This window comes from Trifolium pratense, linkage group LG2, assembly GCF_020283565.1.
Source record: "Trifolium pratense cultivar HEN17-A07 linkage group LG2, ARS_RC_1.1, whole genome shotgun sequence".
Classification (NCBI taxonomy): Eukaryota; Viridiplantae; Streptophyta; class Magnoliopsida; order Fabales; family Fabaceae; genus Trifolium; species Trifolium pratense.
Genome location: NC_060060.1, coordinates 43767432 through 43839520, shown reverse-complemented (window position 1 = coordinate 43839520; position 72089 = coordinate 43767432). Strand labels below are relative to the sequence as shown.

The 72089-nt window shown below is 35.9% G+C and overlaps 4 protein-coding genes, 2 long non-coding RNA genes and 1 pseudogene across 6 annotated transcripts in view; 4 read left to right on the top strand and 3 right to left on the bottom strand.

Annotated features, from left to right (window-relative positions):
• Positions 1-1617: 1617 nt before the first annotated feature.
• Positions 1618-3595, top strand: LOC123906119 (short-chain dehydrogenase TIC 32, chloroplastic-like). Its single transcript, XM_045955977.1, has 3 exons — positions 1618-1734; positions 3098-3329; positions 3470-3595. The coding sequence occupies exons 1-3, from the start codon at positions 1623-1625 to the stop codon at positions 3540-3542; spliced, it is 417 nt and encodes a 138-aa protein (XP_045811933.1). The 5' UTR covers positions 1618-1622; the 3' UTR covers positions 3543-3595.
• A 644-nt stretch (positions 3596-4239) lies between these two features.
• Positions 4240-10210, bottom strand: LOC123906117 (putative disease resistance protein RGA1). The gene is made up of 2 exons (XM_045955975.1): positions 6673-10210; positions 4240-4440 (listed from the first exon to the last, which is right to left on the bottom strand). The coding sequence occupies exons 1-2, from the start codon at positions 9947-9949 to the stop codon at positions 4352-4354; spliced, it is 3366 nt and encodes a 1121-aa protein (XP_045811931.1). The 5' UTR covers positions 9950-10210; the 3' UTR covers positions 4240-4351.
• A 6728-nt stretch (positions 10211-16938) lies between these two features.
• Positions 16939-17238, top strand: LOC123906122. The gene is made up of 2 exons (XR_006808766.1): positions 16939-16972; positions 17102-17238. It is a non-coding gene; the product is annotated as an uncharacterized LOC123906122 (long non-coding RNA).
• Positions 17239-35856: 18618 nt separating this feature from the next.
• Positions 35857-42880, top strand: LOC123904758 (short-chain dehydrogenase TIC 32, chloroplastic-like). Its single transcript, XM_045954383.1, has 5 exons — positions 35857-36002; positions 42114-42192; positions 42317-42401; positions 42543-42589; positions 42704-42880. Exons 1-5 carry the CDS (start codon positions 35857-35859, stop codon positions 42878-42880), a joined length of 534 nt encoding a protein of 177 aa, XP_045810339.1.
• Positions 42881-43849: 969 nt separating this feature from the next.
• On the bottom strand, positions 43850-52530 carry LOC123906120 (annotated as a pseudogene).
• LOC123906121 lies at positions 44519-49065 on the top strand. The gene is made up of 3 exons (XR_006808765.1): positions 44519-44629; positions 45817-45818; positions 48932-49065. It is a non-coding gene; the product is annotated as an uncharacterized LOC123906121 (long non-coding RNA).
• Positions 52531-71188: 18658 nt separating the features above from the next.
• Positions 71189-72089, bottom strand: part of LOC123910998 (aspartic proteinase CDR1-like) — a 9326-nt gene continuing 8425 nt past the window's right edge. The window contains exon 3 of the mRNA XM_045962311.1: positions 71189-71898. Coding sequence (XP_045818267.1) covers positions 71189-71898 — 710 coding nt within the window. The remainder of the gene's footprint in view (positions 71899-72089) is intronic.

Sequence of the window (72089 nt, the reverse complement as noted above, 5' to 3'; positions counted from 1 at the left end):
TGTTCTGGCTTCTTCAGGACTTCTAGAGGTTTTCAGCTTCTGAGACTTTAAGAGATTCTGACTGTCTTCAGAACTTGATAATTTTTAGTACTTGAAATCTCTTCAGAACTTCACGATGCTTCAGAACCTGTGAAATTTCCCTGTTTAATATCGTTTAATCGATTGAACCAGAACCCTTACTGTCTCAATTGATTGAGCCAACCTAAAATGGTCTATTTCACACTTTTTCAAGCACTAATCTATTGGAAAAAACTTGTAGGATGAACCGATCAATTGGTACTTCATGAAAATGAGATTTTATCAAGTATAAACCATTTTATACAAAAAAAACTTTATGTGGATGGTTTGCTTGTAGCTTATAAGTTTTGGAAACATTTCTCTAAACAATTATGACAACTAAGATTTCAAGCTAATGATGACTATTCAATGTATGGGAAAATAGAAACACAAAAACGAAAGGAATACGACAACATTAAAACACAACACGGTAAAGTATGAGCTACACATAGACGTCGAGCTCCGCCCAAAAGCACACTGGCCCAAAGCCACACGTCTTTGCCCACGACCCCATAAGCTAACTCTTATGTAACGGCCGACATCAGAATAATTGACATTTACTGCCTTTCATGCCTTTCCCGCTATTATTCTCACATAAGCTAACTCTTATGTGAGAAACGAGAACTATTAATAGTAACCATGAGATTCAATTGACGTATCAGATTAAAATCTTCCACTCACTTAAAATTCCATGTGATTCTATTTTGTGTATATTGAAATATCTTCCTATATATAATCTTTCCTAATTTATTCCTATAATATTTCCTAATTTATTAATACAGCTCCCTCCAAAACTTATCACTCTTTTGGCCACTCCGTCCAAAACCTACCCCAACGGGTACTACCCCCCTTCTTTCTTTTTCTTTGCTGCATGCCGCCATCTATTATCAATGCAGGTAATGCATATCATGCCAAACACAAATAGCTTGTTAGGAACATGATTGTTTTATGGACCAAGTATAGTTACATTTCAGGAATAAAAATATTAGAAATAATAACTAAAAACTAAAAAACTAAAACAAAGGTCTATGTTGACTCTGTTTTGAAAGAAGTGAAATATTTGATTAAAGAAACAAAGAGGTGAATGTATTATCATTTTCTTACTCTAAAATCTCATGAGATTCAATTGACGCATCAGTACTCCGTCCCAAAATATAAGATCATGTTTGACCACTGTACGTACGCCAATGTACAATTTTGATCACTAATATCTTTAATTGTATATTAGTAAAAATTATAAAAACTTGATATTTTGAAAATACTCATCAAAACAAATCAAACAAGATTTTATATGCTAATATTTATATCTATATATTATTAAAATATATGGTCAAAGCAAGATAAGTGAATAGTGTCATTTAGTCAAAATAGCTCTTATATTTTTGGGATGGAGTAATATTTTTTTCAAAAGTTTAAAATGTAAATCACATACTTGGATTTCATTTAAATTCTTAACATGTAAATAATAGTATTAGTTTTTTCCTTAAAAAAAACGTAAAAAATAAAATAGAAAAGAAAGATATAAAAATGAAGTATTATTGGCAGATAAAGCGAGGAAAGAGAAAATGTGGCTGTTTGGCAGAAAGGGACCTTCTGGTTCTGGGTTCTCAGCTTCTTCTACAGCTGAGGATGTTACTCAAGAAATTGATGCCACTGGTCTCACTGCCATTGTTACAGGTTAGTAATTGGTCTCAATCAAAATCAAAATGGGTTCCTGTTTTCCTATTTTTTGTCCATTTTTATTTTATTTTTCATCATTGGTTTGTTGTTCTTGTAATGACTAATGAGAAATTGCTTTTAATGTTAAAAATGTCAAATTTATATATATGGGAATATTTATTTCAAAACAAAATAGGGAGAAGAAAAAAATTCAACATTAGTCCTTCATTTTTCCAATTCTAGATAGGCAAACAGTTTAAAAATAATTGGATATTTTCCTCCTTTTATTGGATACTATAATTTTATGTGATAATTCAAAATTAGAGCATCTCTAGAGGTGTTTTTAAGCAAATTCATAGAGATAAGAACTATGCATCTCCAACATATTAAATTCATAGAGATAAGAACTATGCATCTCCAACATATTCTAGATAGCAAATTCCTAGAGATAAGAACTATAGCACATTCAATTATATCAAACTCTCAAATTATTATCGGTGTCAGTGTCTTGTCCGCAAGTGCTTGTGCTTAATAGGATAAAAATGAGTTCTTTCTTAGTTTCTCAAATTATTATCAGTGTTGATGTGTCACTATCGTGTCTACTGTCTAGTGTCCATGTCTTTGTTAGTGCTTCATAGGATAAGAATGTTTTCTTCCATAGCTCCACTGTTGGAGCAAAGTCGATTTGGGTACTACCAAATCTAAGAAATGTTCTTCTATAGGAACTAGATTCTTATCATAAAATAATTATATTAACGCAGAACCAACTACCGGCAGCAAATAATTATTGTAAAATATTCAAAACTCTATGCATCTAAAAGAAGAACACACAACGTCTATTTATAATGAAGTTGCAATAATTACGTTAAATGTCTAGGATGTTGTAATAACTAGGAATACTAACTAATAGCCTAGGATGCTGTAAAGTTAAGGAATAGTAAAAACACACGGACTTTTAACAATTATATTGCACCAACCGAGAGTTCTTTAATTTGATGAAGCATAGTTGAGTCCATAAAAGAATAGTTAAGAACCTCAATTATGAGTTGTTTACTATTGGTGATGCTCTTAGAATCACTGCAAGAAGGCGAGTAACTTGCGTGACTACTCAAAAGCTTGAATTTGAAGCTTTACAAAATTCATGGCGACATCACATTGGTATATGAGAAACCTAGAGGGAACACATATCCAAACCGGCACTCTTTCCTTCTACATGCCAAACAATTGCTGAAATTTATGACTTCTGATTACAATTTTTCTTATGCTTCATACATGATTGATTTGTTTTGAATGATCTTAATAGTGGCTATGTTCTGTGTAGATTACATTGGTGCTCGTTTTGATTCCTGTTATTTTAATTATGTGGTCCATGTTACTGTAGGGGCTACTAGTGGTATTGGTATTGAGACTGCCCGTGTACTTGCATTACGCGGTGTCCATGTAGTTATGGGGGTCAGGAATATGGAAGCTGGTAAGGAGATCAAGGAAACCATATTAAGAAATAATTCAACTGCAAAAATCGTCATGATGGAGCTGGACCTAAGCTCAATGGAATCTGTGAGAAAATTCACGTCACAGTTTAACTCTCGTAGTCTTCCTTTGAATATACTTATGTAAGTTACCATGGATACTTTACTTATGAATTTTATTTATGAATGTGTTACACCAGAAGAATGTTAGATATTAAAATTTCAACATATGATGTTGTATGTACTGAAAAGATCATCTTTCACTGTTCTTAGAAATAATGCAGGAATCATGGCAACACCATTCAAGCTTTCCAAAGACAATATAGAATTACAATTTGCGACAAACCATATAGGTAAAATTTGCATCTTAAATATTTGTCAATGCATACTCATGCACAAATAATATTTGATAAATCTTATACTACTTCAACTGCAATTTACTTGTTATTATTTTTGTCATTTTTCAGTATTTTCAAAATAATTTAGGAGGTTGTACCAAGAAATTAAAAAATAATATAGTTCTACTCTAACACACTCCCATTTTCCATTTTGCTCTGTTTTTTTCTTAACGCCCTCGCCAATTTTTTGTGCTTTAAATAGTTTCTATCCAAAGTATATATATCTACAATTATTTTGTGAATGAATCACAATTTTTTATCAGTAAAAAAATGCATAATTTATATTTTTTTCTAATTAAATGCATAATTATTTTCAAATAAACACAATAATTCTTTTTTTGAGTATAAATGCAATATAGGTATTAGGGTACGTTTAGTGTAGTTTTTTTTAGAGCTTATGCAATATAAATTATATTTTATTCTATTTTATAAGTTCACACTAGTGAAAATTGTAATTTTATAAGCTATTTTATCATAAACTACCTTGACAAACTTATCATAATATATAAAAATTACATAAGTTGTTAGCAAGCTCTAAAAAAAACTGAGTCAAACGAGTCTTTACTTCAAAATCAACTATACGTGAAACAAACCAAATATTAAAAAAAAAAAATGAACCAAACAAAAAAAAAAAAGCACAAAATACAGGTGCCAAATAACCAAAACGAAACAAATGACAATAATAATTAAATAAATCGAATTTGTACACCAAAAAAAAAAAAAAAATCGAATTTAATAAATTCCCCTACATCCTAAATTCAGCAATCGTCAGTTCGTCACGTCATCAACCAACTTGTCAAAATGAGCATAATCAGAATACCAACTCGTGATCAACAAACTCGTGAAATCCCCCTTATCTGCATCCACATTTCAATGTGTTAAAAACAGAGTATACTTCTCCTACCTTTGATGATAAAACTAGATACAGTAAGAAATGAAAACTATTCATTAAATTACTGTAAATTTTTTGGTTTTTTCTAATTAACCCTCACATAAATTGAGGGTATATGTCATATGCTGATGTGGCATGATGTGGTACCAATGAAATTCATTCACATGTATTTAAGTCAAACATAATTAATTTTTTACCACAAAGTAATTTTGATACTTTTATTTTTAAATTAATTATATTTTAGGTGTTTTATTCTATGAATTTACATTTTGGTCTTAATTACTTCTAATATGGTTGCTTCTTCTTCAAATTGTTTTACGGTTTCAAACAACTTTCTTGTTTGCATAAAAAAGAATTTCTTCTTATCGTCAAAAAACTATCAATTCATCTTCCTTATGATTTCACCTTCAGATTCACTCTCTGATTTCACCTTCAAGCTTCAGATTCGTTCTTTGTATGGAACCTTCAAGCTTTAGATTAACACAACTTTAACAATTCAAATAACAATTACAAATCTGCCAATTGAATTAATTCAATCGACAAAGACTGATTAAAGAGAATAAAAAATAAAATCAATGTTACCTAGACGAACTTGATTCTGGAACAAACGCAGCTGATGATGGAGAAATGATTCCGGAGCCTAAGGAAGAGGTGAATCAGCGTTTTAAGGTTGAAAGAAGGGAAAGAAGAAGGGGCCAAGGTTGTCAGAACCGGACCAGTCATCGAACCGGCGAATTCACCGGTTCAAGGTTCAATTGGTCGGACCGGGGTTCAAACGGGTCGGACCGTTTTTAATTAAATAAGTATATTTAAATATTTTTAATAATATATAAAATAATATTAAAGCAAACATTACACTATATTCAAATGTGAAAGGAGTTAACTAGTAATTAAATATTATTTTTAATTATTATATTATAAGAGGTTTAATTCACTCATGTATATATAATATATATAAATTGTTTATTATATTATATCGGGTCGGACCATTTTTAATTAAATATATATTTTTAAATAATATATAAATTTTAAAATAATTCACTCATGCGTCAAAATAATATATAAATTTTTGTGACTAAAAATTAGACAATATAAATCTATAATAGTAATTTTTTATTTTTTTACTACAATATTTCAATTAAAAAGATACATATATTATAATATAATAAGTAATTAAAAAAAAGTTAAAAATAAAATGTTACTCCATTATCCATAAAAAAAGTAGTGATTAAAATTAAAAATAAATAACAAGAACATAACGAAAAAAACCAAAAACCAAAACATCATGAGCTTATTGTCAAAAAAAACATCATGGGCTTCTTATTAAGCCCAATCCATTATCTATAACCAAACCCTAAAAGTCTACTATATAACATACTAATCTTTTCATCTCCCAAATTGATACAAGCAGCAGCGGCTCAGCAGCTTCCTATTGTAACTCTTTTCATTTCATGGCTTCATCTATCACTCATTCACTTTTATGTGTTTCATGACTTTATTCTTTTTCTTCTTCTCCATCTGATTTCTTTTGCCCTTTCTTCTCTTACATCTATGAAAACAAACTAAATAAATTGCCCTCTGTTATTTATTTCAAGAATGAACAACCACACAACAATCTAATCTACTGTTTTTTTTTTCTTACTCCTAATCTAATTTCAGAAAACCTTTACAAGTTTCAGTATTTTTTTCTTTTCCAAACAAACCAAACACGTTTGGTGTTTTCAGATTTTAAAAAAATAAATTAATACGATGTTGTTTTGTCCTGATTTATAAAAAAAAAATAAATAAATCCAGAACCGCTAAACCGTCCCGGCCGGTTCACCGGTTCGACCCGGTTCCGAGTCGGTTCAAACGTTTTTTTACCGGTTCGTTTACTGTCCGTTTTTTAGACTTAACCGGACCGCTCCATCATCCGGTTCACGGTCCGACCGGTCCGACCGGCCGGTCCGGTCCGGTTCTGACAACCTTGGAAGGGGCAATTACAGAATAGGAGAAACGGAGACAGCCAGGACAATTAATTATGTTTGACTTAAATACATGTGGTTTTTTGTGATAATAAATTAATTATGTTTAACGTAAATACATGTGAATGAATCACATCAGGCCACATCAGCATAGGGCATATACCCTCAATTTATGTGAGGGTAGAGAAGTAGTTCATAAATACGTAATTCATAAATACATAATTCATAAATACCTTTGATGTTTTTTTGGTTCAATTCGAATTTCAATTTTGGTACATGAGCTATCTTATGCCAATCTTTCCCTGTTTCTTTCTTGCATCGCTTCACCAGCTTAGGACATCCAAAAATACGTAATTCATGCAAGTTTTTGAGTTCTTTAAAGCTAGCTGGTAATGAGATTAATTTCCGACACCAACTGATTTCTAATGTTTGAAGAGAAGTCATGGTCCCCAACCAGTCTGGCAAGGTTACAAGAGAAGGAAAAATTGACAAATACAAACTTTGCAGCGAGGGAATACCTTCTAAGCCATTTGGTAAAGTTCCATCTTTTCCGCCGAAGATTATCAACTGACGAAGGGAAGTTAGCTTGTTCATACCTTTCGGCAAGGATTTTAAGCTACTGCAAAATGCAAATTCTAGACTCTCAAGACAAGTCAGGTTTTTCATACCTTCCGACAAGGATTTTAAGCTACTGCAAGACAAAAATGTCAAACCTTGAAGAGAACTCAAACCTTGCAGTACACACTCGGGGACAGACTCAAGCTCATCACAATTGAAAATGCGTAGTTCTTGTAGGGAACTGAGACCGTTGAGTTCATTAGGTAGTACCTTGAGTTCATCAAAGTCGTCAATGACAAGTTTTTTGAGATTATGCATACTAGCTGCAATTCCCCTCAGGAAAGATGCACCACCATCAATGGAATCTCTATCAGTATTCCCATAAGCATTAAAAGTCTCAACAGATGGAAGGGATATTGGAAATGCAAGCTTTGGGGTCCCCTTTATGCTCAAGTTGGACAGTTGTGATAGCATCTCTACTCCTTCAGCTTTCAACACCCTCTCTAACTTTGGTAAATCATGTAACGTCAATTTTTTTAATGATGGAAAAGCCTTTTTGGTCGCACTTTCATACAAGTCATCATCAATGTACTTCAAGCCTCTCATTCCACACACATAAAGAGTTGTTAAACATGGTAATTTCCCAAGTGGAGGAAGTCGGTCACAGTTTCTGCAGTCGTAAAGTATAACCTCAACCAGACCTTCCAAAATAGAAGTATTTCTCATCCAATTTGGAATATTTATTCCATTATAACCCTCCATCCCAAAATATTTGAGACCTTTGTGAGGTTCAAGGGCTTCAAGGATTTGCTCAGCACCAGTACCACTACCTTTTGAATTAACATCACCACCCCATGACAAGTATAACTGACTTAATTCCTTCTTGCCAATTAAATTAGCTTCTCTAGCATCTGTTTCATTCGACACATTCTCAAGGCCTTTGATGTGTAGCTTGCCTCCTAGTTGTAAGTTATGTAGCTCTGCTAAACCGAACCTACCCTTCGAACCAACAATGAAAGTGCTTAATGTTCTCAAATGAGTTAACCCTCCAATATTAGTAGGCATTGATCTTAATGAGAAACACCGTGTAATCACAAGATGTCTGAGATCTTGTAGTTGTGTCAATTGCTTGGGAAGACTAATAAGGCGGTGACAACGTTCAAGTTTTAGTGTTTGTAATTTTCTTAGGCTACAAATAGACTCAGGCAGGGTTTCAATGGTGCTATCATAAAGTTCCAAGTACCTCAAATGGATAAAATTCTTCAAGGCTGAGAGTTGAATACAATCTGTACTTAATACTCGGAGAGGAGTGATTGATGGAAACACACTTAAACTTGATTCAGGCGGATTAAATTGAAGAGCAGTCCGCAAGGATTCCACAGTTTTAAACGGAATCAAGTTGTATTTGAATTTTTCATCAACATTGAAACAACTAATATGATGAACTCTTCTTGACAAAGTAGTCAAGCTAGCAGTTTCTAAAGCTAAGCATTTCTGTCCCATAATGGAGCTAGCAATATCATGGAATATATCATGCATTTTGAATGTAACTTTACCTTTTCCATCAGTTTCAACTTCTTGAAAAAATGATCTTTGGCATAGTTCATTCCACACATCATTGCCTACATGCTCCACCTCTAAATTTCCTCTGGATGAAATAAATCCATTGGCCATCCAAAGATGAATTAGATCTTCCTTCACCATTTTAAAATCTTTAGGAAATACAGCACAAAAAGTGAAACATGGCCTCAACGATAATTTTAGATTGTAGTAGCTCAGTGTTAAAGCAGACTTGGTAGCATCATCATATAACTTCCAAATCTCACTTTTCTCTATAGAATCCCATTGGTGTTCATCAGTTTTAAAGCGCAGAAGGCTTCCTAGTGCTTTGACGGCAAGAGGAGAACCATTACATTTCCTCACAATATTCTTTCCAATCTTTACAAGCTCTGCACACTCTTCCCCATTGGGTCCAAAAGCTTGTTGTCTAAACAATGACCAAAGGTCATCATCTGATAAACCTACCAAATTATGAGCATGATTTCCCACGATGTTTGCAACAGTCTCAAGTCGAGTAGTGACTAAAATTGATGCACCTTTTGTTCCATTTTGCAACGGATACTTGAACCTGCTCCAATTCTCTGGGTCTTCACTCCAAACATCATCAAGGACAAGCAAATACCTTTTGGTTTGCAAAATTTGTTGAACCTTTTTTTGCATTGATTCCAAGGAAATGAGATCAGGATTTTTTCCATCTACGATTTCTATGATGGACCGGAAAAGTTTCATGATATTGAAATCATCAGAAACACAAACCCATATTTTTAATGGAAAGTGAGCATTTACACTTTCATCATTGAAAACTAGTTGAGCGAGTGCTGTTTTTCCATATCCACCGTGGCCAACAATGGAATATACAGAGAGTTCTTCTCTTTCACAAGCATGATTGACAAGAAAATCAACAACCTTCTCTCTATCCTCATCTCTTCCATGAATTTGGGGTTCAGTGATGACAGAGGTAGTTTGGCGCCGTACATCATCTTCAAGACGATGCTCCATGGTTCCAGGATTTAATCCAAACTTGACCCTTTCTTCAGCAATAGCATCAATCCTTTCAGCAACATTTTTCATCTTCTTTCCAATGCTACGACGCGCATATAGCTTCTTAGGATGGATGATGGAGTGTTTGTCTTTGTAAGCTTCGGAAACTATTGAACATTCGTCCAATATATCTTCAAGAACATGTGCTGCATCAGTCAGGTTCTGCAGCCAATGTTTCACAGCATCACTTGTGATTTGCTTCTCATCAGCATCTTTTAGGACAGCACGAATGGCATCGAGATTACTTAATAGCTTTTCAGCATGTATGTTAACACCTTTAAATGTTGCATACTCCTCTTGGACATAAGGTGTCAGTTGTGAAATCAAAGTTCCTACTAAATTGAAAGCCATTTTCAGGTGTATGAGAATTGGAATGAATCAAAGTTTAGCTCTTGAAAGATGAATATGCTAAATTATTTGTTTTCAGATATTATCAATAAAATGAATGGTTATAGTTGTTGTGTAAGTTTTCAAAGTTGGCTCCTGTAATTAGTATCAAAGTTGACAAGTTGAGAAAAGAGTTAAAAAACAAGTTGTGACTTGTGAGGCATTATTTGAGATAACGTTGCTCTTGAAAGATGAATTTACTAAATTATTTGTTTTCAAAGATTATCTATAAAATGATTGGTTATAGTTGTCATATAACTTTTCAAAGTTGGCTCCTCTAGCTAAACAATACAAACAATTAGTATACATTATCAACCGCAAACACTAATACCCTCGAGGTAACTGAGATCCATTTAATGGGTTGACATCTCCCAACAAATGCTTCTCCATACGTACCGGTCGGAGATCGAACCCAGGACGAAATGGTTAAGGGACCCGAGTATCTACCACTTGTGCCACACTATGTTGGTATTAGTATACATTATTATTGTACCCGACAGTGAGGAAGAAAAACCACGTTGTGATTTGGGAAGGTGCATGACAGTGACAAAAAGAAACAAGTTGCGAAGGCACGTCAGTGAGGAAATATAAAAAATTGGGAATCTTTTCATATGAAACATCATGTCCATTCATTTGATTAATGAGTAAAAAACTTGTTCACTTTCAAAGGTATGGTTGCCAAGTTTGATTTATATGTGAACAATTTTGTAAGGTGGTTGATTAAATTGCATTTTTTTTTTCCTTTCCACCTAATTTCAAATCCCAAAAGTAATTGATTAAAATGATGAAATTGAATTAAGTGATATGCAATGAATATATTTAATATTGATTTCCTCAACTTAATTTCATAGTTCTAGACTAAGACTAAACTGAAATTATGATATTAATTTAAGTTGTGGAATTTTTTTTTTTTGTACATAAGTTGTGGAATATTAGTTTGTGTTATTAGTTGAGGAATTATGTTTGTTATAATGTCATGAGTTGAAGAAAAAAATGACAAATGATAATTTAAACATAGGAAAAAAATGTTGTTAGTTATTTGTTAAAAAAATGGATAGTTAGTTCGCTGATAGCTTCCCAAGTGCACAAGATTATTGTCGTAATAATAGAGTATCTTTTCAAAAGTATAATTTATTTAAATAACATGTTAGTAAATATTAGATATATTTTAGTGTTATCAACCTCCCACATGCTTGAACCACCGATTGTCCTCAAGAATGAAGATAATTATTTAAATAAATTATACTTTTGAAAAGATACTCTTATTATTACGACAATAATATTTTGTACACTTGCGAAGCCATCAATCAACCAACTACCGATTTTTTAACAAATAACTAACAACATTTTTTTTCTAAGTAACATTGTGGAGTCGATAGCTTATGCAATATAAATTAGGTTTTATTATGTTATTTTATAAGTTCACACTAGTGAAAATTGTATTTTTATAAGCTTTTATTTTTTGTTTACAATAAGCTGGAGATCGAATTTAGGACCTATAGCAACATACTATCCAAACCCCTTACCACTAGACCAAACCTAGTGGTTTATTTTTATAAACTATTTTATCATAAGCTTGAATTTGAAGCTTTACAAAATTCATGGCGACATCACATTGGTATATGAGAAACCTAGAGGGAACACATATCCAAACCGGCACTCTTTCCTTCTACATGCCAAACAATTGCTGAAATTTATGACTTCTGATTACAATTTTTCTTATGCTTCATACATGATTGCTTTGTTTTGAATTTTCTTATTGGTGTTGGCACTATGCTATTATAATATGTGTTATGTAGAGGAAAATTTAAACTATGGTGTTCTTATAATATGTTGCAAATGTGCTTTATATCACTATAATTTCTTTTGGTAATAGTGGCTATGTTCTGTGTTGATTACAGATACATGTTGGTGGAATTCACATTAGGGGCTACTAGTGGTATTGGTATTGAGACTGCCCGTGTACTTGCATTACGCGGTGTCCATGTAGTTATGGGGGTCAGGAATATGGAAGCTGGTAAGGAGATCAAGGAAGCCATATTAAGAAATAATTCAACTGCAAAAATCGACATGATGGAGCTGGACCTAACTCAATGGAATCTGTGAGAAAATTCACGTCACAGTTTAACTGTTAGAAATTGATGTTCTTCTTAAGCCCATATCCATTGTGATCCAAGCCCATCCATTGTAGGATCCCTCCATAACATTTTGTATGTGATACACTTGGCTTGTTGCAAGTATCACACTTGTATTATTGCATGTAGTTTCCTTACCACTTGTATAGATGCATGTATTTCCTTTACCACTTGTTATGTTGCATGTATTTCTCTTAACACTTGTCTTCATGCATGTAAGCTAAGTAGTTGCTCCTTCTACTATAAATAGGAGTTCACAATGTACCTTGTATTATCCAACAATTAGTAACATAACATCTTCCTCCAAAACTTTATTGTCTTTCTAGTTTTCTAGTTTCTCTAACCTTCTTCTCCACCACTTTACAATAGCCTTTGTTTTTTCTTACATGGTATCAAGAGCTTCATTGATCTTAACGGGTCTGTGAGGAAACAAAACCAGCAAGAAAACATTCATAAAAAAACCTTTATACACCATAAATGGCTTCCAACAATAGTTCTTTACCTCCACCTCCTATGTTTGTAGGAGATAACTATCATTTGTGGGCCGCAAAAATGAAAACTTATTTGAGAGCTCAAAGTTTATGGGATGTTGTGGAAAATGGAAGCACCCCACCGGCTCTTCCAAACAACCCAACAGTAGCTCAAATAAGAAATCACAATGAGGAAGTGGCAAAAGAAGGAAGAGCACTTGCCATAATACATGCAGCTCTACATGATGATATATTTATCAAGATCTTGAATCTTGAGACCGCAAAAGAAGCTTGGGACAAGCTGAAGGAAGAGTTCCAAGGGAGTGAAAGAACAAAGAAGATGCAAGTGTTGAACTTGAGAAGAGAGTTTGAAGCACTAAAAATGAAAGAAACCGAAACTGTTAGAGAATTTTCTGACAGAATTTCGAAGGTGGTTTCACAAATCAGATTGCTGGGAGAGGATCTCAGTGATCAAAGAGTTGTGGAAAAAATTTTAGTGTGTCTTCCCGAGAGGTTTGAAGCAAAAATATCTTCTCTCGAAGAAACTAAGGACTTTTCTCAAATCACACTTGCAGAGCTTGTTAATGCTTTGCAAGCTACTGAGCAGAGAAGATCTTTAAGGTTGGAAGAAAGTGTTGAAGGTGCTTTTGTGGCAAACACCAAAGGCAAAAACCAAAGCTACAATAGTTTTGGGAAAAAACCTTTTGGTGAGAAGAAAGGGAAAGGAAAAAAGGAGGATGTCAACAACAAAGGAGAGAGCTGGAAAAAGAAGTTTCCAACTTGTCAACATTGCAAAAAAGATACTCATTTAGAGAAGCATTGTTGGTATAGACCAGATGTTAAATGCAGAGCCTGCAATCAACTTGGTCATGTGGAGAAGGTTTGCAAAAACAAAGCAAACCAGCAGAGACAACAAGCCCAAGTTGTCGAACACCACCAACAAGAGGAGCAATTATTCATGGCTTCTTGCTATTCATCCGGAAGTAGCAAAGAAACATGGCTAATAGATAGCGGGTGCACCAATCACATGACTCATAATGTTGGCATTTTTAAGGAACTTGATAAGTCCTTCTTCTCTAAAGTTACTATTGGCAATGGAGAACATGTTGATGTCAAAGGAAAAGGTGTTGTAGCTGTTGAAACTCCCTCAGGTATCAAATATATCTCAGATGTTTTATTTGTACCTGAAATAAATCAAAGTCTTTTAAGTGTGGGGCAAATGATGGAGAAGAACTATTCATTGCATTTCAAAGACAAGAGATGCACTATTCTAGATCCTGCTGGATCTATGTTAATGACTGTTGAAATGAGGGGTAAAAGTTTTCCAATAGAGTGGAAGCAAACAACCATGCATGCTTTTCCAAGTAGTGTTAATGATTCCTCCTTGTGGCATAAAAGGTTGGGTCACTTTAGTTACTCAACCTTGAAACAAATGAGTTCTCATGATTTGGTTGAAAATTTACCAATCATCGAAGATGTTGTTGACATGTGTGATGTATGTCAATATGGAAAACAAAGTAGATTGTCATTTCCCGCTGTGTCAACCTGGAGAGCTTCTAAAAAGTTACAGCTGATACACACTGATGTGTGTGGTCCGATGCCAACGACATCTTTAAATGGCAGCAAGTATTTTTTGCTATTTATAGATGATTTTACAAGGATGAGCTGGGTATTTTTTCTTAAGCAGAAGTCAGATGTGTTTCCTGCATTTCAGAGTTTCAAACTTATGGTTGAAAAAGAGACTGATTGTCAGATTAAAAAGCTCAGATCTGATAATGGAACTGAGTATACAGCAGGGGAATTTAAAACCTTTTGTGAGCAAGCTGGAATTCACCATCAATATACTGTTCCATACACTCCTCAACAAAATGGAGTGAGCGAAAGGAAGAACAGGACAGTCATGGAGATGGCCCGGTGTTTGCTCTTTGAGAAAGGTATTCCTAAAACTTTTTGGGCTGAGGCTGTAAACACCTCAGTTTACTTGTTGAATTTGTTGCCTACCAAAGCCTTGAAGGGAAAAACACCGTTTGAAGCATGGTATGAAAGAAAGCCATCTGTTGAACATTTAAGAATATTTGGATGCGTGTGTTATGTTCACGTTCCAAGTGTGAAAAGAGATAAATTGGAAACCAAATCTGTGGTTGGTATCTTTTTGGGGTACAGCAGTAACTCCAAAGGGTATCGAATTTATAACTTGGAGACCAATAAAATTCTGGTTAGCAGAGATGTGAAGTTTGATGAGTACTCTAAATGGAATTGGGAGAAAAGTCAAGCAGAAGGATCAAGTAAGGTATTGCCTGCTGAAGATAGTTTGGAAGATGAAAATTCAAACTATGATAGTGATGATGATTTTCCAATCCGAGGTACTAGAACCTTGGATGATATTTATGCAAGGTGCAATATAGCTACATTAGAGCCTACACGGTATGCTGAAGCTGCTAATGTTGAAGGATGGAAAGTTGCCATGCAGGAGGAGATGAAGATGATAGAGAAAAATCAAACTTGGCAGCTTGTAGACAAACCAGAAAATCAAAAGATTATTGGTGTTAAGTGGGTTTATAGAACCAAACTCAATCCTGATGGTTCTATAAATAAACTTAAGGCCAGATTGGTGGTAAAAGGTTATTTTCAACAACATGGTGTTGATTTTTCAGACACTTTTGCACCTGTTGCAAGACATGATACAATTAGGCTGTTGGTTGCCTTAGCAGCAAAATTGGGCTGGAAAATTTATCATTTTGATGTTAAATCAGCTTTTTTAAATGGGTTGCTTGATGAAGACATTTATGTCGACCAACCTGAAGGTTTTAAGGTTGCAGGAAGTGAAAATAAAGTTTACAAGCTTCACAAAGCCCTCTATGGCTTAAAACAAGCACCAAGAGCATGGTATAGCAGAATTGATGGCTATCTTCTGCAAAGTGGTTTTAAAAGAAGTGAAAATGAAGCTACTTTGTATGTTAAGTGGTCGAAGAATGAAGTGAAGCTAATAGTGTCCCTGTATGTTGATGATTTGTTGGTTATAGGGAATGAATCAAATTCTCTAAGTCAATTCGAGCAAGCTATGGAGAATGAATTTGAGATGACGGATTTGGGTGAAATGAAATATTTTCTTGGAATGGAGATTTTTCAGTCAAGTGTTGGAATCTTCATTTCACAAAAGAAATATGCTTTGGAGGTATTAAAGAAGTTTCATATGGATAAGTGCAAGCCTGTTTCCACACCTCTGGTTGTGAATGAAAAATTATCAAAGGATGATGGTGATAATAGTGCAGATGCTTCTATTTATAGAAGTATAATTGGAAGTTTGTTGTATCTTTCAGCAACCAGACCTGATATTATGTTTGCTGCTAGCTTACTTTCCAGATTCATGCATTCTCCAAGTCAAGTTCATCTTGGTGCAGCTAAGAGAGTTTTGAGGTATATAAAAGGTACAACTGATTATGGTTTGCATTTCTTGAAAAATGAAAGTGGAGACCTCCAAGGATATACAGATAGTGACTGGGCTGGAAGTGTAGATGATGCAAAAAGTACCTCTGGTTATGTTTTCTCATTTGGCAGTGCTGTGTTCTCATGGAATTCAAAGAAGCAAGAAGTGGTCGCCCAATCATCAGCTGAAGCTGAGTATATTTCTGCTGCTGCAGCAACAAATCAAACTATTTGGCTAAGGAAGATTTTATCAGATGTGGGACAATTTCAAAGCAAAGCTACTGTCATATGGGTGGATAACAAATCTGCTATTGCCATAGCAAAGAATCCAGTCCAACATGGAAGAACCAAACACATCAAGGTTAAATATCATGCTATTAGAGAAGCTGAAAAGTCAAAGGAAATTAGTTTGGAGCATTGCAATTCAGAAAATCAAATTGCAGATATAATGACTAAAGCTCTTTCCAAGGGAAAGTTTGAAGAGTTGAGGTCAATGCTTGGAGTATTCAAGAAAAACATCAAGGAGGAGTGTTAGAAATTGATGTTCTTCTTAAGCCCATATCCATTGTGATCCAAGCCCATCCATTGTAGGATCCCTCCATAACATTTTGTATGTGATACACTTGGCTTGTTGCAAGTATCACACTTGTATTATTGCATGTAGTTTCCTTACCACTTGTATAGATGCATGTATTTCCTTTACCACTTGTTATGTTGCATGTATTTCTCTTAACACTTGTCTTCATGCATGTAAGCTAAGTAGTTGCTCCTTCTACTATAAATAGGAGTTCACAATGTACCTTGTATTATCCAACAATTAGTAACATAACATCTTCCTCCAAAACTTTATTGTCTTTCTAGTTTTCTAGTTTCTCTAACCTTCTTCTCCACCACTTTACAATAGCCTTTGTTTTTTCTTACATTAACTCTCGTAGTCTTCCTTTGAATATACTTATGTAAGTTACCATGGATACTTTACTTATGAATTTTATTTATGAATGTGTTACACCAGAAGAATGTTAGATATTAAAATTTCAACATATGATGTTGTATATACTGAAAAGATCATCTTTCACTGTTCTAAGAAATAATGCAGGAATCATGGCAACACCATTCAAGCTTTCCAAAGACAATATAGAATTACAATTTGCGACAAACCATATAGGTAAAATTTGCATCTTAAATATTTGTGAATGCATACTCATGCACAAATAATATTTGATAAATCTTATAGTCTTTAGTGTGCTAAAACAATCAATACATTAAATTGTTAATTGTAGCAGAGTAAAGATACTTATATTACTACATCAGATACTTTGAAATTTATAAATTTTTATATTGGAAAATAATAACTGGTATTGTTTATAATCATTGTACCTTATTGTTTTTTTAAGAAAGTATGATATATATAACAAGAAAGTAAACTGATACCAAAGTTGCAAGTGCAAACTCCATTGATGAAGCTTGAAGCACAAAAGAAAGAAACTGAACAATGAGGAAGAAGATTAAGTTTTTGTATTGAAAATTGAATTGAGTACAATTACAAGTATGTGTAGAGTTTATATAGTTGAGTCAGTTACAAACTAATAACCAACTTGGCTAACAAACTCTAACAACCTAACTAACTTGAATTGTAAGCTAACTAACTAACTAACTGTATTAAGCTAATTAGTTCATACTTAATCAGTCTTCATTTTGTCACACCCCCTCAAGCTGAGGCCTGAAGATGTTAATAAGGCCAAGCTTGGAAAACAATCTATGAAAATTAGCTGGATGCAAAGCTTTTGTCAGGATGTCTGCAAGTTGGTTGTAACCAGATATAGGCAAGAGCTTCATGAGACCCTCTTGAAGCCGTTCTCTGACTATGTGGCAGTCTATATCTAGATGCTTTGTTCTTTCATGGAAGACAGGGTTAGTGGCAATGTGCAAAGCACTTTGACTGTCACAATACAATGCTGGTAGCTTGTCTGTGTGAACTTGCAAATCTCTCAGGAGATAACTCAACCATTGCAATTCACATGTAGCTGAAGCTAAAGCACGGTACTCTGCCTCAGAGGAGGACTTAGATACAGTCAGCTGCTTTTTAGATTTCCAACAGATTAAGGATTGTCCAATAAAAAAACAGTAACCTGTGATGGATCTTCTACTATCTGGACAGCCTCCCCAATCAGCATCACTGAATCCCATTAACTGTAATGAAGAATTTCTGGGAAAGAAGAGACCTGTGCCAGGGTTGCCTTTGAGGTATCTCAATACCTTCTGAGCTGCTTTGAAATGTGCTGAAGTAGGTGCATCAAGAAATTGACTAAGTTGTTGCACAGGAAAAGCTATATCAGGCCTTGTGGAGGTTAGATACAGCAGTTTACCAACTAGAGCTCTATATTCAGTGATATTTGGGTGAGGTTCACTGTCATCATGATGAAGTCTATTGCTGGGATCCATGGGAACACTGGATGGCTTGCAGCCCAAGGTACCTGTCTCAGTGAGAAGGTAGAGGCAATACTTTCTCTGGCAAAGTGTAATGCCTTGTTGTGAATGGGCTACTTCCAAGCCAAGAAAGAATTTTAATGTGCCAATGTCCTTTATACCAAATGCTTTATGCAGGCAAGACTTAGTAGCTTCAATTTCTGCTAAGCTATTACCAGTCAGTACAATGTCATCTACATATACAAGGAGAGTAGTAAAACTGTCCTTAGTAGATTTAGTGAATAAGGTGGGGTCAGAAGGCATCTGTATATAACCAATGGTAGTGAGAAATTGTGACAATTTTTCGTACCACTTTCTGCTTGCTTGTTTCAAACCATACAAAGACTTAGTTAACTTGCAGACTTGATTGGTTGAAGTGCCCTGCAGACCCTGAGGAAGCTTCATATACACATCCTCATCTAAGTCTCCATGAAGAAAGGCGTTGTCCACATCAAGTTGATGTATGTGCCAATTTTGAATGGCTGCCACAGCCAATACAGTTCTTATAGTAGTCATCTTTGCAACTGGTGAAAAGGTTTGAAAGTAGTCAACACCTTCAATTTGATTATAACCTTTTGCAACCAGTCGTGCCTTATATCTATCTATAGAACCATCAGCCTTTCTTTTGATCTTATACACCCATTTATTTCCAATAGGCTTCACACCTGTTGGTAAATCAACTATAGTCCAAGTGTTATTGTTGGCTAGTGCAGTGAGCTCATGTTGCATAGCCTTGGTCCAACAATTATGCTTTGAAGCTTCTGCATAACTATCAGGTTCCTTATCAGTGAGGAGAGAGAGACAGTAAGTGGAGTATGAAGGAGATAGATTATCATGACTAATGAACTGAGAGATAGGATAGGGAGTTGTATGAGTGATAGAGTTGCAGTGATAATCTAGAAGATGTGAAGGTGGTTTTGAAGTTCTGGTTGACTTTCTAAGTGGAATGGTGGGTGGAGACTCTGGTGGAGGTATGGAAATGGGTGAAGTAGAGTCATTTTGCTGATCATTATCAATAGGAGAAGTGGGAGATGAAGTATGATCAACTGGTGAACTAGAATTTGGAGTGACAGGATAAGGAATAGGGTCAATATGTGGGATGTTTTGGTGCATTGAAGGGCTATTTGTGGTTTCATGGTCATTTGTAGTTATATTAGGTGCAATGTGTGATGAATGAAAGTTAGTAGGAGGCACCAAGTACTCCCAGGAAGGTTTGGATGGATTGACAGGATAAGGAAATATAGTTTCTTCAAAAACTACATTTCTGGACACTAAAATTTCATGATTATGTAGATCTAGAGCTACATATCCCTTCATACCAGGTTTAACACCAAGATAAACACATTTTCTAGCTCTATGATCAAGCTTTGATCTGTGATGGTCTTGATTGGACACGTAGCATAGAGAACCAAAGACTTTCAGCTGTGACAAGTCTGGTAACTTGTTATGCAAGGCAGTGAAAGGTATTTCACCTTGAATAGCATTAGAAGGAACTCTATTCATAATAAAAACTGAGTGAAGTACTGCATAACCCCAATATCTTGGTGGAAGATGAGATTGTATCATCAAGGCTCTGGCTATATTCAATATACATTGGTGTTTCCTCTCTACTCTCCCATTTTGTTGAGGTGTGTTGACACAACTTGTCTGATGAATTATACCCTTACTGACATAATATTTTGATAAGCATAAAAATTCAGGGCCATTGTCACTTCTCAAGTATTTCACTTTATGACCAAAATGTTCTTCAGAGAACTGAATAAATTCTTGAATTTTGGAAGCTGTTTCAAACTTGCCTTTTAACAATATAATCCATGTAAATCTGGTGTGATCATCAACAATGGTTAAGAAGTATCTATGTCCATGTGGTGTGGGAGTTGCAAAAGGACCCCAAATATCCATGTGAAGCAACTCTAAGCAACTAGAAGCCCTACTGTTACTTAGATCATAAGGTAGTTTTCTTTGCTTAGCTAGGTGGCATATGTCACAGCAAAATTCATCTTTATTGATATCAATATTTGGATACAATTTGTGTAAAGTTTCTAATCTTTTCTGAGAAGTATGGCCAAATCTAAAATGCCATAAGGCAGTTTTTGGAATACCTAAAGCATTACAATGCTTACCTGTTGGAAGTGAACTCTGAGATTGTGTACCTTCAAGGTAGTATAAGCCATTGATTAATCTACCCGAACCAATCATCTTCTGCATTGAATTTTGTATGAAGCATAAAGTATCAGTGAAGGCAAAAACACAATCCAAATCACTTGTCACTCTTGAAACAGATATGAGATTGAAGCTAAAATGTGGCATGTAAAGAACATTTTTCAATGTAAGCTGAGAAGTGATGTTGATATCTCCTATTATGTTGGTACTAACAATGCTCCCATTGGGCAATTTGACAGGAATAGGTGAAACTTCCTTATATGCAGTGAATAAACTCAAAGAAGCACATACATGATCTGTAGCTCCACTATCTAAGATCCACATGTCTAACAAATTGGGATTAGTACCTTGTTTATCACTGTAGGAAGAAGCAACACATCTAGTGACATTATGCACTTGAGAGGGTCCTTCACCTGCAGGCTTGGTACTTGACTTCAGCAGAGACATCAAGGCTTGATATTCTTCAGTGCTAAAGGTGGCCATACGATTGTCAGCCAGATCCTTGAGCTCAGAATCAGCACTATCAACACAATTTGCACTGGCTTGACCTTGTCCCTTGCTACCAACAACAGTACCATCTCGAAACCTATAACCAGGTGGGAAACCATGCTTCCTAAAACAGTTATCGACAACATGATTATTCTTATGGCAATAAGTGCACTTCTTATCAGATTTTGGAGGAATAGAGCCTTTTCCATAAGCTTGTCTAGTGAAATTGATTGCAGCAGATGATTGCTCAGTTGGATCATCAACAACATCCAACTTATTAAGTCCCTCATGTTGGATGATCATTCCAAATACTGAATTTAACTGAGGAAAGGGTTCCATCATCAAAATATGAGATCTAGCCATAGCATAGTTATCATTCAGTCCAGTAAGAAACAAAAGAATCAAATCCTCTTCCCTAAACTTCTTTGCATTTTGCATAGCTTCACATACGCAGGGAAAAGTACAAGTACAGTTGGGAATAGGACGATAAAGCTCTAATTCTAGCCATAAACTTTTCAATTTTGTGAAAAATTCTGTGATAGAGGAAGAATCTTGACGAAGAGCATACAATTCACGTTGTAAAGTAGAAACACGTACCCTATCAGCACGAGAAAAACGAGCCTTGAGATCATTCCACGCTTGTGATGCAGAATCAGTATACACAAGACTTTGAGAAATGGCAGGAATCACTGAATTCATCAACCAAGACAACACTAAATTGTTACAACGAATCCATGGCTCATATGAAGGATCAAAACGATCTGGCATAGGACAAGATCCATCCAAGAAACGAAGCTTATTCTTCATTATCACAGCCTTCATCATGGATCTTGACCACGCATGATAATTCTTGCCATCAAGTGGAGGAGTAACAAGTGCTGCAGTTGCACTTTCATTGGGATGAACATAGTAAGGATTCTGTGAAGGATCAGAAAGTGTAGGAAATGCGGGCATTTCATCCATATGGCTTGAACTAGCACGAGGACGCACCATTGTGCAAGATGAAAGAGGTAAAACAAATGGATGAAACTAAGAGAAAACTGAACCAGAAGAAAGGAAAAAGAAGGAATGGCGCAGCAGAACGCTCAATTGAGACGCTCTGATACCATAACAAGAAAGTAAACTGATACCAAAGTTGCAAGTGCAAACTCCATTGATGAAGCTTGAAGCACAAAAGAAAGAAACTGAACAATGAGGAAGAAGATTAAGTTTTTGTATTGAAAATTGAATTGAGTACAATTACAAGTATGTGTAGAGTTTATATAGTTGAGTCAGTTACAAACTAATAACCAACTTGGCTAACAAACTCTAACAACCTAACTAACTTGAATTGTAAGCTAACTAACTAACTAACTGTATTAAGCTAATTAGTTCATACTTAATCAGTCTTCATTTTGTCAATATATAAAGATCTTTCCATGTAGGTCATCTTCTTTTGACAAACTTGATAGTATTTCCTCTTTATGTGGAGAGAGAAAGAATGAGTAATCACTATCAATTATAGAAAATGAAATTAAACGCATGAGAGAATTTGTAGTGAATGAAAATGAGGAAACTTCTCATAGCCACCTATTGTTGGAATGCTCTGGCTATAAATTCATTTTCATGTTTTAATTTCTATCATCAGAGTGTGAAGAAATCCTTTTGAGAGCAAATCCAAAAGAGAGGTTATCCACCATATTTGTTGGTGAGAGTTGTAATAATCAATTTGTATTATTATTCAATTAAACAGAAGAAATTCTTGTTATTCCATTGTTATTGTTATTATTATTATAGTGGGAAAAGTTTGATCCAGGGATAATCAATCATCCGCCGACCTTGTATTAGGTGTGTTTTGTGTTATCTTTCCCAACAAGTGGTATCAGAGCTTCGGCTCATCACCACACATTTTAACTTTTATTATTACAATGGACGAGTCAACCTCTGTGGGATCATCAACAATGATCAAGTTAACTTCTTCAAATTACTCCATTTGGAAACCCAGAATGGAAGACATCCTCTATTGCAAAGATTTGTATCAACCTTTGCAAAATAAAGGGACGAAGCCTACCGGAAAGTCTGATGATGACTAGAATGTCATGAATAGGAAAACTGTCGGACAGATTCGACAATGGATCGATCAAAGCGTTTTTCATCATGTTGCGCAAGAAACAGTTGCGTACATGATGACAAATCGTCACACTCTCTAATCCATGCCTATTTTAGCAACATTAGATACATTTTAGTAGGTTTTTAGCAATAAATATAAGAGAAATCTAACCATTAGCTTGATTACTTGTTTTGCAAGAAAACAGGAAAAACTGCAGGAAATGAATGATTTTCACTACGCTGGGGGCGTAGGCCATCACGCGCCGCGTGATGGAGCTCACAGAGAGCCAAGAGTTTGACTCTGATCACGCGCCGCGTGATGCCTTACCACGCGCGGCGTGAAGCTTTGCTGAAAAGGAAGATTGCTCTCTGACTTGATCACGCGCCGCGTGATTCTGTTACCACGCGCAGCGTAGTTGATGGATTTGCAACCACGCGCGGCGTGATAGATCTGGCGCGCGGCGTGGTTGCCTTCTGTATATATAGTTTCTGCATAATTCTGTTTTCGGGTTGGAAAATTCTGCAAAATTGATCTACATTCTGGTTTTGGAACTTCAAGATCGCGATTCAAGACTCCAGAGGATAGCTCCAAGCACATCGAGAGCATGGATTCACAAGCCATGGCGATGAAGCGAGGAAGCGAACGAAGCACGATGAGGAGCTAAGCTCCTTTGGAGGTAGGATCTAGGATAGTTTAGGATGTAGTTCAGCTTAATGTAATCTGCAAATGTTGTAAGAATTTACTCTCTCTATAGTGTTCATCCAATGCAAATCTGTTTTTAATGCCTTATAATCCTTCATTAGTGTTATAATGATTTCGAGTTAAGTCACGTGCGAGAGTATTGATTTAATTTCTGAACTGAATTGTATTGAGCACTCGAGTGTCTCCGGTCGAGAGATTGAGGCATAGAGTGTAGCGAACGATTGACGCGCGTTAATATCATTCGTTGTAGGTAGCTTCCGCCCGAGAGATCGGGGGAGTATCGACAACGAATAGAGTGGATTTTGACAAGAGATTGCGATTCACTAATTTGTCGATCTAGTTGTGAACACTTGAGTAAATTCCTATGATATAGTAGATTGCATGTGGTTTAACTATAGACTAGGCGATTCCGATGATTCTACCTCGCTTTTCCATTATATCAAAGCACGTTTTCTAGCAATTCATTACTCAACATACCCCCAATTTATGTGTATTTTCTGTCAAATGTCTATGAACACAATTCGACTAGTTTGATCACACAATCCCTGTGGATCGATATTTTTATTACTACGTGGTTTTCGTGCACTTGCGAAATAATCCATCAAGTTTTTGGCGCCGTTGCCGGGGATTGTGATTGATTCAACTAGGCAATAGTGTTCATATTTTCTGTGTTTTCTTTATTATTTTCTGTTTTATATTTTTCTCCCGGAGCGTTCTACTTGTGTGTTTCATTGTGCATGCGGAGAACAGGTCCTCAAGAGCTGCAATTTGATCCAGAGATTGAAAAGACAGCTCGCGCAATTCGAAAGGCAACAAGGGAAGCTCAAGCTTCAAGGGGAAGAGTTTTGCTAGGTGGTACACCGGACTGTCAAGGACAGAATTCAGCGACAATGGAAGAAGAACAGGTTCCACCGGTCCATGTTCCACCGGTTCCTCAACCGCCAAGGCGTACCCTTGGTGATTATGGGAGGAGAGACAATGACGCGTTGGCAAATCAAGGCTTTCAGCCGGCGAATCCTGTCTCATTCGACATCAAGAACACGGTCCTCTCCGCTCTAAAGGAAAATCCGTATTCAGGTTCGGAAGCTCAATGCCCGAACTTACACTTGTCTCACTTCTATGAAGCATGCGACTATACCGATCCACCGGGGGTGAGCGAATCGGACAAAAGACTGAGGTTATTCAAGCATTCTCTCACCGGCCGTGCTAAAGATTGGTTAGACACGATACCCGCCGGAACTATTGAGACTTGGAGACAGCTGGAGCGGAAGTTCTTAGATCGTTACTTCCCTATTCATAAGTTTCTAGAAAGGAGGGCTGAAATTAGCAACTTCGAACAAGCGGATGGTGAAACGTTGTATGATGCTTGGGAGAGGTTCAAAGTTTGTCTTAAAAGGTGTCCGAATCACGGTTTCGATGGCCACAATCAGATGCAAATGTTTACCCAAGGTTTGAGGGCTCAAACGCGAATGATACTTGACGCATCAGCCGGTGGTTCGTTGAAGAACCGTGACGAAACTGAAGCAAGAGAATTGGTGGAAAGCATGGCTCAAAACGAGTATAGAGCTACTAATGATAGGGGAGCCAAAAAGAAAGGCGGAATGTTGGAATTGGATACTCAAACAGCATTATTGGCACAGCAAAAGCTCATGACTAGCCAAATGGAAGCAATGATGAAGCTGCTGTCCAATCCGCAAGTCCAAACTTCTCCAATAGGTAAAATTGACAATGTGCGCTGTGATTTTTGTTTGCAGGACCACCCAAATGGCGGATGCTTCCCGGAGGGTTCAGAGGAGGCTCGCTACTTGGCCATTTTTCGGAAGCCGTACAACAATAATAACAACGGTTCCGGATGGGGGAATGGTATGCAAAGTCAAGGTGCACCGCAACAGCAGCAAAGGCCTCCATCAAGGATGGAAGAGACTCTAAATCAGTTCATGCTCATGACCCAAAGCAACTTTGAAGCGATGAAATCGAGCCAAGCAACCTCTAACAAGAATCATGAAGCTTCTATAAAGAATCTTGAGGTGCAAATGGGCCAGCTGTCAAGACAGTTTTCTATGTTGCAAAACCAAGGAGGTTTCGGTGGAAACACTCATGACAATCCGAAAAATGAAACCTGCAATGGAATCACCTTGAGGAGTAGAGTGATACCGGAAAGGCCAGCTGTGGAGAAGCCCTTGAAAAAGAAGGTCATTGAGGGAGAAGTTGAAAATAAGCAAGAAGTTGTAGTTGAAAATGAGAGATATGAGGGAGAAGTAGAAAAGGAAAATATGCCTAAGGAAGTTGAGATTAGTGAGGATGAAGTAGAAGAAGTTGAAAAACAGAGGGAGATAAAAGAAAAAGAGAGTAAGAAGGTTGAGAAAGGTAAAGGAGTTGATGAATCGCCATATGCTAGGATGCCTTTTCCTAGGAGAAAGAAAGTTAAGAATCTTGAGCGGGAGAAGGAGTTCAAGAAGTTCATGAAGGTGTTGAACAAGCTTGAGATGGCTATACCGTTAGTGGAGGCATTGGAGCAAATGCCAAGTTATGCGAAGTTTTTGAAGGAGCTGCTCACAAAGAAAAGAAAACCATTAGATGATGAAATGGTAAGTATGACGGAAGAGTGCAGCGCCCTCATTCAACGGAAGCTACCTCAGAAAAAGAAAGATCCGGGGAGCTTTACAATTCCATGTTCCATTGGAACGCTCACTATTGAAAAAGCTTTGTGTGATTTGGGTGCTAGCATTAATCTGATGCCGTTATCAATGATGAAGAAGATACCGGGAGCGGTAGCAAAGCCGACAAAGATGAGTCTCTCTTTGGCGGATAGATCGGTTGTGCATCCGGAAGGTATTCTCCATGATGTGTTGGTTAAAGTTGCTGGGTTTGTGTTTCCCGCAGATTTCGTGGTCTTAGACATAGAAGAAACTAGGGAGTGGGAACCTTTGCTACTTGGTAGACCCTTCTTAGCAACCAGCCGCGCCCTAATCGATGTGGAGATGGGGGAACTCATGCTAAGGACCGATTATCAGCAGGTTACATTCAATGTCTTTGATAAGATGGATTGTGATGATGGAGACCCACAATGTTTTAAAATCCAGGTTTATGATCATATTGTTAAAGATGCTCTTAAGTTACCTTGGAATGCACACTACTTGCCACATGGTGGCACTTCTTCTCCATAACCTTTAGGGGTATGGAACGTCAAGCATCGGGACGTTAAACAAGCGCTGGTTGGGAGGCAACCCAACGGTTTCTAATGTTTTAGTTTGTTTTCTTTTGAAGTATGTAGGTAGGTGTGCAGCAGAGGCAAGGACGGAAGCAAAACAGGGCAGAACAGAATTCTACTACGCCGGGGGCGCAGTACAATCACGCGCGGCGTGATCCTTCATCACAGAGGAAGAAGTTTTCAGAAGGCGTTACGCGCGGCGTAGGGGTGCATCACGCGCTGCGTGAAAACTGGAGAAATATGGAGTCTCTGACTAAGTGATTACGCGCTGCGTGATGGTGATTACGCGCGGCGTGGCCTTGAGGAAATAAGTTCTTGACCGTTACAATTGGTACTACGCGCGGCGTAGCAGGGGTCACGCGCGGCGTGGTTACACAGGAAAGCGTGTAAAATTTGAATTTCTTCATCTTCCCAACCACTCCATCCATCCCATCATCAATTCACACGGTCTCCCACACGGAAAACTCCATTGACAACCCATTTTCACTTTTCAAACTTCTCCAATTTCATCTCTAATCACTTCTAATCATCCCATTCCTTCACATTCACATAACACCCATATCACCCACTCCTAATTCCACTCCAAATCCCTCATTTCATCTCATTTCACCATTTCCCCAAATTAACCCATTTCAATCTTTACAATATCAAGATGTTGACTCGGCTAACTGGAAAGGGAAAGAAGAAGAGTGATGCTAATCCACCACAAGAGCCTCCAAAGAAACCAAGAACAAAGATGAGTGCTAGCAAGGGCCAATCTTCGCGGACCGCTCAAGCATCTCCTCCTCGCCGGAGCAATGTCACTCGGCCACAGGTTCATCCCCACTTCATCAGTGAAGTGCATGAGAAAAGGTACTCACAAATTCGAACCTTTACTATTAATCAAGAGAAGGGTTTTGGTGAAGACTTGCTGAATGGTGTAGCTGAGTTAGGGAATGAGATAAAGTCTAGGGGATGGGAGAAATTTAATAAATTGATGATTAAAGATGAAGTGAATCCTGGAAATCAGATGTGGGCTAGGGAGTTCTTTGCAAATGCCTATTTACCGGACCAACCTATGTTTCCGGAATATATTTCTGTGGTTAGGGGTGTCAAGGTGAGTTATTCTTTTGAAACTATAAACAATCTGCTTGGTTGTGCTGCTGGAGGCGTGTGTGAACTCTTGCGTGATAGAGAGAGGATCGACAAGAGTGGGATCGAAGTTAGGGAGGAACTAAAGAGTATAGTATGTCGTCCGGGAGCAATGTGGCTAGCCCACTCAGCAGCTTCTCTTCCTAGAAGGTTGAGCTTAACAAGTTTTAATCCCGTTCACCGAGCTTGGGGTGAATTTTGGTTGAAGAATGTGAGGGTTGTAGGTAACAATTCAGAGATTCAGCTTGATAATGCGCACGCGGTTCGATTGTTGGTTGAAGGGAAGTACATTAATCTAGGGTATTGGTTACAAAAAGATCTTCATGAGATAGCCAATCATCTGAATCCTACTTTTACGTTGGGACATTGCAATCTCATCGCTGCTTTGTGTAGGGCGAATAATGTTCCAATGAATGTGCAAGAAGGTGATCTTCATCCTGTTCGTCCTTTGTCATTATCCTACTTCGCGAAAAAGTTTGAGAGAGGTCCTATTGTGCCCCGTGGTGAGGCGAATGCTGCAAGGGAGGAAGCCTTGAGGGAAGAAGAAGAGATTAACCGGTTTGAAGAGGGTAACCATCCGGATCAACAGGGGGATCCGGCATATGAGTCTCAAGAAATACCGTCACATGCTCCTCCTCTTTATTCTCATGATGTTAATCAGCTTGCTTCTATGTTACATCAAATGGAAATTTCTCAATATTCCGGGCTGCCGAACCTTTACTTTGATACCGCCTCTTCCATGTACACCGAGGCGATGACTTACCGGTCTACCTTCCCTCCTCCTACTTTTGGGACTTTGTATCCCGTTGATACTGATTGGGAGGCGCATCAGGCGAGGGAGCTGAACTCATTTCAGGCCAGACAAGCATACAATTCTGGTTTGAGAGCTTCTGAGTTGGCGGAGATCGAAAGGCGACGCCGGGTTGAGCAGGATGAGGCTGCTGCGATGGAGAGGGAGATGCTGGATGTGGATGGGTTGAATCTGAACTTGAATAGCCCGTTCACAAACTACTTCACTGGCCAGCCGGATGACGCAGTTTGACGTTGTTGGTGATGATGTTCTACTGCTGCTGCTGCTACTATTCTCCTACTCTATCTCTATCTTTACTTAATTGTCTTTTATTTGCCTGGTTTGTAATAATATTTTATGTTGCTTGGATATTGGCTGGATATTTTATTTGTGTACTCTGAATTTGAATCTTCTTTTGTTTAATTGTGGAATGGTTTTTACTTCTAGAGTTTGTTTCAATATTTTGGGATGTTCCTTCTAGTTACTTGAGTATCAATTGCTTGATTTTCTCCGTGTGTGATATGTGAAACTTGCAGTGCAATAGCTTGTTGCACTCATGTGATCAAGAGGCAAAGGAAGGGAACGCACACTTTTTGACCGGTTCTTTGATTCGACCCAACCGAGAGGTATTGAGCCAAACACTCCTTTTTCTTCTATGTGTGATATCCACTCATGTATTGTCTCTCGATTTTGCTTGTCGTCTTTTTATTTGATTGGTACTTTTGTAGCACACACGAGGCATGTTCCTTGGTACCTTTGAGCCTTTCTATCCACCCTTACTTTTAATTATCCTTTGCTTAACCAATTTGAGCTGAAAAAGAAAATGTTATTTTTGCAAAACCTTAAGAAATTTTTGATGAAAAAAAGGAATGACTTTCTTGGAGGTTAGGCACCTAATTAGTGGTTGATGCGTATTGCTCACTACTAAGTTTGGGGTTGCTCTTTGGAATTAGCAACAAATAAAGTTTGGGGTGAGGGTACTAGAGAACTTACAAAAAGTTTTGATTTGAAAAATTGAGAAAAATTTCAAAAGTTGCAAGGCTTTAGTCATTATGAAGAAAGAACAAGAAAGAATATGAAAAAAAAAAAAAAAAAACAAACAAACAAGATGAATGCAAATATAAAAAAAATATAGAAAAGAAGTGATAGCCTTGAATTCAAAGAATTGCAAAACTTTGTTCAATGTTGTGAAAAAAGTTCTCTAGTCCACTATAGTTCAAAGGAAAAAGGGGTTTGGTTTATGAAATTTTTGACTATTAGGGGGATCTAACTCCAAGTTTTTCTACTACTTATCCCAAAATGTCACCATCCACCCTAGCCAAGCCACGTTATAACCCTAAAAAGACCTCTAATGTGTGTGCACAAAGTGAACCAAATGAATTCTTAGACTACTTGCAAAATTATTGTTGACTTGCATTGATGTGTTGATTTGAGTGAATTACCAAAAAACTGAAGAGTGCATGTGAGTAGTGTGATGAAATCATAGAGCCTTGGTCGAAAAGTGTGAACTACTTGAAAATGTCTTGCGGGAACGATTGTGCAATTGAGCATTGTTTGCAGGTGGAGCATTGATCATCAGGTGATCCTCACGTATGTATGATTCGAGTGAATTTAAGGAAAATGCCAAGGTCTTGACACAAAAGCTTGAGGTAAATGTTGTTTCCTTGAGGACAAGGAAAGGTTTAAGTTTGGGGTTGTGATGACAAATCGTCACACTCTCTAATCCATGCCTATTTTAGCAACATTAGATACATTTTAGTAGGTTTTTAGCAATAAATATAAGAGAAATCTAACCATTAGCTTGATTACTTGTTTTGCAAGAAAACAGGAAAAACTGCAGGAAATGAATGATTTTCACTACGCTGGGGGCGTAGGCCATCACGCGCCGCGTGATGGAGCTCACAGAGAGCCAAGAGTTTGACTCTGATCACGCGCCGCGTGATGCCTTACCACGCGCGGCGTGAAGCTTTGCTGAAAAGGAAGATTGCTCTCTGACTTGATCACGCGCCGCGTGATTCTGTTACCACGCGCAGCGTAGTTGATGGATTTGCAACCACGCGCGGCGTGATAGATCTGGCGCGCGGCGTGGTTGCCTTCTGTATATATAGTTTCTGCATAATTCTGTTTTCGGGTTGGAAAATTCTGCAAAATTGATCTACATTCTGGTTTTGGAACTTCAAGATCGCGATTCAAGACTCCAGAGGATAGCTCCAAGCACATCGAGAGCATGGATTCACAAGCCATGGCGATGAAGCGAGGAAGCGAACGAAGCACGATGAGGAGCTAAGCTCCTTTGGAGGTAGGATCTAGGATAGTTTAGGATGTAGTTCAGCTTAATGTAATCTGCAAATGTTGTAAGAATTTACTCTCTCTATAGTGTTCATCCAATGCAAATCTGTTTTTAATGCCTTATAATCCTTCATTAGTGTTATAATGATTTCGAGTTAAGTCACGTGCGAGAGTATTGATTTAATTTCTGAACTGAATTGTATTGAGCACTCGAGTGTCTCCGGTCGAGAGATTGAGGCATAGAGTGTAGCGAACGATTGACGCGCGTTAATATCATTCGTTGTAGGTAGCTTCCGCCCGAGAGATCGGGGGAGTATCGACAACGAATAGAGTGGATTTTGACAAGAGATTGCGATTCACTAATTTGTCGATCTAGTTGTGAACACTTGAGTAAATTCCTATGATATAGTAGATTGCATGTGGTTTAACTATAGACTAGGCGATTCCGATGATTCTACCTCGCTTTTCCATTATATCAAAGCACGTTTTCTAGCAATTCATTACTCAACATACCCCCAATTTATGTGTATTTTCTGTCAAATGTCTATGAACACAATTCGACTAGTTTGATCACACAATCCCTGTGGATCGATATTTTTATTACTACGTGGTTTTCGTGCACTTGCGAAATAATCCATCAGTACACATTATGGACGAAATTAGAAGCTTTGTACGAGAGAAAGACAACCCAGAATAAAGCCTCTACTATTCGGCGATTGGTGAACCTCAAGTATAGAGAAACTAGGAGTGTTTCTGAACACTTGAGTGATTTTCAAAGATTGATAAATCAACTCACCAATATGAAGATGGTGCTTGAAGATGAATTGCAAGCATTATTGTTATTAAGTTCCTTGCCAGACAATTGGGACACGCTTGTGGTTTCATTGAGTAACTCGGCACCACAAGGTGTTCTAACATTGGACATTTTAAAAGATAGCATGTTCAATGAAGAAGCTAGAAGGAAGGAACAAGGAATGCCAACAGAGTCTGAGGCGCTTGTCACTGAGTATCGTGGAAGAAATATCCACAAGAAGTTCAATACTAGAGACAAGTCAAGGGGAAATTCTGGACATAATTTAAGGGGTAGGTCGTGGACAAGAAAAGACGTGGAGTGTTTTTATTGTCACGAGAAAGGTCACATGAAGAAAGAATGTAGGAAGCTCAAAAGAGAGCAACAAGAAAATGGTGATGCGAGTAACATAGCCGCTACCATTTTTCAAGGCAATGAGGTAATCTTCGTTTGTGATGATGGTCATGTTAATTTGACATCACAAGATACATGTTGGGTCGTGGATTCTGGTGCATCATTCCATGTAACCTCACGAAGGGATTTCTTTTCTTCCTATACAAGCAGTGATTTTGGTTATGTGAAGATGGGGAATGATGATAAATCCAAGATTGTGGGCATAGGAGATGTTTGCCTAGAAACAAACACTGGTTGTCGCTTAACATTGAAAGATGTGAGACATGTTCCTGACATGCGTCTCAATCTAATATCAACAGGACTTCTAGACGAAGAAGGCTATACTAGTGTGTTTGGAGATAGTAAATGGAAGCTATCAAAAAGTTCCTTGGTAGTAGCCCGAGGCAAGAAAGTAAACACTCTTTATGTGATAGAAGCCAAAGTCAATAATGGGTGTGTTAACGCTCTCGGAGAAGACTCCTCGGTCCAGCTATGGCATAAACGGCTCGGACATATGAGTGAGAAGGGACTTCAAATCCTAGCCAAAAGAGGTATTTTGGCCGGTGTGAAAGGATTGGAAATGTCGCTTAAGCCATGTACACATTGTTTGGCTGGAAAGCAACATAGAGCTTCATTTCAATATAAGGCCCCACATAGAAAGCCAAATGTTTTAGATTTGGTGCATTCTGATGTTTGTGGTCCAATGACCACTAGTACTCATGGAGGTGCAAGGTATTTTGTTACCTTTATTGATGATCACTCCAGGAAGGTTTGGGCTTATGCCCTCAAAACAAAAGATCAGGTGTTTGTTGTATTCAAACAGTTTCATGCTAGTGTTGAGAGAGAAACTGGCAAGAAGTTAAAATGTGTTCGTACTGACAATGGAGGAGAGTTTATGGGAGATTTCAAACATTACTGTATTAGTAATGGAATCCGGCATGAAAGATCTGTTCCGAAAACGCCTCAGCACAATGGAGTGGCTGAGAGAATGAACAGAACTATTGTTGAAAGAGTGAGAACAATGTTATCTCATTCCAAGTTACCGAAGAGTTTTTGGGGTGAGACTCTGATGACTGCAGTTGATTTAATCAACTTATCCCCTTCAACTCCATTGAATGGTGATGTTCCAAATAGGTTTTGGACAGGTAAAGAAGTATCCTACAATCACTTGAAGGTGTTCGGTTGTAGAGCGTTTGTTCATGTTCCAAAAGATGAAAGATCGAAACTCGACTCAAAGTCGAAGGAGTGCATCTTCTTGGGATATGGAAATGAAGAATTCGGGTACCGTTTATGGGATCCTGTAGAGAAGAAGATTATTAGAAGCAGAGATGTTATCTTCTTGGAAGACCAGAATATTGAAGATATTCAGAAGGGAGTCAAGCCTGTTATTTCTAGAGAACATCCAGTCAACTTGGATCCAGTTCCCCCTCTAGAGCATTACGGGGGAGATGAAATAAAAGATATTGGAGAAGCAGAAAATGAACCTCCAATTGGTAATGATCCAAATGAAGAAGTAACAGATGGTAATGGAAGCAACAATCATAATGAAGATATGATTGAAGACTCTAATGATGAAGAACAAGTTCCCCAATTGAGAAGATCATCTAGGATACCTAAACCTCAAACCAAATATCCTGCAACGGAATTTGTGTTACTCACTGATGGGGGAGAACCAGAGTGTTATGAAGAAGCTTTGATGGATAATCACAAAGAAGAATGGTTGAAAGCCATGCAAGAAGAAATGCAATCCTTGCATGAGAACCTGACATATAAGTTGGTAGCTTTACCGAAAGGTAAAAGAGCACTCAAAAACAAATGGGTGTACAAGTTGAAGACTGAGGAAAATAACTCACGACCTAGATACAAGGCGAGGTTAGTCGTGAAAGGCTTCAGTCAAAAGAAAGGCATAGACTTTGAAGAGATTTTTTCACCTGTGGTCAAGATGTCATCGATTCGGGTAGTGCTTGGTTTGGCTGCAAGTTTGGATCTAGATGTGGAGCAGCTAGATGTGAAGACTGCATTTCTTCATGGTGATTTAGAAGAAGAAATTTACATGGAGCAGCCAGAGGGATTCAAAGTCAAAGGCAAAGAAAACTTGGTATGTCAGTTGAAAAAGAGTTTATACGGACTTAAGCAGGCACCGCGTCAATGGTATAAGAAGTTTGATTCCTTCATGATTGATCATGGATATCGAAGGACGAATTCTGACCATTGTGTGTTTGTGAAGAGATTTCATGATGGTGAGTTCATCATACTTCTCTTGTATGTTGACGATATGTTGATCGTTGGACAAAATAGTGAGAAGATCAGCAAGTTGAAGGATGAAATGAAGAAATATTTTGCTATGAAAGACTTGGGACCGGCAAAACATATTCTTGGTATGTCCATCCGTCGTGATCGGAAGGAGCACAAGCTGTGGCTATCACAAGAAAAATATATCGAGAAGGTGTTAGAGCGGTTTCACATGGAAAAGGCAAAACCAGTTGCTACTCCACTTGCTAGTCACTTTTGTCTTAGTTCAAAGCAGAGTCCGGCAACTGAAATTGAAAAACAGGAGATGAACAAGGTGCCATATGTTTCAGCTGTTGGAAGCTTGATGTATGCAATGGTATGCACACGAGCAGATATAACACACGCGGTTGGTGTTGTTAGTAGATTCTTGGCCAATCCAGGAAAGGAGCATTGGAATGCTGTGAAGTGGATCTTGCGATATCTCAGAGGAACTTCCAAAATGAGTTTGTGCTTTGGAAGTAGAAATCCTGAACTAATTGGCTACACAGATGCAGATATGGCGGGAGATATTGATTCTAGGAAATCAACTTCTGGATTCTTGATTACATTTTCAGGGGGAGCTGTATCGTGGCAGTCTAAGCTACAAAAGTGTGTTGCTTTGTCTACCACAGAGGCAGAATTTATTGCAGCTACAGAAGCTTGCAAGGAAATGTTATGGATGAAGCGGTTCTTGCATGAATTAGGGCAAGACCAGCAGAAGTACGTCGTGCATTGAGATAGTCAAAGTGCAATCCACCTGAGCAAGAATTCAAGTTTTCACTCGAGGTCAAAACACATCGATGTGAGATATCACTGGATACGTGATATGTTAAATTCTAAGCAACTACAGCTTGAGAAAATTCACACTGATAATAATTGCTCAGATATGATGATCAAGTCTTTACCGAAGGACAAGTACGAGTTCTGCAGGAGAGCTGCTGGACTGATGGATCCCTCCACCTAAATCGGAAGGGGGAGATTGATAGTATTTCCTCTTTATGTGGAGATATAAAGAATGAGTAATCACTATCAATTATAGAAAATGAAATTAAACGCATGAGAGAATTTGTAGTGAATGAAAATGAGGAAACTTCTCATAGCCACCTATTGTTGGAATGCTCTGGCTATAAATTCATTTTCATGTTTTCATTTCTATCATCAGAGTGTGAAGAAATCCTTTTGAGAGCAAATCCAAAAGAGAGGTTATCCACCATATTTGTTGGTGAGAGTTGTAATTGATGATAAATTTCGCAAGTGCACGAAAATCACGTAGTAATAAAATATCGATCCACAGGGATTGTGTGATCAAACTAGTCGAACGGTGTTCATAGACATTATACAAAAAATACACATGAATTGGGGGTATGTTGAGTAACGAATTGCTAGAAAATGTGCTTGATAATATGGAAAAAGTGAGGTAGAATCATCGGAATCATCTAGGCTATAGCTAACCGCATGCAACCTACAATGTATAAGAACTACTCAAGTATTCACAACTAGATCGACAAAATAGTGAATCGCAATCTCTTGTCAAAATCCACTCTATTCGTTGTCGATACTCCCCCGATCTCTCGGGCGGAAGCTACCTACAACGAATGATATTAACGCGCGTCAATCGTTTGCTACACTCTATGCCTCAATCTCTCGACCGGAGACACTCGAGCGCTCAATTCAATTCAGTTCAGACATTAAATCAATACTCTCGCACGTGACTTAACTCAAAATCATTACAACACTAATGAAGGATTGTAAAGCATTAGAAACAGACTTGAATTGAATGAATACTATAAAGAGAGTATGATCTTACACAATTGCAGGTTACATTCAGATGAACTACATCCTAAACTACCTAGATTCTACCTCCGAGGGAGTTTAGCTCCTCATCGTTCTTCGTACCCTTCCTCGCTTCATCGCCACGGCTTGTGAATCCATGATCTGATGCGCTTGGAGCTCTCCGCTGGAGTGTGAATCACGATCTTCAAGTTCCAAGACCAGAATGTAGTCCAATTTTCGCAGAATTTTCCAACCCAGAAAACAGAATTATGCAGAAAATATATATACAGAAGGCAACCACGCCGCGCGCCAGATCCATCACGCCGCGCGTGGTTGCAATTTCATCAACTACGCCGCGCGTGGTAACAGAATCACGCGGCGCGTAATCAAGTCAGAGAGCATTCTTCTTCTTCAGCAAAGCTTCACGCCGCGCGTGGTCCAAAGCTACGCCGCGCGTAGGCAAGTCAGAGAGCAATCCAGTTTCTGCACAAAGGTTCACGCCGCGCGTGGTCAGTTATCACGCCGCGCGTGATCAGAGTAAAAATCTTGGCTCCCTGTGAGCTCCATCACGCGGCGCGTGATGGGCTACGCCCCCAGCGTAGTGAAAATCATTCATTTCCTGCAGTTTTTCCTGTTTTCTTGCAAAACAAGTAATCAAGCTAATGGTTAGATTTCTCTTATATTTATTGCTAAAAACTTACTAAAATGTATCTAATGTTGCTAAAATAGGCATGGATTAGAGAGTGTGACGATTTGTCATCACAACCCCAAACTTAAACCTTTCCTTGTCCTCAAGGAAACAACTTTTACCTCAAGCTTTCGTGTCAAGACCCTGGCATTTTCCTTAAATTCACTCGAATCATACATACGTGAGACTCACCTGATGATCAATGATCCACCTGCAAACATTGCTCAATTGCACAACCGTTCCCGCAAGGCATTTTCAAGTAGTTCACACTTTTCGACCAAAGCTCTATGATTTCATCACACTACTCACATGCACTCTTCAGTTTTTTTGGTAATTCACTCAAATCAACACATCAATGCAAGTCAACAATAATTTTGCAAGTAGTCTAAGAATTCCTTCGGTTCACTTTGTGCACACACATTAGAGGTCTTTTAGGGTTATAACGTGGCTTGGCTTGGGTGGATGGTGACATTTTGGGATAAGTAGTAGAAAAACTTGGAGTTAGATCCCCCTATAAGTCAACGAACATTTCCATAAACCAAAACCCCTTTTTCCTTTGAACTAAAGTGGACTAGAGAACTTTTTCAATCATCAAACAAAGTTTTGCTATTCTTAGAACTCAAGGCTATCACTTCTTTTTGTACTTCTTTTCTATTTTTCTTTCACAAACATCTCTTTTTTTTTTTTCACTTTTGTTTCTTTTTTTCTTTGCCTTGCAAAATTTGAAATTTTTCTCAATTTTTCAAATCAAAACTTTTTTTGTAAGTTCTCTAGTACCCTCACCCCAAACTTTATTTGTTGCTAATTCCAAAGAGCAACCCCAAACTTAGTGGTGAGCAATGTGCATCAACCACTAATTAGGTGCCTAACCTCCAAGAAAGTCATTCCTTTTTTCATCAAAAATTTCTTAAGGTTTTGCAAAAACATTTTCTTTTTCAGCTCAAATTGGTTAAGCAAAGGATAATTATAAGTAAGGGTGGATAGAAAGGCTCAAAGGTACCAAGAAACATGCCTCGTGTGTGCTACAAAAGTACCAATCAAATAAAAAGACGACAAGCAAAATCGAGAGACAATACATGAGTGGATATCACACATAGAAGAAAAATGAGTGTTTGGCTCAATACCTCACGGTTGGGTCGAATCAAAGAACCGGTCAAAAAGTGTGCGTTCCCTTCCTTTGCCTCTTGATCACATGAGTGCAACAAGCTATTGCACTGCAAGTTTCACATATCACACACGGAGAAAATCAAGTAATTGATACTCAAGTAACTAGAAAGAACATGCCAAAGTATTGAAACGAACTCTAAAGGTAAAAACCATTCCACAATTAAACAAAAGAAGATTCAAATTCAGAGTACACAAATAAAACATCCAGCCAATATCCAAGCAACATCAAACAATTATTCATAAAGTAGCATAAGAGTGAAAAGGAAGAAAGGACCGTAAACTCATGGGTTGCCTCCCATGAAGCGCTTCTTTCTCGTCATTAGCTTGACGCTTCATCATCACAAGTTTAGGGAGGATACTTCAACTTTGATTCAACCCGGCTCCTCTTGTTTTCTTCATTCAAAGGAGCAATATTAATATCAAATAGTAATGATTTCACACTTCCCGAATCACTCTTGAGATCTTCCCCTTTGGTCTTCAAATTGGTTCTTTCCTTCTTACTAGACCGTGATGGAGATTTCTTAGAGCCTTTCCTCACCGAAGCTTTCAATGTTGAAGTGGAAGACTTTTGAGGATTTACAACCGGATCGGGCTCTTCTTCTTTGGCCATCTTGTGCAAACAATAGATAGGAACCACACCATCCAAGTCCCATCCTAGGTCGTCATTCACTTTCTCCGCTTCTTTCAACAAGTCATTCTCTTCTAGTGGAGTGAGCAAATCACTTATGATCACGGGTTTCCTAGAGTCGCCACCCAAAAACACATACTTCCATTTAGGAGGAAGTTCTTTCAATTCCGGTGGCTTTTTTATTTCCTTTGGCTCTTTCTCCTCTTCTAGGGGGTTATCCAAGTTTTGAAGAAATATTTCAATCTCATGATCCCACTCTTCTTCTTTCTCATCTATTACCACTTCCTCTAGCACTTCCACTCTGAAACATTCGGATACCACTCCACAAACTTCAAGGTCTTGGTTCTTGACCCTCTTCATCCTAGGATAAGGCATTCTAGCATATGGTGAAGGAACTTGAAACTTGGAATCCTTCACAAGAGGTTTCTTGCCTTTCTTGGCACTAGACTCATTCTCCACTCTCTTTTCAACTTCACCCTCATAAGCTTTTTCTTCCTTATTTTTTTCTTCTTTCTTATTTTCTCTTCTATTTTCAACTACACCATCCTTCATCTTTTCAACTACACCATTTTTACTCTCATCATTCTTAGGATTCTCCACTACTTTTTGTGATGAAACTTCTCTACTTTTCAAATTAATGGAATTACAACTTTCATTACGAGGATCCGTGGTGTTTCCACAAAAACCACTTTGAGTTTGTAGAGAAGAGACTTGACTTACTAGTTGACCCATTTGGTTTTCGAGATGTTTGATGGAGGCTTCATGACGTTCGCTTGACACCTCTTGGTTTGCCTTCATCACCTCAAAATTGCTTTGAGTCATCTTCATGGCCAAGATAAGAGTATCTTCAAAAGATTCAAGGTGATCTTCAAAATGTTGATCTTGAGGAAATGCTTGATTCAGATTAGCTCCATAAGAACAATCCATGTGATTCTTCACTCCAAGATTGAAGGTGTTGACATGAGGATTATTTTGAAAGGTTGCTTGCACCATACATTGAGCTTCTAATTGTTTGGTAATGATTTGTAGAAACACATTATTGAACTTGCAACTAGTTAAAAGTGCCTCTTGATTGTATGATTCAAACATGTCTTCCTTCCACTTTACGATTTGCTCGTGCTGCTTTCTCAATCTCAGAATCGAATTCCAGCTCAATTGGACCTGTTCTCCACATGCACAAGGAAGCACACAAGTAGAACGTTCCGGTAGAAAATATAAAATAGAAAAATAAAGAAAACACAGAAAATATGAACACTATCGCCTTGTCGAATCAATCACAATCCCCGGCAACGGCGCCAAAAACTTGATGATAAATTTCGCAAGTGCACGAAAATCACGTAGTAATAAAATATCGATCCACAGGGATTGTGTGATCAAACTAGTCGAACGGTGTTCATAGACATTATACAAAAAATACACATGAATTGGGGGTATGTTGAGTAACGAATTGCTAGAAAATGTGCTTGATAATATGGAAAAAGTGAGGTAGAATCATCGGAATCATCTAGGCTATAGCTAACCGCATGCAACCTACAATGTATAAGAACTACTCAAGTATTCACAACTAGATCGACAAAATAGTGAATCGCAATCTCTTGTCAAAATCCACTCTATTCGTTGTCGATACTCCCCCGATCTCTCGGGCGGAAGCTACCTACAACGAATGATATTAACGCGCGTCAATCGTTTGCTACACTCTATGCCTCAATCTCTCGACCGGAGACACTCGAGCGCTCAATTCAATTCAGTTCAGACATTAAATCAATACTCTCGCACGTGACTTAACTCAAAATCATTACAACACTAATGAAGGATTGTAAAGCATTAGAAACAGACTTGAATTGAATGAATACTATAAAGAGAGTATGATCTTACACAATTGCAGGTTACATTCAGATGAACTACATCCTAAACTACCTAGATTCTACCTCCGAGGGAGTTTAGCTCCTCATCGTTCTTCGTACCCTTCCTCGCTTCATCGCCACGGCTTGTGAATCCATGATCTGATGCGCTTGGAGCTCTCCGCTGGAGTGTGAATCACGATCTTCAAGTTCCAAGACCAGAATGTAGTCCAATTTTCGCAGAATTTTCCAACCCAGAAAACAGAATTATGCAGAAAATATATATACAGAAGGCAACCACGCCGCGCGCCAGATCCATCACGCCGCGCGTGGTTGCAATTTCATCAACTACGCCGCGCGTGGTAACAGAATCACGCGGCGCGTAATCAAGTCAGAGAGCATTCTTCTTCTTCAGCAAAGCTTCACGCCGCGCGTGGTCCAAAGCTACGCCGCGCGTAGGCAAGTCAGAGAGCAATCCAGTTTCTGCACAAAGGTTCACGCCGCGCGTGGTCAGTTATCACGCCGCGCGTGATCAGAGTAAAAATCTTGGCTCCCTGTGAGCTCCATCACGCGGCGCGTGATGGGCTACGCCCCCAGCGTAGTGAAAATCATTCATTTCCTGCAGTTTTTCCTGTTTTCTTGCAAAACAAGTAATCAAGCTAATGGTTAGATTTCTCTTATATTTATTGCTAAAAACTTACTAAAATGTATCTAATGTTGCTAAAATAGGCATGGATTAGAGAGTGTGACGATTTGTCATCAGTAATAATCAATTTGTATTATTATTCAATTAAACAGAAGAAATTCTTGTTATTCCATTGTTATTGTTATTATTATTATAGTGGGAAAAGTTTGATCCAGGGATAATCAATCATCCGCCGACCTTGTATTAGGTGTGTTTTGTGTTATCTTTCCCAACAAAACTTACTGCTGGAAACAATGAAACAAACTGCCATTAAACCGAAGAAAGAAGGAAGGATTGTAAATGTTGCATCAAGACGTCATAAATTATCATATTCTGAAGGGATTAGATTAGATTCGATAAGATTAATGATGAATCAGGGTAACAGTTTCTTAATGGCATAAATTTCAGTACAATCATTTATATTAATGATATTTGCAAATGTTCCCCCTCAGCTCTTTTAATTCTCATCGGTGATTGTATGATATATAAAATCAAGTATTTGACATTTTCAATAATGTTCACATTTTTCAGGTATAACAGTTTGTCTGCCTATGGACAGTCAAAGTTTGCCAATGTTTTGCATGCTAATGAACTTGCAAGATATCTAAAGGTGACTCACTTGTTTGAGGTTTTTATGTTAAGCAACTTCGAAGCTTTGAAATGCGAGATATTTTTATGTTTTACTATTTATCGTTGTTGGTTTTGTTATGCTAATGGATGTTTATTTATAACAGGAGGAGGGCACAATAATTACTGCAAACTCACTTAACCCAGGAGCGATTGCCACCAATCTATTTCGTTATCACAGTTTAATCGATGGTAATTCCATCTTTCCCGTTCTATTTTTCGTCTCAAAAAAGATTTTATGCCAAAAAACTAGATCAACATTCAACTTCTTGTTCGCATTGATGGATGGTGCACAATGCACATATTGACAATTCGGGCGTATTCCTTATGCAGGATTTGTTGGTCTAATTGGTAGATACGCAATGAAAAGTATACAACAGGTAATAATCTAACTGAAGAATTTGTTTAGTTCTTTTTTCTTACAGGTCACAGTCTAGCGCAAGATATGTGTAAATAAATTCATAGAAAACTTCCTCTAATTCTTGTTATCATAGGGAGCAGCAACCACATGTTATGTCGCATTGCATCCACAAGTTAAAGGGCTGAGCGGTTGCTACTTTGTGGACTGTAATTTAGCTGAAACAAGTTCACAAGCAGGTGATCAAGAGCTTGCAAGGAAACTATGGGAGTATAGCTCAAATTTGATTAAAACTTTATATTATCACTCCTAAGTTGTAAGCATTATTTTTTTTGAAGCCCATACCTCCATAATCTTTGCTTACCGAGAGGCGTTCCCAAGAGAGCCAGTGTAATCCGCGGCCATTGTTACCACTATGACCCCACCAAAACGAGTTGAGCATTTTTTCTATTTCATCAATAAGAGTAATTGGAAGAAGAAAAATGCTCATCACATAAGTCGGAATGGATTGTAAAATAGATTTAATCATAATTTCCTTGCCTGCTTGAGAGAGGTGTCGACTACTCCAAGAATTTATCTTCCTCCAAATTCTATCCTTGATAAATTTAAAACTATACAGTTATTATAAATGTCGTCTTTAAGGATAAATTTGATTCTGAATTAAATTTTCTTTTTTATTTTTATTATACTACTTCAACTGCAATTTACTTGTTATTATTTTTGTCATTTTTCAGTATTTTCAAAATAATTAAGGAGGTTGTAAGAAAATAAAAAATAATATAGTTCTACTCTAACACACTCCCATTTTCCATTTTGCTCTGTTTTTTTCTTTTTATATAAAAAAAATCAATTTTAATTTGCAGAAGGGTTTGAACCTGCGTCCTAAAGATGCATAAATAGTTTGTGCTATAAATAGTTTCTATCCAAATGTATATATCTACAATTATTTTGTGAATGAATCACAATTTTTTATCAGTAAAAAAAATGCATAATTTATATTTTTTCTAATTAAATGCATAATTATTTTCAAATAAACACAATAATTCTTTTTTTGAGTATAAATGTAATATAGGTATTAGGGTACGTTTCGTCTAGCATTTTTTAGAGCTTATGCAAACAACTTATGCAATATATATTACGTTTTATGCTATTTTATAAGTTCACACTAGTGAAAATTGTAATTTTATAAGCTATTTTATCATAAACTACCTTGACAAACTTATCATAATATATAAAATTACATAAGCTGTTAACATAAGCTCTAAAAAAAACCGGACCAAACGAGTCTTTACTTCAAAATCAACTATAATAACTTTAAGTCATTTGATATACGTGAAACAAACCAAATATAAAAAATAAAAAAAATGAACCAAACAAAAAAAAAAGCACAAAATACAGGTGCCAAATAACCAAAACGAAACAAACGACAATAATAATTAAATAAATTGAATTTAATAAATTCCCCTACATCATAGATTCAGCAATTGTCACGTCATCAACCAACTCGTCAAATTGATAAGTATCAGAAAACCAACAGGTCATCAACAAACTCCTCAAATTCCCCTTCTCTGCATCCACATTTATTGGTATAACATTAGATGATAAATCGAATTCCAATTTTGGTACATGAGCTATCTTATGCCAATCTTCCCCTGTTTCTTTCTTGCATCGCTTCACCAGATTAGGACATTCATAAATACGTAATTCATGCAAGTTTTTGAGTTCTTTAAAGCTAGCTGGTAATGCGGTTAATTTGGGACACCAACGGATTTCTAATGTTTGAAGAGAAGTCATGGTCCCCAACCAGTCTGGCAAGGTTACAAGAGAATCAATATATGACAAATTCAAATTTTGCAGCGAGGGAATACCTTCTAAGCCATTTGGTAAAGTTCCATCGAAGATTGTCAATTGACGAAGGGAAGTTAGGCTGTTGTTAGAAATTGATTTTCTTCTTAAGCCCATATCCATTGTGATCCAAGCCCATCCATTGTAGGATCCCTCCATAACATTTTGTATGTGATACACTTGGCTTGTTGCAAGTATCACACTTGTATTATTGCATGTAGTTTCCTTACCACTTGTATAGATGCATGTATTTCCTTTACCACTTGTTATGTTGCATGTATTTCTCTTGACACTTGTCTTCATGCATGTAAGCTAAGTAGTTGCTCCTTCTACTATAAATAGGAGTTCACAATGTACCTTGAATCATCCATCAAGTAGCAACATAACATTTTCCTCCAAAACTTTATTGTCTTTCTAGTTTTCTAGTTTCTCTAACCTTCTTCTCCACCACTTTACAATAGCCTTTGTTTTTTCTTACATGGTATCAAGAGCTTCATTGATCTTAACGGGTCTGTGAGGAAACAAAACCAGCAAGAACAAGAAAACATTCATAAAAAAACCTTTATACACCATAAATGGCTTCCAACAATAGTTCTTTACCTCCACCTCCTATGTTTGTAGGAGAAAACTATCATTTGTGGGCTGCAAAAATGAAAACTTATTTGAGAGCTCAAAGTTTATGGGATGTTGTGGAAAATGGAAGCACCCCACCGGCTCTTCCAAACAACCCAACAGTAGCTCAAATAAGAAATCACAATGAGGAAGTGGCAAAAGAAGGAAGAGCACTTGCCATAATACATGCAGCTTTACATGATGATATATTTATCAAGATCTTGAATCTTGAGACTGCAAAAGAAGCTTGGGACAAGCTGAAGGAAGAGTTCCAAGGGAGTGAAAGAACAAAGAAGATGCAAGTGTTGAACTTGAGAAGAGAGTTTGAAGCACTAAAAATGAAAGAAACCGAAACTGTTAGAGAATTTTCTGACAGAATTTCGAAGGTGGTTTCACAAATCAGATTGCTGGGAGAGGATCTCAGTGATCAAAGAGTTGTGGAAAAAATTTTAGTGTGTCTTCCCGAGAGGTTTGAAGCAAAAATATCTTCTCTCGAAGAAACTAAGGACTTTTCTCAAATCACACTTGCAGAGCTTGTTAATGCTTTGCAAGCTACTAAGCAGAGAAGATCTTTAAGGTTGGAAGAAAGTGTTGAAGGTGCTTTTGTGGCAAACACCAAAGGCAAAAACCAAAGCTACAATAGTTTTGGGAAAAAACCTTTTGGTGAGAAGAAAGGGAAAGGAAAAAAGGAGGATGTCAACAACAAAGGAGAGAGCTGGAAAAAGAAGTTTCCAACTTGTCAACATTGCAAAAAAGATACTCATTTAGAGAAGCATTGTTGGTATAGACCAGATGTTAAATGCAGAGCCTGCAATCAACTTGGTCATGTGGAGAAGGTTTGCAAAAACAAAGCAAACCAGCAGAGACAACAAGCCCAAGTTGTCGAACACCACCAACAAGAGGAGCAATTATTCATGGCTTCTTGCTATTCATCCGGAAGTAGCAAAGAAACATGGCTAATAGATAGTGGGTGCACCAATCACATGACTCATAATGTTGACATTTTTAAGGAACTTGATAAGTCATTCTTCTCTAAAGTTACTATTGGCAATGGAGAACATGTTGATGTCAAAGGAAAAGGTGTTGTAGCTGTTGAAACTCCCTCAGGTATCAAATATATCTCAGATGTTTTATTTGTACATGAAATAAATCAAAGTCTTTTAAGTGTGGGGCAAATGATGGAGAAGAACTATTCATTGCATTTCAAAGACAAGAGATGCACTATTTTAGATCCTTCTGGATCTAAGTTAATGAATGTTGAAATGAGGGGTAAAAGTTTTCCAATAGAGTGGAAACAAATAACCATGCATGCTTTTTCAAGTAGTGTTAATGATTCCTCCTTGTGTCATAAAAGGTTGGGTCACTTTAGTTATTCAACCGTGAAACAAATGAGTTCTCATGATTTGGTTGAAAATTTACCAATCATCGAAGATGTTGTTGACATGTGTGATGTATGTCAATATGGAAAACAAAGTAGATTGTCATTTCCCGCTGCGTCAACCTGGAGAGCTTCTGAAAAGTTACAGCTGATATACACTGATGTGTGTGGTCCGATGCCAATGACATCTTTAAATGGCAGCAAGTATTTTCTGCTATTTATAGATGATTTTACAAGGATGAGCTGGGTAATTTTTCTTAAGCAAAAGTCGGATGTGTTTCCTGCATTTCAGAGTTTCAAACTTATGGTTGAAAGAGAGACTGATTGTCAGATTAAAAAGCTCAGATCTGATAATGGAACTGAGTATACAGCAGGGGAATTTAAAACCTTTTGTGAGCAAGCTGGAATTCACCATCAATTTACTGTTCCATACACTCCTCAACAAAATGGAGTGAAAGGAAGAACAGGACCATCATGGAGATGGCCCGGTGTTTGCTCTTTGAGAAAGGTATTCCTAAAACTTTTTGGGCTGAGGCTGTAAACACCTCAGTTTACTTGCTGAATTTGTTGCTTACCAAAGCCTTGAAGGGAAAAACACCCTTTGAAGCATGGTATGAAAGAAAGCCATCTGTTGAACATTTAAGAATATTTGGATGCGTGTGTTATGTTCACGTTCCAAGTGTGAAAAGAGATAAATTGGAAACCAAATCTGTGGTTGGTATCTTTTTGGGGTACAGCAGTAACTCCAAAGGGTATCGAATTTATAATTTGGAGACCAAAAAAATTCTGGTTAGCAGAGATGTGAAGTTTGATGAGTACTCTAAATGGAATTGGGAGAAAAGTCAAGCAGAAGGTTCAAGTAAGGTATTGCCTGCTGAAGATAGTTTGGAAGATGAAAATTCAAACTATGATAGTGATGATGATTTTCCAATCCGAGGTACTAGAACCTTGGATGATATTTATGCAAGGTGCAATATAGCTACATTAGAGCCTACACGGTATGCTGAAGCTGCTAATGTTGAAGGATGGAAAGTTGCCATGCAGGAGGAGATGAAGATGATAGAGAAAAATCAAACATGGCAGCTTGTAGACAAACCAGAAAATCAAAAGGTTATTGGTGTTAAGTGGGTTTATAGAACCAAACTCAATCCTGATGGTTCTATAAATAAACTTAAGGCCAGATTGGTGGTAAAAGGTTATTTTCAACAACATGGTGTTGATTTTTCAGACACTTTTGCACCTGTTGCAAGACATGATACAATTAGGCTGTTGGTTGCCTTAGCAGCAAAATTAGGCTGGAAAATTTATCATTTTGATGTTAAATCAGCTTTTTTCAATGGGTTGCTTGATGAAGACATTTATGTCGACCAACCTGAAGGTTTTAAGGTTGCAGGAAGTGAAAATAAAGTTTACAAGCTTCACAAAGCCCTCTATGGCTTAAAACAAGCACCAAGAGCATGGTATAGCAGAATTGATGGCTATCTCCTGCAAAGTGGTTTTAAAAGAAGTGAAAATGAAGCTACTTTGTATGTTAAGTGGTCGAAGAATGAAGTGAAGCTAATAGTTTCCTTGTATGTTGATGATTTGTTGGTTATAGGGAATGAATCCAATTCTCTAAGACAATTCAAGCAAGCTATGGAGAATGAATTTGAGATGACAGATTTGGGTGAAATGAAATATTTTCTTGGAATGGAGATTTTTCAGTCAAATGTTGGAATCTTCATTTCACAAAAGAAATATGCTTTGGAGGTATTAAAGAAGTTTCATATGGATAAGTGCAAGCCTGTTTCCACACCTCTGGTTGTGAATGAAAAATTATCAAAGGATGATGGTGATAATAGTGCAGATGCTTCTATTTATAGAAGTATAATTGGAAGTTTGTTGTATCTTTCAGCAACCAGACCTGATATAATGTTTGCTGCTAGCTTACTTTCCAGGTTTATGCATTCTCCAAGTCAAGTTCATCTTGGTGCAGCTAAGAGAGTTTTGAGGTATATAAAGGGTACAACTGATTATGGTTTGCATTTCTTGAAAAATGAAAGTGGAGACCTCCAAGGATATACAGATAGTGACTGGGCTGGAAGTGTAGATGATGCCAAAAGTACCTCTGGTTATGTTTTCTCATTTGGCAGTGCTGTGTTCTCATGGAATTCAAAGAAGCAAGAAGTGGTCGCCCAATCATCAGCTGAAGCTGAGTATATTTCTGCTGCTGCAGCAACAAATCAAACTATTTGGCTAAGGAAGATTTTATCAGATGTGGGACAATTTCAAAGCAAAGCTACTGTCATATGGGTGGATAACAAATCTGCTATTGCCATAGCAAAGAATCCAGTCCAACATGGAAGAACCAAACACATCAAGGTTAAATATCATGCTATTAGAGAAGCTGAAAAATCAAAGGAAATCAGTTTGGAGCATTGCAATTCAGAAAATCAAATTGCAGATATAATGACTAAAGCTCTTTCCAAGGGAAAGTTTGAAGAGTTGAGGTCAATGCTTGGAGTATTCAAGAAAAACATCAAGGAGGAGTGTTAGAAATTGATGTTCTTCTTAAGCCCATATCCATTGTGATCCAAGCCCATCCATTGTAGGATCCCTCCATAACATTTTGTATGTGATACACTTGGCTTGTTGCAAGTATCACACTTGTATTATTGCATGTAGTTTCCTTACCACTTGTATAGATGCATGTATTTCCTTTACCACTTGTTATGTTGCATGTATTTCTCTTGACACTTGTCTTCATGCATGTAAGCTAAGTAGTTGCTCCTTCTACTATAAATAGGAGTTCACAATGTACCTTGAATCATCCATCAAGTAGCAACATAACATTTTCCTCCAAAACTTTATTGTCTTTCTAGTTTTCTAGTTTCTCTAACCTTCTTCTCCACCACTTTACAATAGCCTTTGTTTTTTCTTACAGCTGTTCATACCTTTCGGCAAGGATTCTAAGCTACTGCAAAATGCAAATACTAGACTCTCAAGACAAGTCAGGTTTTTCATACCTTCTGACAAGGATTTTAAGCTACTGCACGATGAAAATGTCAAAACTTGAAGAGAACTCAAACCTTGCAGTACACACTCAGGGACAGACTCAAGCTCATGACATTTGAAAATGTGTAGTTCTTGTAGGGAACTGAGACAGTTGAGTTCATTAGGTAGTACCTTCAGTTCATAAATTTTACAATGTAAAGTTTTTTGAGATTATGCATACTACCTGCAATTCCCCTCAGGAAAGATGCACCATCATTATTAGAATCTTCAATTTTCCAACTAGCATAAAAAGTCTCAACAGATGGAAGGGATATTGGAAATGCAAGCTTTGGGGTCCCCTTTATGCTCAAGTTGGACAGTTGTGATAGCATCTCTACACCTTCAGCTTTCAACACCCTCTCTAAATTTGGTAAATCACGTAATGTCATTTTCTTTAATGATGGAAAAGCCTTTTTGGTCGCACCTTCATACAAGTCATCATCAATGTACTTCAAGTCTCTCATTCCAGACACAAAAAGAGTTGCTAAACATGGTAATTTACCAAGTGGAGGAAGTCGGTCACAGTTTCTGCAGTCGTAAAGTATAACCTCAACCAGACCTTCCAAAATAGAAGTATTTCTCATCCAATTTGGAATATTTATTCCCTTATAACCCTTCATCCCAAAATATTTGAGACCTTTGTGAGGTTCAAGGGCTTCAAGGATTTGCTCAGCGCCAGTACCACTGCCTTTTGAATTAACATCCCCACCCCATGACAAGTATAACTGACTTAATTCCTTCTTGTCAATTAAATTAGCTTCTCTGGCATCTGTTTCATTCGACACATTCTCAAGGCCTTTGATGTGTAGCTTGCCTCCTAGTTGTAAGTTATGTAGCTCTGCTAAACCGAACCTACCCTTCGAACCAACAATGAAAGTGCTTAATGTTCTCAAATGAGTTAACCCTCCAATATTAGTAGGCATTGATCTTAATGAGAAACACTTGTAATCACGAGATGTCTGAGATCTTGTAGTTGTGTCAATTGCTTGGGAAGACTAATAAGACTGGAACAATCATCAAGTTTTAGTGTTTGTAATTTTCTTAGGCTACAAATAGACTCAGGCAGGGTTTCAATGGTGCTATCATAAATTTCCAAGTACCTCAAATGGATAAAATTCTTCAAGGCTGAGAGTTGAGAACAGTTTGTACTTAATACTCGGAGAGGAGTGATTGATGGAAACACACTTAAACTTGATTTAGGCTGATTAAATTGAAGAACAGTCCGCAAGGATTCTACAGTTTTGAACGGAATCAAGTTGTATTGGAATTTTTCATCAACATTGAAACAACTAATATGATGAACTCTTTTTGACAAAGTAGTCAAGCTAGCAGTTTCTAAAGCTAAGCATTGCTGTCCCATAATGGAGCTAGCAATATCATGGAATATATCATGCATTTTGAATGTAACTTTACCTTTTCCATCAGTTTCAACTTCTTGAAAAAATGATCTTTGGCATAGTTCATTCCACATATCATTGCCTACATGCTCCACCTCTAAATTTCCTCTGGACGAAATAAATTCATTGGCCATCCAAAGATGAATTAGATCTTCCTTCACCATTTTAAAATCTTTAGGAAATATAGCACAAAAGGTAAAACATGGCCTCAACGATAATTTTAGATTGTAGTAGCTCAGTGTTAAAGCAGACTTGGTAGCATCATCATACAACTTCCAAATCTCACTTTTCTCTATAGAATCCCATTGATGTTCCTCAGTTTTAAAACGCAAAAGGCTTCCTAGTGCTTTGGCGGCAAGAGCTGAACCACCACATTTTCTCACAATATTCTTTCCAATCTTAACAAGCTCCGCACGCATTTCCCTGTTTGGTCCAAACAATGACCAAGCTTGTTGTCTAAACACTGACCAAATATCATCATCTGATAAACCTACCAAATGATGAGCAGGATGAGGTCCCACAATGCTTGCAACAGTCTCAAGTCGAGTAGTGACTAAAATTGATGCACCTTTTGTTCCATTTTGCAACGGATACTTGAACCCGCTCCAATTCTCTGGGTCTTCACTCCAAACATCATCAAGGACAAGCAAATACCTTTTGGTTTGCAAAATTTGTTGAACCTTTTTTTGCATTGATTCCAAGGAAATGAGATCTGGATTTTTTCCATCTACGATTTCTATGATGGACCGGAAAAGCTTCATGATATTGAAATCATCAGAAACACAAACCCATATTTTCAAAGGAATGTGAGCAATTACCCTTTCATCATTGAAAACTAGTTGAGCGAGTGCTGTTTTTCCATATCCACCGTGGCCAACAATGGAATATACAGAGAGTTCATCTCTGTCACAAGCATGATTGACAAGAAAATCAACAACCTTCTCCCTATCCTCATCTCTTCCATGAATTTGGGGTTCAGTGATGACAGAGGTAGTTTGGCGCCGTACATCATCTTCAAGACGATGCTCCATGTTTCCCGTATTTAATCCAAACTTGACCCTTTCTTCAGCAATAGCATCAATCCTTTCAGCAACATTTTTCATCTTCTTTCCAAGGCTACGATGCGCATATAGCTTCTTAGGATGGATGATGGAGTATTTGTCCTTGTAAGCTTCGGAAACTATTGAACATTCGTCCAATATATCTTCAAGAACATGTGCTGCATCAGTCAGGTTCTGCAGCCAATGTTTCACACCATCACTTGTGATTTGCTTCTCATCAGCATCTTTTAGGACAGCACGAATGGCACCGAGATTACTTAATAGCTTTTCAGCATGTATGTTAACACCTTTAAATGTTGCATACTCCTCTTGGACATAAGGTGTCAGTTGTGAAATCAAAGTTCCTACTAAATTGAAAGCCATTTTCAGGTGTATGAGAATTGGAATGAATCAAAGTTTAGCTCTTGAAAGATGAATATGCTAAATTATTTGTTTTCAGATATTATCAATAAAATGAATGGTTATAGTTGTTGGGTAAGTTTTCAAAGTTGGCTCCTCTGATTAGTATCAAAGTTGACAAGTTGAGAAAAGAGTTAAAAAACAAGTTGTGACTTGTGAGGCATTCTTTGAGATAACGTTGCTCTTGAAAGATGAATTTGCTAAATTATTTGTTTTCAAAGATTATCTATAAAATGATTGGTTATAGTTGTCATATAACTTTTCAAAGTTGGCTCCTCTAGCTAAACAAATCAAACAATCAGTATACATTATTATTGTACACGACAGTGAGGAAGAAAAACCAAGTTGTGATTTGTGAAGGTACATGACAGTGACAAAAAGAAACAAGTTGTGAAGGCACACATCAATGAGTAAATATACAAAATTGGGAATCTTTTCATATGAAACATCATGTCCATTCATTTGATCAATGAGTAAAAAACTTGTTCACTTTCAAAGGTATGGTTGCCAAGTTTGATTTATATGTGAACAATTTTGAAAGGCAAAGAATAGTATGTTACTTGGCGTTTGGAATTAATACTCCTCATCAATTTGCTATTCATTTTATGAGTTGAATGTAGTAAAGTATTCATTCATAATTGATTCATTCTTGGCATTAAATTAATAGCATAAAACGGCACAATGCCTACAAAAGTAACAAAATCAAAGTGTTAGGAATACCCAAGTCTACGGATTTATCGCGTTGAAGTCCAAATCATCATTAATTGAATCTTTAGTAAGTTGAAACTTGAAGTTGATCTGAAAATTCAAACCACTACAATAGATGGGGGCGGCATCGTCGTATGCTCGACGTTAGTTGCCCTGGTTTATATCCCGGAGTACTCCTATGGCCGATCTGTCACCCAACCTACTCAAAAATCTAAAGGCTTGACCCCGTCCCGTTTAGACAGTTTTTTTTTAAAAAAAAAATACTATATGAATAACACTTATTCCCTCTGGTCTCAAATGTAATCAAAGATTCTTTTTTCAAATTCATTGAATAATTGATTTATTTGATCTATAATATATATAGATCGCATGCATCAGTTATTCAACAAAACTGAAATGAATGCGTGTAATTGGATGAAACAATTAGTTGGATTATTTTATGTGATCTAAACATAACAGAGGAAGTAGGAAATAGTAATTTATGTTTTGCCATTTTCTTAGATGTTATTTTGTGGGGGTATGAGTATTTGTTCTTTGTACAGCACGAAGTGTTTTGTCAAAAAAATAATTTATGAATTGGATCTTGCATTACTTTGATGTTTATATTTGATGTTTTCATGTGCCAGAAGGTAAATTACCTGCCATAGAAAATCCCAACCAAGAGACCAGAGTCCAGAAGAACATTATTACCTATAAATCTATAATCAAAGGTAAGCATTAAAAGCAAGTGTGTTGTGTGTGTTTTTTTTTTTTTAATCTTGAACCATACATTCAAAAGCTTCAAGTGAAGCATCAATATTAGAGTTCTATATGTTTGAACTTTGAACAAATCTCTCCTGACTCTTTAAGTTTTGAATTTGCAATAAACTTTATCTGTAACATCTTATACATGCGCATCGCAGAAGACGCCACACAGAACGACTAATAGGAGGCATATGTACACATTCAAAAGCCACCACAACACCGTTCAACCGTATGGGCGCTGCCCCTCTTTTTGGACCTAAGATCGTCTTCGGTTGGTCAATCCGGGAGGAAGACATTAACATCTATATCATTTCATACATCTGTAGCTCAATCCCTTCTTACACATAAAGATGAAGGCACGAGCATTGCTCTTCACTTAGAGCATATTAACCATCTCGTCAAATTCGCCCGGGTAGGGTAATAGTCTCGAGGGCGGTGGCAGAATTGTTTCCCCATCTTCCATGCTGACGAGAAGATCAATCAAATATAGCAAGAAAAGAGAGAAAGGAAGAAAAATCATTGCATGTCTCAGAGTGCATTCTTAAGTCTTCCGGTGTATGTGTACACTATACATCTGCTTGAATACCCTGATCCTTAATTTTCGTAAACAATGCAATTGCCTTGTCAAGATTGTTTGCACAAACTGTCTAACGGCATTAATTATAGCGAGTAAGCAATTATTTGGATCCTTAAATGTGTGAGATGTTGTCACAATAGTCTGTAGATGTATCAAAATTACAAAAAAAAATACATAAAGGTGTTTTTTTGCAAATCAACTTGGTCCTACAACGTGTCTTCTGTTAGTTTTAGCCTTGAATGTAACTTCCCTTGTCAATTTGGTCCATAAAATAACTAACAAAAGACAAACTTGGGGATGTTTATGTATTTTGATACATTTGACAGCACCTATACACATTTAAGGATCAAAATTATTGTTTACTAAATTATAGCATATATGCATAATTCTTTACATTATAGTATATACACATTCTATATGCATGAGTTCTACATCTTGCTTCCTATGTGAAATGAAGGAAAATTAGCAAAGAAAAGAAAGCTCAAGGAAGGAGATAGACATCAGAGTAAGGTTGGAAAGACAATAATAATCTTCATTAAAATTTAAAATGCATTATGGTAATAAAACATATAGATAAAATAAACCTCTTAAAGAACAAGACAAAGAAACCTTTGTTCATTGTGCAAGTCTACAAATCTAGTATACAGGTGTTCACTTTGTTTGGATCAAAACTTACATGGTAGGTAAAGGAGACATATTGTCTCAACAATGAAGTTCTTCCTTCACTGTATCATCCACTGCATCAGCAAATCTAGTATACAGGTGTTCACTTTGGTCAATTTTTCTCTCAAGTAAAAAATCGAGTTTTAAAATGGGTTGTGTGAATGCAAGCTTGCTCCAGCAACCCTTTTCGACCAGGAAAATGACTTGATTTATGTTCCGCTACCCTTTCCGACCGGGAAAAATGAAAAACTGGTGTATGCAATCTTGCTCCGGCAGTTGGAATTTAATAGCATCTAATCCTAAAGGTGCAGCCTACTAAACACAAACCATTGTTTATGGGGTCTAATATTTGGACCTGATCCTCTGCAACATTTGCAGAGATGGTAGATCCAACTGCAACTCCTTGCACCTAGATCAAACAGCTCTACCATAGCTGCTCCTAAGTAGATGAATGAACAGTAGAGGGTCTCCTTTATCTACAAATTGCTTCATGTGTGTCTTCTATACTCTTTATTTACATTGTAATTACCCTTCCATATTCTGCGAGATAACAGTGTTACAACAATATTTCATTTCATTGATTCTATTAAATATAAATTGAACTCTAACAATGCCAGTGAAACACAATTGTTGTATAAATATCAAAAAAAGTCAAAACAGTATACATCGTCACATTAAAATGGTAGCCTTTAATCAAAAGATTCTGACAAACCTCTAGTGCATCCTTAAGTCTTCCATTTTTGCACAGCCCATCGACAAGTATAGTGTATGTACACATATCTACCTGAATTCCTTGACTTTGATCTTCGCTAATAATTCAATTGCCTTGTCAAACTGATGGTCTTTGCACAATGCATCCAATATAGAATTGTAAGTGATCACATTAGCAGGATGGCCTCTATCATGCATCTCATCAAGAAGATACCAAACATCAGAGATTCTCCCCAATTTGCAAAGTCCATCAATAAGTGAACGGTATGTTACAGTATCAGGAGCCATGTTTTTTAAATGCATTTCTTGGAAGAGATCCACAGCTTCATCCACCATTTTATTTTTGCAAAATCCATTAATCATGACAGTGTAACTAAAAACATTAGGTTTCACTTCCGTTTGAGCAATAGTGTTGAATACATATGTGGCCTTGTTCACTTCTTTAACTAAAAAATATCCATCAATTAAAGAAGTATAAGTAACAACATTTGGTCTTGGTTGCCAACTGCCTCGACATGGCCCTGCAGTTTTCTTCGATGAAAGACATGTGGAAACTTTGTGATTTAAATTGGTCCCCTCAGTGTAAGTCTGTTATAACCTCTGCTTTGGTTAATTTGTTGAATGTCATTAAAGAAATTATTTGGCAACCACCTCCGACCAATTGGGTTAAGTTCAATATTGATGGAGCTGCGAAAGGTAACCGGGGTATAGCTGGTTGTGGAGGAATTTTTCAAAATCATGCTGTAGAGATGCTTTATCGTTTTGCTGAACCTTTAGGACTAGCTTCTTCTTTTCAGGCTGAGTTATGTGCAGCTATGACAGCCATTGAAGTTGCTCACAAAAGGAATTGGCATAGGATCTGGATTGAAACAGATTCTGCTCTGTCGTCCTAGCTATTAAAAATTCTAAAACTATTGTTACTTGGAGCTTAAGTAACAGGTGGCATAATGCAATGTTTCTTTTCAAACAAATGAATGATCTTATCTCCCATATATACAGAGAAGGAAATCAGGTGGATGACTCCCTGGCTAACATTGGTTGTAGTTTAACTTCCTTCACTTCTTGGCTTGAACCTCCTCTACTGATTGTAGAAAGTTTACTTAGAAACAAACATGGTACTCCAACTTTTAGATTTTGTACTTGATGGAGTTTTGGTTTTATGTCCCCTCCATCTTACTTTTCTATCCATCTATGCTAATATATTTTGGGCTTAACTATACATTTGGTCCTTTACGTTTATTTTAGGTTTCAATTTGGTCCCTTACGTTTAAAAAGTATCAATTTGGTCCCTTATGTTTATTTTAGGTTTCAAGTTAGTCCTTTCCGTCAATTTTGTCATATGTGACAGCCAATTTGCATATGTGGACTGACACGTGACACTTGGACACACTGACACGTGTATTGTTCAAACGATGTTAGTGGCAAAACTAACGGAAAGGACTAACTTGAAACCTAAAATAAACGTAAGGGACCAAATTGATACTTTTTAAACGTAAGAGACCAAATTGAAACCTAAAATAAACGTAAGGGACCAAATGTGTAGTTAAGCCTATATTTTGAGTTGGTTAGTGCTTTGCTACCAACCTTTTTTTTGAAAGAAAAAAAAAATTATTAAAACTAATAAGTACAAGATCGTCAATCTAGTAGTAATATTGTATATGTTGCTATGTTCTTATTTTTATGTGTATTAATCTTATTCTTTCTTTAATTTTTTTTCATAACTTTTCTATAATCTTTTCATTGTTTCAGTTTTTTCATAATTTTTTTTACTAAACTTCCTATGATCTTAATTTGTATTGTTTTTGTTTTGTTCTTATTTTTATGCATATCTTTTTCTTTTGACAAAATTTATGCATTTGATAGTAATCAATTTTATTATATTATAAAAGTAGATATAATGAATAAAATAATTTATTAAATATATTGTTTACAGTTTAACTACACATTTGGACTCTTACGTTTATTTTTTGTTTCAATTCGGTCGCTTACGTTTAAAACGTATCAATTTGGTCCCTTACGTTTTTACCGTTTGCATTAGTAAGTCCTTTCTGTCAGTTTTGTCACATGTGACAACCAATTTGCATATGTTCACAGACACATGGACACTTGGACACACCGACACATGTATAGTTCAAACGGTGTTAGCGACAAAATTAACGGAAATGACTAAATATTGAAACTCAATGGAAACGTAAGGACCAAATTGATACTTTTAAAACATAAGGGCCAAATTCAAACCTAAAATAAACGTAAGGGATCAAATGTATAGTTAAACCATTTTTTTATCTTAAATATAATTACACATAAGTGAAAGACAAGCGGACAACAAGATGCGTTGCTAACCCTTTTTGGATTCAAAATCAATCCTTAAATAATTACCTTAAATAATTATTTTTGTAAAAAAAATCAAATTATGATAGTTATAATTATTTTGACCAATGATTCAAAACAAATTATTTTGACCAAAATTATTGTTGGGTATATTATATATTTTTTAATTATTAATAGTTTCATTCATTTATGTTGATGATTTTTTTGTTTGACTAAGTAAATATCTAATATTTACATTTTGTCAAAATATATTTAATGTTGTCATAAAATAATATATATACATATAAATGAATATTTTCTTTGTAATTATCAATATTTTTTACTAAGTTAAATTTATGCATTTAAAATATATATTTGCTTTGAATATTTATCTTGAAAAATAAATGAATTCAGGTCAAATATTTTTTTTGATATCTTCACTTTAATATTTTTACTTTACAATAGGTTGGTTTTGTACCTTACATATTATCTTGGTTTATATGCTCCATCTTGCAAACCATTTTACATAAACTTGACAAAGTGCAGCCCCGGTAATTATAACTTACAAGCTGTATCATATAATGGCCAACCTTGCAATGGAAAATGTGAAGCTTAAGGTGGAAAATGTGAAGCTTAAGGTATGATATCTAGTGTATTCTTTTAATTATTTATTTTATCCAATTAGGGTTATGTGTACATGTTTGGTCTTAAAGAATTGAGCTAGTTGATTTTGAAGTTGTATATATATTTGGGGAACAATTGCTTGGGTAAATTCTTGTAATCTGTTTATAAGTGATGTTAGATTATTTAAATTCTTGTAATTTATAATTAAATTTAGATTTAGATATGTGATTTCTCTGAGATTTATCTGAAAGGCAACTCGTGTGCAGACAAGCTTGCAAATTTTGGTCATTTGTTACTTGTTATGTGCTGAGATATTATCACATCTTTTATTTTGGATGACTTTATTAGGGATATTTTAGGGATTCCTTGCAATAGATTTGATTAGCAGCAATTTTTTTTTTTTTTTCGTTTTAGGGTAAGGCATAATCCTCGTTGTATATATTTTCTTTTGTTTATGACCTAGGGACATTGGATCGAAGAGTCTATAGGGGTCATAATAGTTGATATTTTTATGCTTTCTCTGCATGGACGAACATAAGGGGGGCAAGTAGGGGTTGAGCCCCCCTCATGTCGTATTTTTCTTCTTCATATATTTGTTCTTGATACATATGTACACATAAATTGATATTTGAGATATGTGTTTAAAGATTAGTAACTATTGTTTGGTGCAAAACATGTACACTATTAAAGTCTAAATTCAATTAAGTTAGTTATGATTGTTTGCTACAAGTGACAAATTATTTTCTGCTATGAAGATTGTGAAAAATAGGTTGAGAAACAAGATAGAAAATGAATTTCAAACTAATTATGTGATTATTTACACCGAGAGAAGAATTGCTAAATTTTTTAATACAAATTCAGTTGTTGATGAATTTTATGATAGAGAGCAATGTCGTGTACAATTTAGATAAACAATGTGATGTATTTTTTATTTTTTATTGAGTATATTTAAATACTATTATAATTATTATTTATTTAATATTTATTATTTAGTTATTCCGGCACCCTGTTTTATAGATTCCTGGATCCGTCCTTGTTTCTCCGATGCTTTAATACTCTTAAATTATCTAAAAAAAATTATAACTTTCTTCAATTAGATAAATTTAAAAATATAATTACATCACCAAAGGAAGAAACATATGCTTTAATTTTTCATTCCCAAAAAATTTGAATTTAATTGATTTTGGTTTTCCTTTGATTTGCTTATAGACGAAATTCGTCATGCTTCAAAAGGATGGTTCTTTTGAAGAAATAAATGAAAAGTTTATATTCAAGGCTCCTAGCAATTTTGAAGGAAAAACTCATGATCAGGAGGAGCTATTGAATTTCAATGAAAATCTTGCAAAGGTATGTTGATATTTTTCAAAAACAGACCTTAAAGTATATGCAATAGTAGTTGCTTCTTTTTATTTATATTTGGTGAGTTTTTTACAGGTGCAGATGCTGAATGATTCCATAAACAAAAATAATGGCACAAGTTTGAGACTACTGAATAAATTAAAAGCTAACAAATTAGGAGAGCTAAAAGAGAAGATGAAATTGAAGGTATGATACCATATCTTTTATTTTCATCAATATATATCAATGTTTTTTTTTTTTGATAAATAATATATATCATCAATGTTTAAAACTAGTAGTATAAAAAGTTGAATTAGCCGTATGATTTTTTTTTATTATTATAATTTTTTTATTTTATTAGAATTGGTCAAGAACCTAAAGTTAATTAGAGGCAAGAAAATAATACAATTTATCTCTTTAATAATATAATTCTTAGGAAAAAGTTGTCGCTATGTTTTAAAAATCAGACTAAAAAATTGTGTCTTAGGAACCCGAGGAACCAAGGGAAGTGTATAATGAACGCACGGTTGATGAACTTGCTGCATTTATTAATGGCAAAGACATTACAAAAGGTATATTTTTCACCTTCACTATTATTATTATTATTCCAAATTTAATTTTGAATCAATTTTTGGGTTTAAATGAATGTCTTATATATTTTTTCACCTTATACATTTTATATGAAATTAAAGATTCTCCTTGTGATACAATTTTATAGATATAAAAGAAACAAAACGAAACAAGAAGAAGAAAAAGAAGAACAAGAACAAGAAAGATAATGAGGTTAGCATCTACTAATATATATATATATATATTTTTTATTTTTTAGAATATTTTTTAGGATGTATAAATTCATAATGACATTGTTTTGATAATGTCTTACAGGCCTCTAATTCTAAAGATACTGTGACTCCTGAAGATGATTATGATCGAGCAATGATTGAAGCGATTGATAGGTTAGCTACATTATTTGACTTTCCTTAATTACTTGGAAAAAGCTTTAAACCATAGACGCTTATAATAAATATGAATTAACCTTTCAAAAAGGATTTTAAGGTTGGACCTTTGATTTATTTATTAATATTAAAAAAAATCCTAATCCCCTAGATAACCAACTCTAAGAACATGTCAGATCATGAGCAACTATAGATACTTTTGCCAATCCAAAGACCTAACCCAAATAAGCATACATGTATAATTGAAAAATAAACTTGCTACGACCATATAGCACCACAATACCGGCTGACGCTACCCGTATAGTAGGTCTGAGGTCCTCCAAAATCACCAATTCATGCCTCCAAGGTGCTCACTGCGGCCGTAAACCCATGCTACTAGCCTGTAGTGACTGACTACCTAGTTCTTGTCTTTTGAAGAGGCTAAAACGTGTATGTGTGTATATATATATTGAAAAAGACGAGCTAGTACAAGGAGTACATAAATCCTTCTAAGAACAAAATATAACAAAAAAATACAAGTAGGAAAGCCCACAAAATAGGTAAGCCTGCAAAAATATCAAAGAAATACATAGGGGAGAGCACCTGGGCCTAGTCAAGAACAAAACCAGCTACACCACCTTACTAAAAACCGTAAAACTTCCCTTATTACAACAAAACACAACCACACATTCACACAAACACAATAGAGACCAGCTATTAGAGAAAAATGCACAATTATGTCAGAAATAAAAACGAGACCAGGGTCATGATGAACTCGCGTCATTACTTGTCAATTTAAATTGATTTGAGTAAGATTAGAGCAAATTGGAAGCCTTTGGAACCCAAAGTGAAGGAAAAATGAGGGTTAAGTTGAGGTTACTTGCAAGACAAGATATTGAAAGAAAATTGGATTTTGTCTCTGGAAATGGCGCACGATGCGTAAGAAAGTGGAGCATGATGCGCTTGGAACCAAGGAAGACCGTTTGTCTCTGGAAGTGGCGTACGATGCGCAGGATTTGGTTCAATGGTTGGGTGACGCGTCAGTAGGCGCATGATGCGCAGATCGGGGGCACATGATGCGCAGATCGGAAAGGAAAAAGTATATAAGATTGGTTCTTGCACCTGTTAAAAGGTTCGGAAAATTTGACACACGAAATTGAAATGTTGAGCACCATTGAAGCAAGATTCTCCACCTCCATTGAAGATTGGTATCTCATTCCTTTGGGATTCATTATGAAGCTTGGATTGAAGCCAATTCTAAGAAGATCCAACTTCTCCATGATTCACTGGTTTTCTTGGATTAGGTACTTGAGATGAACTTGATATGGATATAATTGAAACATGTAATTGAGTTTAGAGAGATTTTATGCAGGTGTATGGATTTTATGTGCATTCAATTAATCTTGTGTTTTAAACCTATCATGAATTGATCGCTCGTGAACCTAATTGCTTTAATTTGGATGAGAGTTTGAATTGAAGTGTGATCTAGATTAATTGATCTTTGATTCAATTATCCTAGAGATAGGGATTGATCATTGTGATTATTGAATTCTTGCTAGAAAACCTCAATTATTCTCAAATTCACCTAAGAGATTAGGGATTTGAGAATAATTGAGAGGGTTAAGTGCCAAGAGATTGGACTTAAACATTTGTGTTGATTCTTTCATGACATAATTGACATACAATGAGCGTAAAATCCACTCAATTACCATTTGCATCGGATCAAGGGATTCGTATAGTACCTAATCGCTCCGTTATCATCTCAACAACCGCGTTACTTTCGTTAGTTGTGATTTTCAACAAATTCTCATGAACAAAACCCCCAAGTATACTTCATACACTTGCGAAAATAATCATCATGTCACAGAGCCAATCACCTACTCATACATAACAATTAAGATTTGGATTATTAATGCTCAAAAATCACCGCCGATACAAACTTTAATCTCTTTTAAGAGGTCATTATGATAACAATGCGGTCTCTGAATATACCTTGGTTGTGCCTTCTCCACATAGACCACAAAACAACATTCCATATCACAATTATTCCTTTCCTCAACTCTGTGCAAAATCCATTGCCTCTCAAATAATTCAACAAGGTAAATAAATTTGGAGGTAGCATGAACATGACTTTGAGCTAATTACCAAATACGTCATACGAATGCTTCGCAGTGAATAGGCAATGTAATAATCACACCCCTTTGAGTTTTTCACCAAATGATTGCAAAACACACACCCACAATCTATCATAGGAAGAATCACACCACTTTGTTGCAATTTGCTACGGGTTGGAATCTTATAAGCAGAAGTTTCCATGTGACGTCTGCCACTTTTGAGGGTGCTTTGCTCTTCCAAATAAGACATAACATACACTTTTATGCCAGTTAAACACGCGCTCCCATACTAGTCAACTTCACAAACATGTGAAGGAGGTCGTTTTGAGGTGTCTCTTCCCAAACAAAAAGTTGCCACCGCCAACCAAAATTCCAACTCAAACCACCAACAGTCCCAACAAAGATCTCGAGGACTGATTTGTCTTGGTACTGATTTGTCTTAGGACCGAATTAAGAATCACAATCCGACCTCCTAAACTCACATATTTATTCCCTCACACCCTTGACCTCTTCCTAAGAGAATCTAATTAACATTGTCAAGTAGACATGGTCGTAGGTTAGCACGGTCTGAAAGACCAAGATATACAAAATGGATTGCACCTACTCTACAATTAAGGAATGTAGAGGCCAAATTCATAAATTCCGAAGACATTTTAATCCACATCAAGCAACTCTTCAAAAAATTCACCTTAAGACCCGAAAACATCTCAAAACCTTGAAAGGTAACCTTCAAGGTCCAGTGATTTTCTATTGTAGCTTTACCAACACAAAAAGTGTTGTCCACATATTGTAGATGGGAAATAAGAACATTTTGACGACAGACCTCAAAACCTTGAAAATGTTTTATATCAACTACTTTCTTCATGAGACCTATAAACCCCCAACTATAAATAAAACAAAAATGGAGCTAAAGCGTCACCCTGCTTAAGGCCACGTTAAATATTAATCTCCGCTATTGGACTTCAATTAACTAACACTATAAAGCCAAATCTCCCCAGAATATAATCCAAGAAGCTCCACTCTACTGAATAATAAGCCCCCATTATTACCAATTGATGGAAGGTAAAACAAAGAGAAATAGCAATGAAATAACCTCATCTTTTGTTTCCTAAATAGCAATAAAATCCACATTATGAATTTTCACCGACTTCAAAAATTTACTAAACTGTGTTTGGAACTCCAACAATTTTTTGAATACAAGGGATATAGTTTCTGGTAAAAGTCTTGAATACAAGGGATATAGAGGAGGAAAATGGCATAATATGTGGTAGAATAACCTCTAGCTCAATATCATTCGGATTAGAAAAGTTGATGCTCCTTTAACTCTATACTCTTTGATTTGTTGCCATCCTTCGGCCTTTTTTTATTTTATGCCGGAAGCCCCAAAACTAGCTATCTTATAGCAGACAACTCACGTAAGCCTACTCAACGAATCTCATAGCTAAATACCTGTTCACATCGCAACTAATAGAGAAAAAAAACGACTAGTCTTGCCATATATTGAGAGAAAATATGGGAGAATATTTGTTAGTAGTTGAGGTAGTAGTGATAGTTTAGAAATTAGTTTGATATTGTAGAAGACTTTGGTTGATAGTTGAAGGATAGTAACAAGTAGTGTGAAAGCTAATATTGAAGTATTCAGTAACATGGAACAAGAGCTAACACATTAGTAGTAGGAGGAGAGTAGTGGTAGCATGGTGAAGCCTTATTGTTATTGTCATTGCATCTCAAAGGCTTGAGTACAATTGTACATGCATGGTTTACCTATTTATAAGTATGAGTGTATATTCTAGATACTACATTCTAGAATTTTCATGACATTTTCCTAATACATATATGGTATTGATTTATTCCATGATCAACTTCTAAAGTGTTATAGTTCTAGAAAATTCTAGCATGTGCATCAATGCTAAGTTATTCTATAAACTACTAATGTATTCTAGAAATATCTAGAAATGTGCATCATATTTCAACAATATTTACACCATAAAGCCTATATTCTTTGAGAAATCAACATTTAGCATAATATTTTTTCACTCAAACCATCTTAGAGGCTACTTAAACACAAATTTTAAACACTTAAATAAATTAGCAGTGTACTTTCATTGAATTGGAAATGAGATACTACAACAATATTTGAGATCTAATCCTAAACCACTTAAATAAATTACAAGATAAGAAAAAGTGTAAAGATTGTTTATGACCTCTTTGGATATCAACTTGCTCAGTAGGGAAATTGTTTGCCATGATTGAGAGATTTCCATAATACACACATGACATCATGACTGAATTCATGCTTACAAGTTAGAACACATTAAAAAAAAATCTTATCTAACTTAATTAAATTGAAATTTTTTTTGAAGGAATTAAATTGAAATTATGTCTCAGTTGTAGTTGTTTTGCATATTTGGTAGTTTCACTTAATTTGATGAATTTTTATCTAAAATTACAAATAAAATATAGTCTTGCAAGTGATGTAATTGTTGAAAATTTATTTTTTCTTTAATTTTTATTAATTGATTATTTTTCTTTGTATACAGGGAAGTCGAACAGTTTGAAAAAGTATTAAACTTAAGTCGATCAGAAAGGATTCAAATGCTTTACATGGAAGGAGCTTCAGGAAAATGAAGAGAAATTCTATCTTGAATGTTTTATTCTAAACTTTGGTGTTATATTATTGTTTTTATATTATTGTTGTGAACACATGTGGATAATATGAGTTTCCTAAATTATAACTTACAACTAAATTATCAAACTCTATTTATCAGTAATTTTTATTAAAATTGAGAACAATGGTTTCCCTAATTATCAAACCTTTTGAATTCTGGAAACAAATCAAAGCATTTATGATTTTAAAAAAGTGTATGCAAAAATATAATTTGAAATAAATTTGAGCATAATGCCATCATCTACAATTACATTGTTTTCTTGTATATGTTCTATAGGTCACAATATTTGTTAGTCTTTGAGTTTTGTACTAGTAATTTCACTTTCATATTTTAAAGTATTTTTATTATACATTTCGGACACTATCTATCGTCAATAACCGATTATCCAAAAAGCTTAAGCGGTTAGTATAGAGCCACATCAATGCTTTTATATTATTTATAACGTGCCCCCTCACGCAAGAGCTCGCTTGGACTTGAAGTGTGAATAATGCATAGGTCCACCTACCATATACTTAAATTCCACTTTTCAATTAGAAAGTGAGGGGAGCGGGGATCAAACTCTAGACCACTTAGTCATAGAAGCTCTGATACCATATCAAATAACCGATTATCCCAAAAACTTAAATTGTTAGAATAGAACCACATCAATGATTTTATATTGTACCTTGTTTTCAACTTTTCCACTAATATTTGATATTGTACCTTGTCAAGTTTGGTGTCCTACTTCCTCATAGCTCATCTTGCAGTTTTCCTCAATGGGAGAGCACTAGCTAGTTTGAATCTAAGTTTTCCTCCTATACAACAGATCGAGTACATAATTTCCAATTGTTTGCGATTTTCCTCAATTCCTAAGAAAAGCTTGAGTTTTCCAAGGTCTTTCAACTCAAAATCTATTGATAATTTTTCATAGAGAATTTGTCTTTTAGGCCGAATTTGTCTTTTTACTACAATATTGAGTCTAACTCATTCTTACAAAATCGACTTGTAAAGTGAGGATTACTCTTATAAACACACATTCAGGCGATCTCGCAACCGATATGAGACTTCTTAACACAACCCTCATGCCCGACACCATTGGGCTTGGTCAGTGACGGAGCCAGAAATTTTCATCAGTGGATGAATTGTTAGAAGTCTCACATTGGCTAAAGATGACATAGATAGTCTTTATAAAAGGTAGTGTAAACCTCAACTCTCAAACTACCTTTTATGGTTGAGTATAGACCTCCTAAATTCTAATATATTCTAATATGCACCACATATATAATTTTGTAGCATTATATAGTTTGGGAATATTGAATGATTTTTTCATAAGTAATATTAGTTAGAATTTTCCTTATTTTAATATATATGAGATGAGATATGGGATGTGATCACGTTTGTGTGTCATGGATGTGCCCCCATACTCTACTAGTGCCTCTAATCCTAACAACTTGTTTGTTGGTCAAAATTTGAGCACATATTAATAACCAGTAAAAAATTGAATATTCGGTCTAACTCATCCATACAAAACAGGCTCGTAAGATAAAGATTGATACTAGTGAAAAATTCTCAAAATATTTGTGCAGGCATGTGCCTTCATACTGTTATATGTGCCTCCGTCATTTTAGCCTCTTCAAAAAAAAATATGTGCCTCCGTCCCTGGACTTGGTGCGTGGATATAAACAGTGGGTGGCCCGATAGCGGAAACCTAATAACAAGTGGTCCAACGGGTCGTGGAAAGGCTCTGATACCATCTTATTGAATTGATATTCGGCCTAACTCATCCTTACAAAACAGGCTTGTAAGGTGAAAATTGCTCTCACTTATAAAACATACATTCAGGCAGTGGCGGAGCTACTCTAAAAATGGGGGTGGGCTGCTATAAATATAAATCGAATATCCAAAAAAAATTACTAAAAAAACAATATATATATATATATATATATATATATACATATATAAATAAAAGCATATCATATTTAAGGGTGTATCTAATTTGAATATCTAAAAATAGTCAAAAGATGAACCATTACAATTTTTAATAAATAAATTTTAAAAATATATTATGAAATATATTTTATGTCAATTCATGTGTAAAATTGATTCTTTTTAATTAATTCTTGTATTTATGTTTATAGTATTATATGAATCTCTTTAAAAAAAATTAACAAAAGATTGAACAAATATGAATTTTTATACACTAAAACTCTATTTTAAATAAATATTTAAGAACTTTATTACAAAATAAATTACACATTTTTTAAAATATATATAAACTATCTAACAATTCCAAATAGAGGGGGTTTATAACCCCCGCAAAACTGGAGGAAAAACAAACTACACGTATTATTTAGCGGGGGCTTAAAACCGCCTCTAAATAGTATCAAAACCGCACTAGAATACATGTATATGAAAAAAAAGTTAAAAATGTTGGGGCGGGCCATGGCCCTGTCCAGCCCATGAGGGGAACCGATGTAAGACTTGTTAACAGTTTCTTTTTTGATATTTTGAGCTTCAAGTGTAATATTTTTGTAACTCTTGCGAGTGTTTGTTTCGCGTTATCAAAAAATAATGTCGAAAATAATTTTTTCAGGCATAACTAACTAGAGAATATATATTTTTATAAAGTGTTTGGATAGTCTTTTAAGTTTTCAGGAATTTTTTAATTTAAATTCTTAATTTTTTTTAATTTTTGCAAGGATAAGTGATGATAATACAAGAGCGGTTATTATAGAGATGTAATTGTGTAGTGGTGGGATAGCACACTCATATTAGAGTGGAATACAAAGCCGGTTTACATGGGTAAATATGTTTCCTTGGCATAATATTTTCTTATGAATAATTTTATATTCCCTTGTAATGACATAGGTATTTTTACTTTTATATTGGATGTGATCCAAGAATTTTAAGATAGGTGATATATTTTGGATTGGAGGTTCACAAGGGAAGTAATATCTTATTGTTTGTGTTTACGGTTCTCGATTACAAAGGTTTTAAGTTTGTCCTATCTAAAAAGTTTGGTTCTTTTTAGTCAAATCTCAAAGTATTTTTTCTTTATAGTGGTAGAGTCTGGAAATCATTGAAATAACACATTATTGATTAATTTTTCTTAACACAAGTTCATAAATTAATAAGAAAATCATTGAAGTCGTGAAAAGTGACACATCCTTGCACCTTAAACACAAGATAAATCCAACTTGTACTAAAACATAACAAACTCAAACTTTCTACCAAAAAAAAAAAAAATAACAAACTCAAACTTTGTGTCTATTGTGTTCGGTTGCCACTTGCAATAGTTTATACATAATGCAAGTTCTCATATTTGTAGCTCAAATCTTCAATTGAAGAAGAGTTATAAATATCACATCAAGTGTTGCTTGGAGAAACAGATACTCATGATGATCAACTAGTATTAAAGTTTATGCTACAAATATATTTATTTAGTACCATTCACAAAAATATATATTTATGTCCAAACCCACATCAACATGTATTAAATTTTATAATCGTATAATGACATGTTCATTGATATGCTATAGTTTAAATTATGAATAGACAACTGTGGAGAAGTGATTTAATGGAATATGAAGGTATTATTATTATTAAGATATATATTAACTAGATAGTAATTGTGTGAAGAAGGATGAAATGAATTTATCGGACTTCAAAAGAATAAAAAATTTGAGAGATGGAAGCATAAATAAATAAGATGCCCTTTATTCAAATAATATATAATGCAAGACCACTACATTTCCAAAGACAAAAAAAAAATCCGAATAACGATAAGATTCGGTAACCAAATCACATGCATACATGAAACTAGTTAAGCATGTAAGCTCTAATTGAAATTAATTAAAAACAGACCGAGACATAAAATTATAAATATTGCTTAATTAAGGGCATCTAAGTTGGATCTAAACCCTTAGAACAAAAGAATCTAGATCTGAGGTTTAGTTTCGGTAGGAGCACTCTGAATGAGAAGCCTATCAGCAGGTTCATCAACACGTTTCTTCATCTCCTCCAAAGCCTTCTTGAGTAATAGAAGTTGATCCTTGTTCAACCCATCAATAGGATTATTCCACCAATTTGGATCCTCGATCATCTTGCACAAATAAGTCAAGTCATCACCACGTTTCCTCTCAATTTCTAGTTCTTTGTTGATTCGATTCAGCTTAGCAATGAGCTTAATGAGCTTGGACATACGAATCATCTCATCGCTACGGAGATTCGACATGGCTGAAACACAAAGAGAGAACGGGGAATAAAAGGGTGGATATGCTTGTAACTTTAGAATAAGAAATGGTGGCACATTGAAATGGGGTGTGGAGGGGTAATTTTATAGCCAAATTTTGTATATATTCTCATTTATTGTGACATGGCTTATATGGTATTTCCTTTGGTCCTTAATATAATATAAATTGTACTTTTAGATTCATTGAAAATCTAATGTATTTAGTTAATAATATGGACTAGATACGTTAAATTTTCAATAAATTTAAAAAATAAAATTTATCTTATATTATAGACTACATGCGTTGCATCTTTTTCCTACATTAAAATATTTTCTTCGTGGGGATTTTTATCAAATCCGATTTTTCAATTAAAATATTTTCTTCATGGGGATTTTTATCAAATCCGATTTTTCATGGTTTATATGGCAGGTAATTCAATTTTTTTTAAAAATGGATATCTTTTAACAATTTTTATATATCTAGCTTATTCAACAACTATGAAATACATTGTACTTGGATAAAAGTGTAAACAACGTTGTTCTCAATATAATTTTTTTTCTTTAACTTGTGTCACTAGTGCACCTAAGACTCTAGTTAGAATAATGATTTTTATTTAATTTATCTAGCTGGAATTTTATGTCTATCTAGCTAGCATTTTATGTTAATTAATCCTACAATTTATCTAGCTAGCATAATAATTAAGATTCAAGCCAAAACAAAATTAAAATTTGATCAAATATTATTCCACCTTAATATTTGACTATGATCATCGGTTCTACCTTAATTAGATTAATTTGTTAACCACGTCAATTCAATCACACTTATCTTTATTAATTTAAATTTTGCATTAACAATACGGAGTGGTGGTTTGGAAGTTGTATAACTCATGAGTATAACTCATAAGTATGTGAAGCACTTAAGGTGCCAAATAAGCATATTAATAATCCTATAGCATAAGAATGAGACTAAGTAAAAGACTCTAGTTTAGTTTACAAAGGAGTACGATTAGATTTATTTAATGTACCAAAAAAATAAAAAAGATTAGATTTATTTAGATTGTTAAAATAAAGATAAAGATATTAGTTATAATAGTATTTTTCTTATTGTTAGTTATTTGTATTTAGTAGTGTAATACTTCTTTCTTTTTTGAGGCTTGCGGTTATGCAACATTCATTGGACTGTTCTTGTGATCAAATGTTAATTAACTTTGATATTAAAAAAGACAATATATAAAATGCAAATTATTTTATTATAGATTCAAAGAGAAAAGTAAACAAAGTTTACAACACTCATTACACTTTGGTACAATCCATAGGCTTAAACGACACTGTTTTTTGTTTAAGGTCATAACCAACCAACAAATTCTGTTGAGCCAAGTTTCCAAAGATAGCACCAATTTGAGATGAGGTAAAAGCTAAACAAACAATGCCCTCAGCAATTGGAACAAAAGTACTCATAGAATGCAACTTAACATCCGCATCTTTAAAATGTGCAGTGATTAGGGGAAAATCATATCCATCTGATTTGACACTATAGCATAAGCCGAATGTTTGACTGGGATCATCAACGCGCTCTAATTTCACCGATTCTACTACAGCTGATTCCAAATTAGTATAAACATCATTTGGTAAAAGTGTCAATGTTGTACCTGAATCAATTATGATATTACCCTCACCGCCATGTGAAGACCCTCCAAATTCTACTCTTTTGTTTCCAACACTAAATGCTTCCAATGTCAAATAATAGAAAACTGATGGGTCTTTTTTCACTATAGGAGTTGACACAACACCATCACCAGAAACCACAGCGACATCTCCAAAATTGAGTTTGCTCGTAGTGGTTGACTCAACTGTGTTTGACTCAAGCAACAATGGCAATAAACAATAAGAGAATTTTCCATCAATTGACGATCCCAGTTGTGTTATAAGAGACGAAGGTCCACCACCAAGACCAACTATACCAGAGCTTGCACCTTGAAACGAAACTGTATTATCGGTTCCACCACTACAAGAAAACATAATATTACTGACCAAACTTATTGAGGGCTTTTAGCCCTCAGTAATGCATTTGTGGGTTATTGAAGGCTGGGAGCCGTCAGTAATGCGTCTTGGGGGAAAGAAAAATTTTAAAACGGTAACATTAAGCATTAGTGACGGTGTCAGGCCGTCAGTAATGCGTGGTCAATTAAGACGG

Excerpts from the sequence above, each read along its gene's own strand:
- LOC123906119 (XM_045955977.1), top strand. The coding sequence starts at position 1,623 with ATGTGGCTGTTTGGCAGAAAGGGACCTTCTGGTTCTGGGTTCTCAGCT. Across the intron at positions 1,735-3,097 it reads TCTCACTGCCATTGTTACAG|GGGCTACTAGTGGTATTGGT; the intron begins GTTAGTAATTGG and ends ATGTTACTGTAG. Across the intron at positions 3,330-3,469 it reads CTTCCTTTGAATATACTTAT|GAATCATGGCAACACCATTC; the intron begins GTAAGTTACCAT and ends GAAATAATGCAG.
- LOC123906117 (XM_045955975.1), bottom strand. The coding sequence starts at position 9,949 with ATGGCTTTCAATTTAGTAGGAACTTTGATTTCACAACTGACACCTTAT. Across the intron at positions 4,441-6,672 it reads GAACCAAAAAAACATCAAAG|ATAAGGGGGATTTCACGAGT; the intron begins GTATTTATGAAT and ends ATGTGGATGCAG.
- LOC123904758 (XM_045954383.1), top strand. The coding sequence starts at position 35,857 with ATGAGAGAATTTGTAGTGAATGAAAATGAGGAAACTTCTCATAGCCAC. Across the intron at positions 42,193-42,316 it reads AACTTGCAAGATATCTAAAG|GAGGAGGGCACAATAATTAC; the intron begins GTGACTCACTTG and ends TATTTATAACAG. Across the intron at positions 42,402-42,542 it reads TTATCACAGTTTAATCGATG|GATTTGTTGGTCTAATTGGT; the intron begins GTAATTCCATCT and ends TTCCTTATGCAG.